The following is a 72089-nucleotide window of genomic DNA, read 5'->3' as shown; positions in this document are numbered from 1 at the left end:
GTTCGCACATACCGACTTCATCGCGTCCACACAATGCATCTTCTATTGGTGACAAAGGCTCAACTCCGACATGCAGTTCGTGCTCTCCAGCATTATATTCATATGCAATTACACACAACGCCGCTTCTGTGTGAACAGACATAAACCATTGCAAATCCTCATCGTTGGCTACATCAGCAGGGGGTATATTCATGTTCGGAACTGTAAATTTCAATTGAATTCGAAACTTCATTCTATCAACATTCAGCTTCTCGAATAATTTATGTACAAGCTCTTTATATGTAATATCATCTCGAACAACAATTGATGTTGTTCGGTTCCCTAACCACTTCCACCCGTCGTCTATGTTGACGAATCTACCACCAGACGAGACAACAAATCTCTTAACATTTCCCATATCTGCATGTCATAAACAACAATACTGTCAACCACTAACGAAAATCGAAAACGAAAATGCTACCTGTATGCAATATGTGAATCGCTATACACGAAATTTTCCCAACTTACTCAAATTTTTAATGTCATTGTCAACATTTGACAGTGTCGAGAATGAAAGTATAAATATCATTCTGGACATTTATAAATGTCGTGAACGATATTTATACTATCATTATCGACATTTATAAAATGTCGAGAATAAAATGACGAGATTTCATGCATTTATCATCTTCATCAACTTCAACCACCATTTTTGCAAGAATTTATTCCACCATAAATGATATTCTAAATACAGAAGTATATTATCTAATTAAGTTATTTAAAATGAATGGTACAAAAAATATATATTTAGGATAATTTCGTCCATTGAAGGGAAAAAATTCCTTATCAAAAAATTGAGATTTGAACATATATAACAACAACTACTAAATAAAACTTATCAAAAAAATGAGAGTTCGAAGAAATAGAGTTAAAAGAAATATACCTTCTACCGACAAATAATGAAAGCCTAACCAGCTTCAAATTTCTATCACAGTAAATTTCTTAAAATTATTTCTTTGAAGTTGGAATCATATACTTCTTCGTATATGTTAATGGAATTTTTGCTTCTTCTTTATTTGTTCTAGAATAATTGATTAAAATATAATTAAAAATGTAAGCAAGTGGACTCACCTAGGTAATAACAACATTATTGTGGCTTCTCGTGAAAGTTATTTGCTCTTCTTAAAAATTGTGATAAAGTGATATAAAATTGATTAATCTTTTCATGAGGGTAAAGTAGATATTTTGATCTAAAAATTGGACTTTTTTGCAAAGATTATAAAAAAAGTACAATTTTCAACTCCAACCCTTATAATTGGACATTCTTGAAAATGCATCTTTTAAATTTAAATAGTAACTAAAAAATAAATAAAAATAAATATTTAAACAAAACAAGAAGTAGAGATTTTTCATCCTATCCCGTTTGGCCTTTCAAAAATCCTACCACCATTAGGGGGCGAGGTTGCTATCACAATAAAATACTTAAAATTAAATATAAGAATTATTTATGCTAAATGTGAATATATATTGTTTTTGAGGCACTTGTTAACTGAATTCAATTTGGTCAAGCGCTGTATATTATTCATAATTCAAAGTAAGGTCGAAGGTTCGAAATTTGAATCCTTTTGTTTGCATTAAAACCACTAAACTTGAAGATATATATTGTCATACTTGGTGGTCACCTATCGAGGAATGCGACGATGGTCAAGTCTCCAACAATCCTAATAAGAGGTCAAGGGTTTAAATTCCCTCTCTTGCGTTAGTCTTAGCAAAAATCATTGATTTAGAAAAATTGAACAATAAATTGCTTTGAATTAGAATCGAACCTGGAACATCCCATGTGGTCGTGGAAGCTTCAACAAACCATGATAGGAAGCGTTTGTGCATAAAATGACTTATCGGATATAATATAAAATTTTAGCCATCATCAACACAAAAAAAGAAAGAAAAAAAGAGTTCCTTTCTGCGGATTCAGCACGCTCGGCCACGGGGGCTCGTCAAGTGCTAGATCCGCCAGTTACCACCATACCAAAAAATTGTCATGACATAGCTAGCAGTTTGTTTGTTATTACTAGTGGGGTCAAAATAGGCAAGTTATCTAGGCCTAAATTCGAAACAAGCCAAATCGATAACAAATCACACAAATCAATTGAGTTCATCTCACGTGAGCTCGTGAGTTAATTTGCCAATAAAGGCAGGTCGTGTCGGTTGAATTTTCCAAACTAGAGCATCATGAGGACGAGCCCCGATCGGATTGATTTATTAAAAAATATTGCACCGGTACTAGTATTATAAGTGTAAAGTGCTTATTTATAGATTAAAAAATGACAAGTTTGGCCCATCTCAGACCGGGCTAGTCCACACTATTAGTGGATTATAGATTTTGAAGATTAAAAAATGCACCTTTTGGTGTACACTTATTTCAACAATTCCATTTACACAGGAAACTATTTCACATAAATGCACCAAAAAGTTCACATTGTTCGAGCTCCCATGTTGTGATAAAAAATGTCAAAAAATTATCCATCTTCAGTGTTGTGTTTGTTCTGTAGTGTTTCTGTGTGTACAATTTCTGTACACACAGCAATACTTCACTTAGTTTGATAGCCCTCTAACAAAGGGTGAAATCAACGATATTCAGCCCTTTAACCCCACCCCATATTAGATGGCCGTCGGTCAGGATGTACACCAAATGATGTACTCCTAGCATTGTTATTTTAACAAACCTAGATATGATGTCAAAATTTTCGAAATCTATTCACAATTTAATGGATATTTTAATTTTTAAAGTTTTGTTAGGCTGTTGATTACTTTATTTTGTCATGGGCGAACGAGTAAGCTTATTCCCCAACATTAATCTGAGTGACTTGTTATCTTTAAAATTTTGAAAAATAGTCCAATTTTGATATTGTTTAACATTGTACATCTGATTGGTCAAAAGTCATTTATTAATTAATTATATATTCAATTTAAGCATTTTCAAATGTTTAAGTAATTTATGAGGAGGGCTAATAATACTACAGATTAGAAATTGGAGATTATATTGCTAAGAAAAAGGGATCGAAAATCAAATTATTATATAAATTGGAAAATTATTGTGTAACTTTTTCTATAAAAATCGAATTTGCCTACCTAAGAAAGTAACAATTAATCGTTAAATCTTTAATATATTAAATATCACGTCAAGTGAGAACCATTTTTGGATAATTCTAATCTTACTACAATTTAATCATTTCAATAATACTTTACTTTTCATTTTTTCGATATGTAATAAATACTATAAGGCCATGTTTGATTGACCATTATTTTCCATGAAAATGGAATTCAAATTTCAATTTCCACATTTTGACTGTTTGATAGCAATTTCTTTTCCATGAAATTGATTTTCTTTAAAAATTTTGATTTTCTTAGTTTTCAAGGAAAACCAATTCCCACATATATGATGGGAATTGGTAGGCTATCAATTTAATTATTATTATTATTATTATTATTATTATTATTATTATTATTATTTTGTTTTTGTTTTTTGTTTTTGTTTTTGTTTTTGTTTTTGTTTTTTTTTTTTTTGCAATGGAAACAAATTATATCCCTAATTGTAAAAAAAATATTTTTCTTTAATTAATAATTTTTATGTAAAACAAAGTCAAATGAATATCAAAAGATAAATGATTTTTTTGACTTTTTTTTTTGTGTAATGGAAATAAATTTTATCCACAATACCAGTAAATTTTATTCTTTTAATTGAAATTTTTTATGTAAAAAAGTCAAACGAACACCAGAAAACACTTTTATTTCAATATTTTCCATGTGAAAAATTATACTAATCAAACACAATAATTGAGAATTCACAGTAAAATAATTTCTAGACGATTCAATTCCTTGAAATTCATTTTTTTCCACCCAAATTCCATCTTTGCAATCAAACGGATCTTAAAATCCTTAGTCATGTATAAATTTCGTGTTATTAATTCTCAATTAATTAATATTTACTTGAATCTAAACTCAATGAATCTCGACTTGATAAATCTTAATATATATGAATCTAGAGTTATTATGAATGAATTTATTTATATTTATATATCTAGAAAATTTAGCGTGTGTTTGAGCCACATTATTTTGGAAGAATGTATTTTGGAATAGTAGATTGATGGAGAATATGTGGTTGAAAAAGAAAGAAAAGTTTTAAATTTATATGTAATATTATTTTATTGAATAATATGTAATTTTAATGATATCAAATCATTGTTTGAAAATGTATTTTTTGAAAGAACGCAGCTCAAATAGAAAGATATTTAAATTCATGTATTAACAATTAATTCTTGTGTACAAAATATAATATAAAAATTTGCTCATTCATAGTATTTCTTCAACATAAAAAACTTGAATTAAACTGAGTTTTGAGAGTATAATTTTCTTCTTTTAAATTTCTATAATAATTTTTTTTTCTTCCACATTCTGTTTATTGCGTAGCAAATCAAAATCAAGGCTTATTATGCCAAATATTACTTTTATAGCATTTATAAAGTATTTTCAAAATAACGTGTAATGCATTTGAAAATCATTTTTATGGATGATTTTAACCCTACTACAATTCAATTATTTTAATAATACTTTATTTTTCGTTTTTAATTTGTAATAAATACTACACAATCCTTCTTCATGTTTTAATTTTGTATTATTAATTTTCAATTAATTAACATTCATATTAATCTAGACCCAATGAATTTTGATTTTATGTATCTTGATCTACATAAATCCAGAGTTATCATGGATGATTTTATTTATATTCATTTATTTAGGAAATTTAATGGATGTTTAAATTCAGTATTAGCCATTAATTCTTATGTACCAAATGTAGTATAAAAATGTTGCTTATTTGTAGTTCATTATCATGAAAAAATTGGAATCAAATTGAGTTTTGGGAGTACAACTTTCTTCTCTTAACTTTTTATCCTAAATTTTGTTTTCTTCCATATTTTGCTAATGCTGTAGCATATCAAAATTAAGGCCCATCATATCAAATATAACTTTTACAAGCACTTAAAGCCTATTTGAGCCATTTTTTTTATGTAAAAAGTATTTTTGAATAGTAGATTGATAGAGATTGTAGGATTGGATATGATCCGGTTCGGTTTTATTCTAACAAGAATCGAACTAAACTTGAAATTTTCGAGTATTTAGTAAGTAGATTGTCAGGTCCAAATTTAATTATGGAACCATTGTGATTCAATTCTATTTAGTTTGGTTCTATTAGGTTCCCATGTTCTGTATTATAATTAATTTTTTTTAATATTTATAAAATTACATTAATTCAACTAATGATATGTTCAATCTTAGCTATTATAAAATAATATAGTCCAATCTTATGTGTCTTTTGCATCTTTCTTTGCTGAGTTCTTCATAAATTTGATTGTTAAAATCACTGGAAAAGAAAAATAGCTAGCTCACAATAATTAAGAGAGGGGTTGTCGAGCTTCATTTCAATTTCTTTAGAACGGTAGAAACGACACTACGGTTAGGTCAATTTGATTAAGTTGACTTTGTACTAAAAATTAGAAATCGAAAAATTATATTTTTGGATTTGAGTTAAATTAACTAGTTAGCAAATTTATTTAGAAAAAATAAAATAATTTGACTTATTTAAAATAAATTAATAAAAAATTAAAAAAATTCAGTTCTTATTCGATTCTTCGGTTCTCGATTTAGATACTCGTTTGAGTATTTAACTTAAAAAGAACTGCTCGATTCGAGTCGGATTTGGTTCGATTCGAAAGTTTTGTTCAGCCTTAAGAGATTGAGTTGTTAAAAAATAAGAAAAAAATAATTTTATTTTATTAAAAAATGTGTGATTGAAAAGAAAATAGAAAAAAAATATATTTTGAAAATAATAACAGTCAAACAAGAGTTTATAAAATATTTCAAAGTAAGGTGCAATGTAAATTCAACTCTTACTAATATTATTAAAAATGGATAATTTGTGGGGTTAAGAAGGGCAATTAAATCCACATTTAAGAGCGGTTGACTTAAAACCTTTTAACAACCGCTTCTCCTTGCCCTGTAATTTTTGCTTACTTCAGGGGCAATTAATCATCCTTCTTTCTATAAATTCCCATTTCATCCCTTTTCAAAACCCCCGTACCCCTTCTCTCTCTCACTTCTCTCTCTCTCTCTCGCTTTCGTGTGTGTCTGTGTGTGATTTTTGCGTGTTTCTTTGTGTGAAATTCACACTGTAGAACCAGATTTTGTTTAAATTTCTGATCTGTATCTAAATCTGTATTTTTTTCCCCGTTTATTATAAGCAATTTTCTGTTTTATTCGAATTTTCTGTATGTTTTACTGTGCAACGATGTCGTTTTCACATGTTTAGAAAATGATTTGTCTTTGTGTTTAATTTTAGTGGGGAGAGAGTTTGTGCGATGTGCAATTGTGGAATGTGTTAGGGAAGACACGTGTACGACGATGATGAACAGCTCACGCCGTCAATTTTTCCCGTCAAATAAGCGAAAAGGGCGAAATGATGCTCCTGACGTTGTGAAGAAACCGTCAACAGTGACGACTAAAACATTAGCCAAGCCGAGCCTTCACAGACCAGCAGCATCAAAGCCGTTAGATCAGCCGGCTTCCAGCAATACTAATACCCTTCTGGCTGGGTATCTAGCCAACGAGTTTTTAACAAAGGGTACCTTATTTGGTCAGCCTTGGGATCCAGCTCGAGCCGAAGTGGTTCCTCTGTCAGCCGCGACATTTAATCAGAAGCCGTCTTCGAGTCAGAAAATGGGAAGTGAGCCGCAAAGAAAAGCCGAGAACGAAGCCGAGAGTTATCAGAGATATATGGAAGTATCCCATTTGTTGAAGTCAGATAGGGCCCATATACCAGGTGTATTCAACCCGACCCAACTCGTACGGTTCTTACAAAATGGTCAATGATTTTACGGTACTACCCTTCCACGCGTGACATACTCATTGGAGCATTTTAAATTCTCATTTAACTGTAGTTTTTGCATTTTAGGGTATTGTAGATATGTCAATGGTTCTTTGTTTGGTTGTTACATTCGAAATTATTTGTATACAATCTTAAATTTCTGCTTGATTTAATTTATGTCATGATTTTATTTTATTTGTTTTCTGAAAAACGTAGTGAAATATAAAAGAATAAAACAATTCCCTAAGTTCATAATTATATAATTTTAGAAGAAACTTTTGCTAATCGGACATCCTTAAACAACTTATTTGAAAGTAACATTTTTTGACTTTGCAAACAAGATTGGCTCCTTTTTGTTGGACTTCGTTGTTGGTTTACATATAATGTGGCCAATGCTGAATTGAGGTGTTGAGCTACAATTAACGTGATGTTGCAGCCGCTATGGGCTACAATCATTGTGGGGGATGATTGGAAGAGAAATTGACTGGTTGGATCTGAAGTTGAGAGTTTTCGTGAAAGGACGTTTTGAAGATTGATCCTTTGTTTGGAAAGAATATATAAATATATTGAAATTAGTACCGAAGATCCATTGGAATGTGAATAGTATTATGCTGAAGTGATTAGTTTCTATATGATTCATAAATTTTATATACTTCTTAGTTATACATTCATTTTGACCTAACGCTTTTTAGTAAAGATCTGACAAATATGCACTTATTTTGTAATTCTTTTCTTTACTTATATTCTTGTTATTTTGAAATTGGTATCCTGATTATCCGTGAAACTTCATGTCCGTAGTTCCTAAGGATCTCAGGGTATATTGCCCCTTCGTCTCCAATTTTAACGGATCTACTCTCAACTTCTTTTTTTGGTTTTTATATAATAATATTTTTGAAAGTGTAATTAGTACAAAACGTTCGTACCTTTTAATATTATTGTGCAAAACGTCCATGTTTTTCATTTTTTTGACATTTTCACCCTTATTTCATATTTCATTATGAAAATTTTATTTTATCCATTTTCTCAATTAAAAGTTGTAAACTGATAAATATACAATCCTCTTTAAATAAACAAAAATAAAGAACAAATTGCAATTATATTTCCAAATTTTCCAAAAAAATATAAATAAATTCCAAACAAATAATTATATTTGTACTTTTTTTGATAATTTTTTAACTATAGCTTCAATTTGGTCTTTATTTTTGTTTATTTAAAGATGATAGGATATTTGTTATTTTACAGCTTTTAATTGAGAAAATGTATATAAATAATAATTTTTGTAATGAAATATAAAAATAAGGGTAAAAATGTCAAAAAAGAAAGGTATGAACATTTTGCACAATAATAATAAAAGGTGATGCGAATCCCATAGCAACGTTGACTACAAAATTCACAACGAGATTGACGAACCCAAGAAAGTCAAATTAATTCAAAGTTTAGGATTAACTCAAAAGAAAGTCGAACCAAAAAATCCAACAAGAACGACGCTTGAAAGACCCATTGATCACGCAATCCAAGAATTAAATTCGGTTGTTTGAACGCCACAAGTTAACACTTGATAAGTTCGAAATTGTTCAATGAAGAACGATGAAGAGAAGACAATACGTCTCACTTTAATTCAATATTAATAATGTCAAAGGTTTTTAACAATTGAATGGAAACTCCTATTTATACTAAACCTAAAAACTAGGTAAAAATCGTTCAAAAGTCGAGCATAATCTCCAAAATATGGAAAATAATCCAAATCTAACAAAATATGGAAAATTGCCAAAATTGAAAAATTCGTCAAATTTTTGACTTGTGCGGCCGCATGGTGTATTTCCATGCGGTCACTTGGTTCAACAAAAAATCCCAATTTAAGTTTCGGTATGCCACTATGCGGCCGCATGGTGTTTTTGATTTTCAGTCTCCGGTTTCGTCGCTTGATAACAAATTGATCCAAATTGATTCGACTTTCGACCCGAACATGAAAGTTGCTCCATTTTGAGTCCCGAACATGGTTCCATCAATGGTTTCTTGAACGAGCAATCCCATCGCTTGTTTCACTTGCTTTGCCCTTGATCGCGTCATTGGTCCGTCATCGACTATCAACGGGTCTCGTCTCGCACTTGCTTTCGTCGGGCTCGACTCCTGGATCATATCATCCCTTCCATCTTCAAAAGGAGTCGTCCTCGAATCTGAACCTGCATCAAACGGAGAGAGATCAGATGCATTAAAAGTAGCCGAAACATTGTACTCACCTGAAAGGTCCAACTTGTAAGTATTGTCGTTTATTTTTTCAATCACTTGAAATGGACCATCACCCCTCGGTTGCAACTTGGACTTCCTTTGCTCCGGAAACGGCTCTTTCCTAAGGTGCACCCAAACCCAATCTTCTGGCTCGAATGTCACGCGCTTCCTACCTTTGTTCGTCTGCGACGCAACCAACTTACTTTTGTTTTCAATTTGCGCTTTTACCTTTTCATGGAGTGATTTAACCAGTTCCGCCTTCTTTTTGCTATCTAAACTACCACGTTCATTCACAGGTAAGGGAATTAAATCCAAAGGAGTTAGTGGATTAAAACCATATACAATTTCAAATGAAGAATATGACGTAGTAGAGTGAACAGCTCGATTGTATGCAAATTCAACAAATGGTAGACACTCCTCCCAACTCTTTAAATTTTTATTGATTACTGTGCGTAACAATTGTGTCATAGTCCTATTCACTACCTCGGTTTGCCCATCCATTTGTGGGTGACAAATTGTGGAAAATAGTAACTTAGTGCCTAACTTACTCCACAAAACTTTCCAAAAGTGACTCAAAAATTTGACATCCCGATTCGACACTATACTTCTAGGAACCCCATGTAAACGCACAATCTCTTTAAAGAATAAGTCAGCAATGTTCGTGGCATCATCAGTTTTGTGACATGGTATAAAATATGCCATTTTGCTGAACCTATCTACAACTACAAAAATAGAATTCCAACCTCTCTTAGTCCTAGGTAAACCCAAAACAAAGTCTTTCGAGATATCAACCCAAGGCTCACTAGGTGTAGGTAAAGGTGTGTACAAACCTTATGGTAAAATCTTAGATTTAACCTTTTTACAACCTATGTATCGGCTACAAATTCGGTCAACATCACTTTTCATCTTAGACCAATAAAAATGCTCCTTCAATACATCTAAAGTCTTTTGAACCCCAAAGTGTCCCATCAATCCACCACTATGTGCTTCCCTTACTAATAATTCTCGAATAGAACAATTAGGAACACATAACCTATTTTCCCGAAATAAATACCCCTCATGCCTAAAGAACCTATCAACCGCCCCCTTAATGCATGACAAATAAATATCCGAAAAATCAACATCTTTTTCATATAATTTCTTAATATGTTCAAACCCAAGTAACTTAGAATCAAGAGTAGTTAGCAATACGTACCTTCGAGACAACGCATCCGCCACTACATTTTCCTTACCTTGTTTATACCGAATGATGTATGGAAAGGTCTCAATGAATTTCATCCACCGTGCATGCCTCTTGTTCAATTTATCTTGTCTCTGCAAGTACTTTAGTGACTCATGATCGGTGTGTATTACGAACTCCTTCGGCCATAGATAATGTTGCCAAGTATCCAAAGTTCGAACATGTTCATAAAGTTCTTTGTCATATGTAGGATAATTTAAAGCAGCTCCACTCAATTTCTCGCTAAAGTATGCAATAGGCCTCCGATCCTGCATTAAAACTGCTCCAATCCCTATTCCTGATGCATCACACTCAATCTCGAATATTTTATCAAAGTTAGGTAATGCCAAAACAAGTGCTTCACACAATCTACCTTTAATAGTATTAAATGCAAGTTTCTGTTCATCACCCCAATGAAAACCTACACTCTTTTTAACTACTTCCGTGAGTGGTGCAGTAATAGTGCTAAAATCCTTCACAAATCGCCTATAAAAACTAGCCAAACCATGAAAACTCCTAACTTCCACTATGCTTTTAGGTGTCGGCCAATCTCTAATAACTTTTATCTTTTCATCGTCTACTTCTACCCCATTAGCACTAACCACAAAACCAAGAAAAATAACCCTATCCATACAAAACGTGCATTTCTTAAGATTAGCATAGAGTTGTTCTTTCCTTAAAACAATTAGCACACATTTTAAATGTTCCAAATGCTCTCCTAGGTTTTTGCTATAGATTAAGATGTCATCAAAATTAACCACAACAAATTTTTCTATAAAAGCACGTAAAACATGATTCATTAAACGCATAAAAGTGCTAGGTGTATTTGTGAGTCCAAACGGCATAACCAACCATTCATATAAACCATATTTAGTTTTAAAATCCGTTTTCCATTCATCACCCTCCCGCATACGAATTTGATGATACTCGCTTTTTAAATCAATTTTAGAAAATATGCAAGCACCATATAATTCATCAAGCATGTCATCTAACCTAGGTATAGGGTGACGATACTTTACCGTTATGTTGTTGATAGCCCTACAATCCACGCACATTCGTCATGTTCCATCCTTTTTTGGTACAAGCAAAATCGGTACCGCACAAGGACTCATGCTTTCCCTCTAACGTCGAATTCCTGCAACAAAGACTTAGCCAAATTAGGGAGGGGTGGGTTAGTTTCCTCAAAATTGAGGAGTGACTCCTTATAAACGAACAAGATCATCTCTCTTCTCTCAACTACCGCCCTCCTCAAATCACTCTCTTTTGCAAAGAAATTCACTCGTGTTTTCTCTCTTCTCTCGGGGCACTCTCTTTCTTTTCTCTCTTGTGATTGCTCTCTAATGGCTATCTCAACATTTTCTCTCTTTTTCTCCAACTCACTATTTGCTCTCATTTTTTCTAACTCTTTTGCTCTCCTCTCTTCCTCTCTTCTCAATTTTAATTGGTCTTCATAGACTTGCGCCGGTGTTAATGGTACAAGAGTAATGGTCCTTCCATCCTTAATGAAACTATATCGATTTTTGTACCCATCATGCATAGCCTTCCTATCATATTTTCCATGGTCGCCCCAATAAAATATGTCCCACTTGCATTGGCACCACATCCCACACTCACTCATGCTTATAACTCCCAATTGACAAATTAATTAACACTCTTCGATTCACCCTCACCTCGCCACTCTCATTCAACCATTGCAATTTATAAGGTCTCGAGTGTCTCAACAATGTTAAACCCAATTTTTCTACAAGAGATACGCTAGCTACATTAGTGCAACTACCACCATCAATTATAACAGTACATACTGTATTGTTAACGTGTTATCGAGTGTGAAAAATGTTCTCCCGTTGCAACTCCAAGTCATCCGCTTTGACGTGAGTAGTGAGAGCTCGCCTTGTGACTAATAGATCCCCAACCAACCCTTCAACTTTTTCTTCTTCACTAACGCCCTCCAACGCCGGCATGTCATCAAACTCGCCATCACTATCGCTCACAATCTCTCCATTATTCCGCAACACCATCGCCCGTTTGTTTGGGCAATGAGAAGCAATATGCCCCGTTCCCAAACACCTAAAACATTTGATGTTCCCGATTGCGCGACGGTTGTGCCTCCGATTTTGATATTGGTTTGCTAGCATTTTCATCCTTGCCCTTTTGCCAATCATTTTTACCTCTAGGTGCAGCCCCATTTTTGTTGTTGTCATCCCACTTCGATTTCCACGTTGGATTATGAGTCGAAATACCTAACGGTTGTCTAGACGTCCCCTTCCTCTTTAATTGCCTCTCGACGTTCATTGCCACATGTAACATGTCCTCGATTTCCATATAATGTTGCAACTCTACAACGTTTGCAATGTCCCGATTTAACCCATTCAAGAACCGTGTCATGGTAGCTTCCCGATCTTCCTCCACATTAGCCCGAATCATAAGAATTTCCATCTCCTTATGATAATCCTCTACGCTTTTCGATCCTTGATACAAACCTTGCGATTTTTGATGGATTTCCCTATAATAGTGACTCGGAACAAACCTCCTCCTCATCAACATCTTCAACTCATCCCAAGTGCTAATTAGCCTTTACCGACCCCTACGCCGTGATGTAAGTACTTGATCGCACCAAGATATTGCGTAATCCACGAATTCAAGCACTGCCAATTTTACCTTTTTCTCCTCCAAATAATTATAGCACTCAAAAATCATCTCACCTTCCTTTCCCAATCTAAATATGCTTCCGGATCGCTTCTCCCCTTAAATTGCGGAATAGTCATTTTAATACTCCCCAAATTTCCATCTACTTCATCTCCCAAGTTATTTCTACCATGTCTTTCCATCCTATCGCCCCTATGCCTCGCTCGACCCATATCAATGTCATTTTCATCAAAATCATCCTCATCACTACAATACTCATCCCGCCTTCCTCTCCTAGATTCACGCCTACCCGGCCCCCTAGCATTAGATATCTCCACTTGTCCCCGGCTAAGATTAGCAATTGTAGTATCCATTTGTGACATCCACTCCCTTTGCCTATCCACCTTCTCCTTAACATCACCAAGTACCCTTTCAAACCTCCTTATCATGTCCTCCGATGCATTGTTGTCATTACCATTTCGGCTTGAATTAGAACCTTTTCTTTCCGACATCATATCACACAATTTTTTTATGCCTCAGAAAGATTTCACTCGGAAAACACTCACTATGGCTTTTTCCCTCTATTAAACTCACCACTCGGCCTTTTACCACTTAAAGTCTCCCTCCAAGCACTTCAAAGAACCAAGTGAACTAAATCAATTGTTTTACCGGCAATTCAAACAAACCGAATATTAATCAAAGACCACGAGACTCAAAGGACTTGAATAAGTAGAGTAGATGAATATTTTGACACGAATATATGAATAGACTCAAAAGAAGAATGAAAGACTCGAACCCAATTGAATATCCCAAAAATCAAACACAATGTAGGAATTGTTGTTGGTAGAAAAAAAAAATACAAAATCAAACAGTGATATCAAATTTTTTTTATATATATTTTTTGTTTTTGTGAACAATACTTCGAGGTGAACAGTATCTCGAATGTACAGTAACCTTTTTTTTTTTACTCCTTGATGAAAGAAGGTGAGTAAACTACCAACAACTCAACAAAACGATGAAAAGAAAACAAGGACGAAGAAGAACTAAGAAAGAACAATTAAAATAGAAGAAGAAACTAAGAAAACAAAATTAACGACTCTACAAATAAAGAAAAGATATAACTTTTAATTAATTTGGAGCCAAAGCTCTGATACCAACTGATGCGAACCCCGTAGCAACGTTGACTACGAAACCCACAACGAGATTGACGAACTCAAGAAAGCCAAATTAATCCAAAGTTTAGGATTAACCCAAAAGAATGTCGAACTAAAAAATCCAACAAGAACGACGCTTGAAAGACCCCTTGATCACGCAATCGAAGAATTAAATCCGGTTGTTTGAACGCCACAAGTTAACACTTGATAAGTTCGAAATTGTTCAATGAAGAACGATGAAGAGAAAACAATACGCCTCACTTTAATTCAATATAAAAAATGTCAAAGGTTTTTAACAATTGAATGGAAACTCTTATTTATACTAAACCTAAAAACTAGGTAAAAATCGTGTAAAAGTCGAGCATAATCTCCAAAATATGGAAAAGAATCAAAATCTAACAAAATATGGAAAATTGCCAAAATTGAAAAATTAGCCAAATTTTTGGCTTGTGCGGCCGCATGGTGTATTTCCATGCGGTCCCATGGTTCAACAAAAAATTCCAATTTAAGTTTCGGTATGCCACTGTGCGGCCGCATGGTGTTTTTGCTGTGCGGTCGCACAGGCTTATTTTCAGTCTTCGATTTCGTCGCTTGATAACAAATTGATCCAAGTTGATTCGGCATTCGACCCGAGCATGAAAGTTGCTCCATTTTGAGTCCCGAACATGGTTCCATCAATGGTTTTTTGAACGAGCAATCCCATCGCTTGTTTCACTTGCTTTGCCATTGATCGCGTCATTGGTCCGCCATCGATTATCAACGGGTCTCGTCTCGCACTTGCCTTCGTCGGGCTCGACTCCTGGATCATATCAAAAGGTAAGGACATTTTGTGCTAATTACCCTTTTAATAATTTATTTAGACTCAGCTGCACTTTTTAAAAAAGCTTGAGAGTATGATTGCAATTTATTTTTTAATTTTTTTTTATCTTTTTTTATTGTTTTATTTAAATAGAGGGTATATTTGTCATTTTACACAAGAAATTTGATGAAAATGATGATTTCCACAATAAAAGGTGAAAGTAATATCAAAAAATGAAATGTATGAACGTTTTGCATAATAACATTGAAAGATAATGACGTTTTGTGCTAATTTAGTAGGTTTCATCCCTATAGACATTTTTCTCCAAAAGTCTATTACATTTCTATAAATTGATAGGGGTAATTGGCACAAAACGTCCATACCTTTCAAGTTTATTGTTGAAAACATTCTTACCTTTTATTTTTTGACTTTTTGCCCTTACTTTTCACATTTCTTTGTACAGAAGGCCCTTTTGACGATTTTACCCTCAATTGAAATGAAACAAAAAGAAAAGAAAAGAAAAAATAAAGAATTAATTGCAATTATAGTCCCAAAATTTTAAAAAAATTATAAATTAGTCATAATTTATTGTGAACTAAAAAATTTTAAAATTAAATAGAGAAAAGAAACTTGAATGTACAGGGAAATAATCAAGAAATGAAGAAATTTATTTTAATCATAATCAATGAAAATGAAAATTTTTGAAGATTATGTGATTTTTGCCTCAAACATTCCATCTACTCTTTATTGAATAAAAATTGAGATTTATGCATACCCATTTTTGAAGATTTTCAATTTCATTGGCTATGGTTCAAAAATTTCTCTATTTCTTCATTATTTCTCTGTACATTCAAGTTTCCCTTCTTTTTTTTTTTGGGTAATTTCAAAATTTTTTAGTTCACAATAAATTGTGACCGATTTGTCATTTGTTTGAAAATTTGGGACTATTATTGTAATTAGTTCTTTATTTTTTTTTTCTTTTTGTTTTATTTGAATGGAGGGTAAAATTGTCAAAAACTAATGAAAAGGACCTTCTGCGCAAAGAAATGTAAAAAGTAAGGACGAAAATGCAAAAAAATGAAAGATTTGGACGTTTTTCACAATAAGTTTGAAAGATAGGTACGTTTTGTGCCAATTACCCTTGCTTTTAACTTAAATAAACAAAAAGAAAGAAAAAGGAGTAAAGAAGAAGAGAGAATTAAGTCCATGATTATAAACATACAAGTTAATTTTTATCCATACATTTCTAGAGAATTACAAGTATTATCGACTTATGAAGCAAATCGTTTTTAAACAATTTCCAAACATGATATAAAAAAAATAAAAAAAACTAGAAAGGCAAACCTAAAAAATTTCATCCACTCAAACCTTACCAATGTAACAGAGGGTTTTTCCTATGGTTTTTGCCATGCCGATGATGTTATTCTTGGAGTATAAGATTCTCTTTCAAATAATCCGAAAATAATACACTGGCAAAATTATCGTATTGTAATTTAAACAATGTAATAAGATGATCAATATGATCAGAATATTAAATTGAGCATATCCACTTCACGATATTTTCTTAAAACGAATTTGATGTCTTCAAATATGCTAAAAGTGTACAACAATCGCTTTCTAGGATATAATGAATTTCGTCTCCCACGAAAGCAACACATCAATCTGCAAGATTTCCAACGAATTCAATGAAGTGCTTTCACTTAGAGAACAATATTAGAACGAGAGAGAAAATGAGATTCAAAATAGAGAAATTTTACAATGAAAATAGTATAATTATTCTGATAGTAGGGCATGCTATTTATAGACTCGTTCGTAGCCATTCGAACATCCTTCAAGTATTTTCAGAACAATCATTACTGTTCAAACAACCTTCAAACTCGAACGATAGCACTGTTCCGTATTGCATCTGTTAAAACGGTTAACGGAAGTTTGTTACGTCGGTAAATAGACAATCTAAACCAAAATATTACCCGAAAATAAGCTAATCAAAATTAATTTCATTAAATACTCAAGAATTTGATTAATTATAAAATGGCCCAAAAAATTTAAATTTTTTTTGTCGAAAATGTTAATATAGTACAAGGATCCACCCGCACCCGCACCCGAACGCAAGTCAAACCGGACTAGAACATGGGCGCGAAACCCAATAGGATATAGATCTCCCCCTTTCAAAGACTATTGGTACCCCTTGGAGTCCAAATCCAATTTTCAAACTTCCATTATATAACCACATCAAAGTTTCTTAACTTTCTTATGTGAAATAAATGTTTAGCAATTTTTTATAAATCAAATTTTTTACTAGTATATAGTTTTAAGTGAGTTATTTTAACATCAAACACTTCATTAAATTCTAAATAATTTTCGTTAAATAAATATATCACGTTAATCATCTCATAGAACAGAACTTGAATATGCTTGGTTCCGTTAAAATTGAAATACGAGTCCCACTAAATTTGGGGCTCAAAATTAACCAATTTCACTAATAATAAACCATTTCCAACGGACGATGGCATGTGTATATGACTGGGTCTTTCCCTTAGTTATAGCCGCTACTGACAATGGCGATAAAACAGAAGCAAATTCCATTGGCTTTTTCCTTGATTTTTCCACCACTTGCATAAATTGAGAGAGTTTTCCCATAGTTAGATGGTACAAGTACAACCTTGAGGTTGGGTTAAGGTGCTTGGAGTATGGATGTTAGATGGAGTGAGTTGTACGAGTTAGCTCACATGTCATTTGACATAATGAATGAAATATACAATTTTAGTAGAATAAAATAGGTGAGCCGCTTGCTCCCCACCACTGGTGCTCGGCTCGTCCCATAGATCAGTTGAATAGCTTGACTCGCTCTATTAACGCCCTTAAGGAGGAGAAAGAATTTTCTCTCTCTCTCTCTCTTTCATTTCCTTTTTATTTTTCGTGCTTATTTTTATTTAATTCTTTTTGTTAAGTTTTTTTTCTTTACCGTTTTTTTTTTTTTTTTTTTTTTTTTTTTTTTAAATGTTCAAGTGTGATCTTCATGTTACACAAATTTTATAGATTTTTGGGTGGATACACTTGTAGGGGAAAAATTGCAAATTTTTAAAAAGGTTAAGGACAACAATCAGGAAAAAAAAAAATGGTTATAAAGCAAATTCGCTCCTTTGCTAAAAGGTGAGCGATGAAATAGTAATTTACCTAAATTCTTATATCATGACATCTCGTTTAAGAATTTTGAGGGCCCGTTCGATCAATTTTCCCTGTAGAAACTACAAGTTATTTATAATGACATTTGAACTTTACTGCAACAACTGCCAATAAGGTATTCTACCTTAGTTGAGCCACATTATTTTCAAAAAAATATGTTTTTTAACAGTGATTTGACATCATTTCAACGACACATTATTCAATAAAATAATATTACATGTAAATCTAAAATTTTTCCTTATTTTTTAACAACATATTTTTCATTAATTTGACATGAATAATAAAATTTTTCCTAATATGTGGCTCAAACATGAGCTAAATAGCAACGAAGATTGGAGCCTACTAAACATGTTAGTAAAGTCCTTTTACCGTTAGATTTTTCTTTGTCACTTATAGGCTAATAGCTATATGTAGGTACTTTTTTGTAAATTAAATTCAATCATATTAATTATTATTATTATTATTATTTTTACAACATCGATATATACACGTCTCACAATTGTGCTATACGACCCACTTGGATGACCGCACCCACACACATATGGGGGGTCGCGATTATTTTATTCGCACGGGACCCACGCATTCCATGTAAGGGCGAGGTCATCGGGAGTGTCATCCGTACGGGTTGAGTGACATTATTCTACGTATTTAGAGTGTATTGAACTTGCTCTCATGTGTACACATTCTTAGAAGAATAGATAAAATAGAACCATGCCGGTGATGACATTCATAATGCTAAGTTAATTTCGATTTACGTACGTATTCTTTATTATCTCATGGTAACAATTGTGTGTTAAGATAGTAGTTGTTAATAATGTTTTCGTACATCTCTTAGTTTATACTCATGTTAATATTTTTATTAGTAAATATTACAAAAAAATGTGTTTTCTCTTCTGTAGTGTCATTTGTCTTGATTGGTTATAAAAAGTATCCAATCAAATATTGAAGATCGAATTCAAATAAAGTTTCTTTTGAATGTCTAGCAAAAATCGAACCCACACCCGCGATTATCAAAGTAGGTTAGATATAACACCGATATCTCCCCTAACGTATTGTTACCGACACCATAAATCAATAGTTTTCGAACGTCTACGAATATATGTACTCTAGTAAATATTTTCTTTCATGGTAGGGATATGGTGGGCCAAAACGGTACAAGATTCTTTGTCGCACACCTATTTATAATTTCTTATTTACATATATTTTTTTTTTCTTTTGACCAAACAAACAGAAAACAACTAATGAACTGTGCACATACAGAAAGAAAAAAATTTAAGAAAAAGAAAAAGCCTTTTTGGATCTACTTTCATCGTGGCAAACGGCACCCATGCCATCTCCACCCCCAACCTTTTATATACCCCCTAACACACCCCCCCTTCGCCCCCCAACAAAGCTTCTCTACCCTTGTGAGTTTCTGCCCCGACTACCCACTAAAAAACTCCCCCAAAAAACCACAGAACCGCCATGAGAATACGGAAGCACGCCAAAATTTGTTCATTGACATATGCAGCATCTTCATTGAAACCTGGAACCGTGCTTCAAACCCATGTTTGCCAGTTGAATCAGTCCCCTTGGGATGTTATGAGTTTTTCGCCACCATCAACTCCTCCGCCACCACTGCCTCCTCCGTCGTTCCAGGTTAGTTAAATTTAGTCTATAATGACTCGACTTTGTTTCTATACACAGATCTGTTAAACCCATTTCTGATTCTTGCCAAATGTCCCTCCATTTTTGCTGTTATTCTTTTTTCTTCTAGGGTTTTCTAAAAACCCACCATTAGGGTTGATTAAAAAATGTGAATCAAAGGGTTTTTGTTGTTTATTTGGGCTTGGGAATTTGAAATCTTTTGTGGGTTTTCACTGTTTTGGTTTATTATAGCTTGGCTGGCTCCATTTTTTCGACAGAGAATAGTTTCTATGCAGGTCAATGAAAATGATGATTTCGCGAGAAATGGGAGCTTCGGAGAATCTATTGCAACTTTTGATAGGTAATCTTTCTATTCTATGTTTAATTTGGGCTGTTTTACAAATTTTCCAGCTCTTTATTGATGTTGAAGCATTTAGGGTTCTGCAATAAATCAGCATTTGTGAATTTTTCTATTTCTAGTTTGATTTTTCGAAATTTGAGCTGAACTGTAATGTTGTCCACTGGATCTTTATTAACAGTTCCATGTCGATGAAAATGGCTCTGGATGATGGGGAGATCGAGGCTATGAAATTGGAATATTCAGACAGTGTCATCGTGGGCGGCTCCGTCATCGGCAATGCGGAGGAAGGGGTCCCAAAGAAAGACAGGGAGATTATATTTTGCTGCAAAACTGATGGGAAGGGCTGGAAATGCAAGAGGGAGGCCGCTGAAGGGAATTCCTTATGCAAGCACCATTTATCTCTCGTAAGGAACTACAATAATTGGGCTCCACCGGCGGCCAAGAAAGTCGATAAGGTGGCGGCTGACTCTCATAGGTGTCCCCGGGCCAGGAAGGTGGGTTTGACATCTAATCCGCACGAATTCTACTATTACTCGGGTTTTGGACCGCGTTGGGGCAAAAAAAGAGGCGAGAAAAATCAGATTAGCAATAGTCGAGACGCGTCTAAAAATATCGATCAACGTCATGAAATGGCACAATCCTCAATGTCTCAAATTGACATTGAAGAATCTGATATCGAGGATGAAATTGAGTACGAGGAGGAGGAAGAGGAGGAGAATAGCGAGAGCGAGAGTAGGAGGAAGAGGAAGAGGGCCCGAAAGCCCATTAAAGCCAGGTCCCTAAAGTCCCTAATGTGAATGGATCAAAATTTGGCGTAAAATAGTGTGGCATTTGATTTAATGGCAGTTGACTCCTAACTCAAAGTGTTTCCCTTTGTTAATAATAAGGGTAGAACTGTAATACAGTTCATCTTGCATTTTTATCAGGGTGTTTGGAAGTACTTTAATTAAATTGCACTAGTATTTGTAAAAATTAAAAATAGAAACAAATCAACATCGATAATTAATGGGATTTTTTTTTCTATTTAACTAATAATTTTTTTAATAATTACAATTTCATTTTGTAACACATGAAGTTACGATAATTTGTCAATGAAACGTGCCTTCATTGTGTACACTCGTCTTGCTAGACTTCAAATAACTAAGTAAGAGTACGAGTTAAAAAAAATCAAGTTCTAAAAATAATATTCGTAAATTGATGAGTACTTGGACAATTTTGTCCCCATAAATCTGGGACGAAAAAGTAAGAAAAAAAAAAAGAAATCCATATAATATAGAAAAGATCCTAAAGTGCCATTTCTTTCTATATTTGTGGAAATAGAACCTTTTATGGTATTTTTAGAAAGCCCTTATTTTGGTGATTTAAGGGTTTTATAAACTCAAAAATTATTTGTGCGCTTTGACTTCTAAAAGTGATTTTCTCCTCTCTCTCTCTCTCCCCCCCCCCCCCCCCCCCCCCCCCCGTATGTATCTCTGTGTAAATAGAATGTATGCACACACGTATGCATGCGAAGAGAAGTTTGATTATCTTGAATTTCCCATGTTAGGATTTGTCATTTATGATTCCGTTGTTAGTTGCATGCCAGGTGTTTTATTTTTTGTCTAATTAAGGACTGTTTAATTTCTCGTTAACGTTAACAAGTAAATCTTGAATTTAATAACGTACTTAAAGTGGGTTCCATTAACTGATGTCTTAGATTTCCCTTTTTTCATATTATTGATGTTTTTTCCTTTCTTGCTGGTTGTTCATTAAGTGAAATGTTTGGCGTAATGATATTAGTCTGGCCCTGTAGTTTTTGCTTCATTTTCGTACAATTGCTACAGCTATATTCTTAATTGCTCCGAATTCAATGATTTACGTGTTCCCCTGTCCTTGTGTCAGCCTCTTGGACAGAAGAAAGAAGGAAAGTTACTGAGCGACTTCAACAGGTTCTGTCTTTCTGTCATGAGATTTGACCAGAGAGTTTTGTTGTTCTGAGGAAGATTATAGTTTGAATTGTTCCAAGCGAGGAATAAAAAGATGTTCCTTTCGGCGTTACATAATAATTCTGGTGTTCATTCTTTGTCAGTGTTGTCTCTCCATGAAACAACAAATTCTTGTTGCCATTCGAATTTCCTCTTGTTTCCATCGACTGTGAAATCCAAATACACTGGAAAATGATTTGTATGCACTTCCAGTTCAAAGAATTCTGATGCAAAACCCGACAAGAATCGTAGTCAGAGTCCTAGTTTGAAGCCAAAAGGAAGAGCTCGGCGGGAGAAAACTGAAGTTCCTCGTGACAAGGATAAAAATTCTGGAAGGAAGTTCCCTACAGTGATCTCTAAGAAGCCCAAGCGTGGTCGTCGGAGTGAAGCAGCTGCAGTTGAGGATTTTGTGCGTGATTCGCTTGAACGGACTTTCGAATCAATCCGGCAGCAGAATTCGGATATTCTGAAAGATAAATTAATGAAAGATAAAGTTGATGATGGTGTTGATTCCAATAGCAACAGTGATGAAGAGGATGATGACAGGGACGAAGAGAAAGGTGATGATTCAAGAGGAAATGAGATGATGGTAGAGGAGGAGAATCCCAATTGGCCGCTGGATGCTGATGTTGGGTGGGGGATCAGAGCATCAGAGTATTTCGAGCAACATCCTATACAAAATGTCGTAGGCGAAGATGGCACTGAAATTGACTGGGAGGGAGAGATCGATGATGGTTTAGTGAAGGAGATCAATTGTTTTGAGTGGGAGAGCTTTGCTTTCCATCCTAGTCCACTAATTGTTCTCGTTTTCGAAAGATACAACAGGTCTGTAACAGTTCTTGAAAAGAAGGAATCTGGAAAACATGATGTAGTGCATTTAATCTATACTTGCCTAGATGTAATTCAAATCCATCACTGATTTCAGGGCAAGCCATAACTGGAAAGCTTTGAAAGAACTAGAAAAAGCAACAAAGGTGTACTGGGAAGCCAAGGATCGACTACCTCCTCGGGTATATGAATATCCTCTTTTGACACCTTTTTTTCTCTATTCCTATCCGTAATCTGTTTAGTATAATCCTGTCTTTAATTTCCATTACTAGACTGTCAAGATAGATATAAATATCGAGAGAGATTTGGCCTAAGCTCTTAAAGTTAAAGAATGCCCACAAATTTTGTTCTTACGTGGAAACAGGATATTGTATAGGGAGAAAGGCGAAGACTAAACTCTTCAATTGTTATATAATATATACTCTCATTTGTTAGCTCCATTACTAACAAGTTCTTCACAATATGCAGAAACAAGAACAGCAGATGATTGCACATTTTTTCTATAACGCAAAAAAACCTTCGTGCATTAAAGATGAGGCTCTATCATCTCCGTCTTGAGTTCAAACGGCAGCAGCATTGTAACCATATCTTGTGTCGTTGTGTCCTTAACTTGTACTCTGGCATTTTAAGTTTTATTTTTTGGTGAATTTGTTCTATGTTTTGTTTTGATCGGAATGGTTAGTAGGATTTGGGCTTAATCCTTCCTGATGGATTCACTGATCCGAGAGTGGCAAAAACTCGATGCAGTTGTATGGTTTTTGGATAAAAAATATGAACTCGATCAGAAGCGTGTCTATGTAGACCACTACTTATAGACTTCAATTTTAAGATCAAAGGTGTAATACTTTTTGTGATGACAGTCTTTATACATCATATTAAAAATTGAAATATGGTAGGGACATTTTGTCAAACCTCATAAAGTAGAATCCTTGGGGTTAGGTCCACTCTTTTTACGACCTTTTTGTGAAGATAATCCTAAAGAAATTGTACAACTGAAAATGAGAAAGAACCTTTATAATGAAACAATACTTCAATTTAGGAAAAATGAACTCCGCATAATATTTCTTTAATTTTATAAAGAACCAATGTATAAACTAACACAATTTCTTATTATATTATCTTAATTAACACACAATTTCTATTATGAAGGTTGTTTATTAATTCATCTATAGAAAATAAATTACACATAACATAGATACCACACGGTACTCTCTTAAAAAGTGACCTGCACCATTGATCAATAGGTGCATGTATCCACTAAATATTTTCATAATTTTGGAGTGGGTAAAAAATTATGAGATTCTATTTAAAACATCTGTATATATATATATATATATATATATTTTTTTTTTATTCTACTATTTACAATTGGTTTGTTTGATATAAATTTTTTTAGAATAAATTTCATATGTATATGTAAAGATCTGATCTCTGTGCTTAAACCGTTATATCATACATACTGTCCATTTAAAAGACAATGCCCATCTTATCGACTCAATTGATACTAGGATTCAACTTAAGTCATTCTTAAGGGAAAAGTCAAGGGTTTGAGTCCTGGAAAACTCGACAAAAAGTCGTGAGGAGTAAGAGGGTTAGATATCCTCCTGAAACAAATAGTACGTAAGAGAATAGTCCTGCCTGATTCTCAAGTCTATACAAAAAAATGCACAATTTCTCTTTGCTAAGTTTGTTTGTTAATTCATCTATAAAAGGTAATTTAAACATAACATGAGTGTCGCACGGTCCTCGAAAAATGATCTATGCCATTGGTCAATAGATACATGTAATTCACTAAATATTTTAGAATAAATTACATAAAACGTAATTTTTTATAGAATGTATAATTTTTTTTAAAGAAGAAGAAATATTAGGAGTCCATTAACACACAATTTCTCTTGCTGAATTTGTTAATTAATTCATCTATAGAAGGTATATTAGACATAGCAAAAATACCGCATAAAAAGTGATAAACTTCGATAATCAATAGATACACATAATCCAATAAATATTATTGTAATTCTAGAGTAGGTCAAAGATTACGAGATTCTATTTAACACCTCTGTATATTTTTTTCATTAACTTCAACTTTTTAAAATGATTTATTTTATGTATATTTTTCTAAGAATAAATTTCACAATACGTAATTTTTTAGAAAATGTATAATTGAAAAAAGAAAAAAATAATAAAATTTAGGAGCCCATTAACACACAGTTTCTCTTACCCAATTTATTTGTTAATTTCCTTCTTATCTTAAAAGAGAGAATGTGATGTTTACTGTTCATTTTTGTCACATAGATTTTCCTACGAAACGGTTTGAAGTCGATTTGACAGCAGTAAATTATTCTATTCAATGGCGCTGTAGCATTATTTTCATACGCCATTTCACTATTTTTATACGTCGTTTCACTGTGATGTCATATCCACTACAATATTTCTTCATTTTCACACACTACTTCACTTGATTAAAAGCAATACCATATATTATATAATAAAGAAACGAAATTAAATATAAAGATTATATAAAAAAAATTGCAGATAAAAATAAAAAAATTATTATAAATTTTTAAATTAAATTAAAACGATTTAAAGAAAAAAATAAATATTATTTAATTCAAATTTAATGAATGTCTTTATATCATAAGAAATGTATGAAGATTATTTTATTAAGCAAATAAAATAGAAGAAAGTTATAAAAATTAAATAAATAATACATAAATATTATTTAATTAATTAAAATTGAAAAAAAATTAATATAAAAAAAACAAAAAATCTCTCCATGGACCAAGAAAATCTCTCCATCCACGGAGAGAATCTCTACTTTCAAAAGGAGAAAATTCTTCTTTCACATAGAGTGATAACACTCCATGGATGAAGTGATTCCACTCCGTGCACGGAGTGGTGATAATTTTTTAAAATTTTTTTATTAATAAATATTTAATTTTAAAAAATTCCTTCCTTATCTTAAAAGAGAGAATGTGAGATTTATTGTTCTCCGTGCACGGAGCAATGTTTTGGAGAGATAAATTTTTTTATTTTTAATTTATTTTATTTTTTCAGCAAATTTCATTTAGATAAATGTGTTAGTGTAAAATATATTTTAACAATTAAATATATCTACATATCTACTTAAAAATTTAATTTAATATTTTTTACTTATAAGTAGCTTATATAATTAGAAGTTTTTTTTTTTTACTTTTAAATAAATTGAAGTAACTTTTTGAGAAAATTGTCGAGAAAAAATAATAAACATTAATAAAATAATTAATTTTCTTAAGAAAAAGACTAGTTATGCTCATTTTTTAACATACACATTTAACTATTTTCGATATTCATATAAATCATTCGATACATCTATGATATAGTTCTCCAAATGAGCTTCGAAAGAATATAGAAGATTTATTCATTCGACTACCGTACAATCATCGATGAATTTTTAAAATTAACTTGTTATCGAAATTCTCGAAATGATAGTTTGGAAATACCTATTTTGACGTCTCGTAACATTTGCTACGATTGGCCGTTTCGCGCACCGTTAATGACGTGTAATACTATGCCGTGAGTACTTCAAAATGATATCAAGAATATAATATTTCGACTTCATTTGATATCCCATAATAAGCCCAAAAATGAAAGCAAAAATATAAAAAAAAAAAGAAAAAGAAAAAGAAAAATCAACCAACCTTTAAGCAATGCTTCGTGCATGGAGCTAACAATGCTTCGTTCACGGAGTAATGCACATATTTTTTCTTTTTTTAACTTTTATTTGTAGTAAATTTTTTTATTAATATTTAATTTAAAAAAATTACACGTCTAAATATTTAATTAAAAATGTTTAAGTTGATATATATATATATATATATATATTTTACCTATAAGTAGATTTTACAATCCTAAATTTTTTCTTTACTTTTAAATAATTTGAAATGATTTTTTTTACTTATAAGTAACTTTTTATATTCTAGATAGTGTAATCTTTTTATTAATATTTAATTTAAAAAAATAAATATATTTAAATATTTATACTTATAATATTTTAAGTTAATATTTTTTTACTTATAAGTAGTTTTTGCAATTATAAGAGAAGGACAAATTAATATTTTTTGACCTATAAGTAGCTTTTACAATTATCAATTTTTCTATTACTTTTAAATAAGTTGAAGTGATTTTTTTATTTATAAGTAACTTTTTACATTCTAGATAGTGTAATCTTTTTTTTAATATTTAATTTAAAAAATTAAATATATCTAAATATTTATACTTCGAAAATTTTAATTTAATATTTTTTTTACTTATAAGTAGCTTTTACAATTATAAGTTCGTTTTACCTTTAAATAACTTGAAGTAATTTTTTTAGTTAAAAGTAACTTTTTATATTTTAGAAATAAGGAATCACTTTTATATATTTAAAAAAAAAAAAAAACCAAAACATATGTGGAGTGAAAAACACTCCGCGCAGTGTTTCTCACTTTTATGCATGGAGTGAGAATTTCCACTCCGTGCACGAAGTGTTTCTACTCCACATATTATTTTTTTAAATTTTATTTAAAGTAATTTTTTTATTTTTTTAAAAAATTAAATATATTTAAATATTTACTTAAAATGATGATTTTTTTAACCTATAATTATCCTTTACAATTATAAGTTTTTTTTATTACTTTTAAATGATTTAAAGTGATTTTTTTACTTATAAGTAACTTTTTACATTTTAGATAGTGTAATCTTTTTATTAATACTTATAAGTAGCTTTTGCAATTATAAGAAAATGAGGGATTAATATTTTTTTACCTATATACAAGTAGTTTTTAAGATTATAAGTTTTTTTTATTATTTTTAAATAAGTTGAAGTGCTTTTTTACTTATAAGTAACTTTTACATTCTAGATAGTGTAAAATTTTTATTAATATTTAATTTAAAAACTAAATATATCTAAATATTTATACTTAAAAAATTTTAAGTTAATATTTTTTACTTATAAGTAACTTTTACAATTATAAGTTCATTTCACTTTTAAATAACTTGAAGTGATCTTTTTAGCATTTCATTTTTGTCACATTGGTTTTCACATTGAACTGGTTTGGTCCTTTGAATTTGACACACAATACTCTTTCTCTATTTTTTCACGCTATCAACTATCAACTATATCCTATAATTTTATTAGTAGCAATATTTTTTTAAATAATATTTTGTCACACTATAGCTTTTTTTTTAATTGGTGGAGCAGAAACGACGTCATTTTTTATTTTACTCGCAGTATACCTGCTTTGAATCTAACAAACTATTTCTTCTCTTTTTTTTTTTCACGCAATCAACTAGTGACCATATCATATAATTTTATTAGTAATAACAATTTTAATTAATTTTTTACATAAAAGTTATTCTTTATTTCTAAAATGTAAAAAGTTACTTATAACTAAAAATCACTTCAAATTATTTAAAAGTAAAATGAACTTATAATTGTAAAAGCCACTTATAACTAAAAAAAATATTAACTTAGAATTTTTTAAGTATAAATATTTAGATATATTTAGTTTTCAAATTAAATATTAATAAAAAGATTATACTATCTCGAATGTAAAAAATTACTTATATGTAAAAAAAAAAAAAAAACACTTCAAGTTATTTAAAAGTAAAAAAAAAACTTATAATTATAAAAGCTATTTATAGGTAAAAAAATACAAATCCCTTGTTTTCTTATAATTGCAAAAACAACTTAAAAATAAAAAAATGTTAACTTAAAAATTTTTAAGTATAAATATTTAGATATATTTTTTTAAATTAAATAGTAATAAAAAGATTACACTATCTAGAATGTAAAAAGTTACTTATAAGTAAAAAAATCACTTCAAGTTATTTAAAAGTAATTGAAAAATTTATAATTGTAAAAGTTACTTATATAGATAAAAAAAATATAAACTTCAACATTTTAAGTAAATATTAGATATATTTATTTTTTAAATTAAATATTATTAAAAAATTACTTAAAAAAAACAAACATTTTAACACTCCATGCGGCATAACCACTCCATGCACGGAGTGTTATGTTTTTTTTTTTTTTATAGTAAATTTTTATTAATATTTAATTTAAAAAATTAAATATATCTAAATTTTTACTTAAAAATGTTGAAATTAATATTTTTTAAATCTATAAGTAGTTTTTATCATTATAATTTTTTATTACTTTTAAATAACTTGAAATGATTATTTATTTATTTATATGTAACTTTTTACATTCTAGATAGTGTAATTTTTTTTATTAATATTTAATTTAATAAATTAAATATATCTAAATATTTATACTTAAAACATGTTAAGTTAATATATTTGTACTTATAAGTTGCTTTTGCAATTATAAGAGAATGATGAATATATATATATATAAAAGTAGCTTTTACAATTATAAATTTTTTTATTACTTTTAAATAACTCGAAGTGTTATTTTACTTATAAGCAATTTTTTACATTCTAGATAATATAATATTTAATTTAAAAATAAAAATAAAAATAAAAATAAAAAACTCTTAAAAGATGGGGTTGGGGTCACTATTCTTCTTGTCACTTGAGTTTTCACACTTGTTTGGTTTGTACTATTCATTAACCGGTTCACAAAATGTCACTTAAAAGTGGGTTTTGCTCTCTCTCGCTTTCATTTCTCTATGAAAAAAGAAAACCCTACCACACTGATTCTTATAATCTGAGATATTGAAACTCAGAGGGTCGAAGGAGAGATCTTGAGAAGGAAACTACAGTATGAAGTGAGAAGACAATCTGCATTAGTTGATTAACTGAAAGCATTGGATATGCGATTTGGGCAAAAAAGATTTGGTGGTTACTGATTGTTTTTTTAGTTTTCTATGTTATTTGCATTCAGCGTGTTTATTATTGTTTAACAATGCGTGATTCTTTAAACCTTATCTATGCCGAACTAAGAACTTTAGAAATTATGCTAACTGATGCTTTAACTTTCTTTTATTTTGCAGCCAGGGCCTCGAGAATGTTCATATCAGTGTCTTATAAAGCGTGACCAGAAGAATGCAATATTTTACCTCTCTTGCTCTTTCACCATGTAAGTAAACCTTTGTTGGAAGTTTCTAAGATAACTTATAAATTGAAATTTGCTTGTGTACCAAATGATATTAATTTAATTATTTTCTATCTGGTGAATTGACTAAGTAAAATCTTGCAGTTTAACATCTATAGTTAGGAGGATAGTTAAAAATCTGTTGGGTTATTAGTCTTAATATCTTGTGCGTAGAGATATCATGTTTGGTGTTTGCTAAGTATCTTGACTTGGTCTGTTAGTTTTTCTTCATATTTGAGTGGCAATGACTATTTTGAATGCCATATAACAAAACTTTAGTGACTATTTCAAATGCCATGACAAATATTTATGCTACTATTTCAAATATTGTAACCCAACTAACATTTTAAAAGAGTCCTTCATACTTAAAAAAAAAAAAAACAAATCTCATTAACTTTTGTCATGTAGCTTAGATGTTCGGCTAGCATTTGAAACTGGAGCCTTTGTATCCAGAGAAAAAGTCAACGTGGAAGAAAGAATTGAATTCCATACCATAAATGCTCATGGTTTGATATTTATACATTTGATTTCTAAATAGCTAGACAATTACATATTATCAATTCTAATTATAAAGAAATCTATATATGTTAATAGAGTATGATAAATGATTCTTTTATCATCTATCAATGTAAATGACGAAAGTGACACACTATAACCGAATATATTTAACATACTAGCATTACGTTCAAAATAATCCAACCCTTACATTGCACGGGCAAAGGCTAGTCATAATAGAAGGTAAAATAGACATAACACGGATATTGCACGTTACTCTCTTAAAAGATGATCGATGCCGTTGATCAATAGATACATGTAATCCACTAAATATTTTCATAATTTAAGAGTGGATTAAAGATTACGAGATTCTATTTAACACATCTGCATATATATATTTTCATTAACTTCTACCTTTTACATAGGATTCATTTGATATAAATTCTTTTGAGTAAATTTTGTAAAACGTAATTTTTAAGAGAATGTACAATTAAAAAAGAAAAGAAAAGAAAAGTTAGAAGTCTCTTAAAACACAATTTCTCTTGTCGAATTTGTTTGTTAATTTATTTTTAGATTGTAATTTAAACATAACATGAATACCGCACAGTACTCTCTTAAAAGGTGATCCACGCCGTTGGTGAATAGATACGTGTAATCCACTAAAATTTTTATTAATTTCCTTTTTATTTTGTAGTTTACCATTATGTTTTATTACAAGTTTCGAAAATTATTGGAAACAAATGATTTAAGGTAGATAACTTTGATTTTTAAATAATGAAATTAAAACGGAGCACTAAAATGAAGGTTAGTGTATATTAGCGGAGTTAAATCGAGCAATGCGCTACCCAATGATCAAGCTTGGTTGCATTTTTCAAATTCATAATTCTATGAAATCTTTACAATATTTTTAAAAACTCATTCAAGTATAGCATAGTAAAATTTTAAAATTTTCTAACATCGTTTAAGCCCTCAAACATATGAAAAACTATTTTCGGGTACACTAAACACAACACAATTAGAAAAGGGACATAACTTGCCCTATCGACCTTCAATTGACTTGATTCTAAAGCCAACATACAAAGGATTTATAGGGCTTTCAAATCCTACTAGTTTTGTCCAAAAACTCAAAAAGTTTTGTCCAAGACGGTGCGACAAATTTCATGCAATTTATTGTTTAAATGTCTAAGGTTTAATCTTAACTTCTTTAGCAACTCTAATTGTATACATACTTAAACCAATTAAAATTTTAGTGTTTACATCAAGAAAAAGAACTAAGAAGTCTTTTAAAAAGGTAAATATAAACTACCATCTTTTAGAAATTAAATATAAGTTGTATAACTAGTTTGAACTACAAATTTTTCAAATTTGCTTAATTATGCAAATGAAGCACATTTCTCCATCAGATCCTCCACAATCTACGTGAATCCCACTTCCTCAACCATCATTTAATCTTAAAAATTTTTCAACATAGAAGGTGTGGACTATAAGCTCAGTAGAACCCTTTAGATTACACACACGCATGCACACACGAAGATACATATATAAAGTGATAGAAAAGAATTTAACATTTCATGTAGATGAATGTAGGCAAATTCATGATTCCAAAGAATTCCTTTGGTTTGTGGAAATCAGTTATGGCCATATATAAACTTCTTTGTTCATAACTTCAAAAATTCTAATATACATTACTAGTGTGTGTGAGAGTATAATGGACAAAATGGGTAGATACTTAGCACCACCTAATTTGAATTTCTTGAAATATGAAGGAATAAAATGTCTAAAAGCATTTCTCTTTCACACCTTTATTGTTCATTAGAGATTAACTTAACTAAAATAAAGACAAATTCGGATTTGAGGAGATGCAGGATAAAAAAATGACATTCTTCTTCTTGTAACATCCCTTTTAGTGAAAAACTAAATGGGAGAGTTATATCATCATTAACATGGTTAAATTGAGACCTTGTTTGACAACCATTACTTCAAATTCTTTAATTCTCATACTCGTTTTCAATTACACATTTATATAATAAAATATTTTTCATGTAAATCAAATTTTTTTCCTGCTTTTTAATCACTTATTATCCAAAAACTTACTATTCAAAACTCAATTTTCTCAAAATAATTATTGTCATACAGTGGTTGAGTCTTTAAGTAGAAATTTAATGAGTATTAAGCTGAAATTTAATGAGTATTAAGCTCACACAAAATTCATTCTTATAGTTTTTTTAATAAAACATTTATATGATAAAAAATGGAGGAAAATGAATAATTTATATGATTTATAACCTATCTCTATTAATGCCCACTAACAAAAACACTTAGTCCAACCAATTAATTTGATATAATTATTCTTAATGTGTAGAATGAGGAGTTTTTAACTCCAAAATATTTATAAAAACATTTATATGGTGATTCAAACCTAAGTTTCCTATGAGCAATATCGTACCGATGACCATTGTGACAATCCAATTATTCATTTAACTTTTGTAATCTAATTTATTTAAACTGAATGTCTTAAATCTTTGGAGTCTTAACTAACTTATGTCTTAGGCTTTCATTACGTTAAATGGGTCAAACCACCGTAGCTCGTTTCTTAAATAAATCACATCAACCAGTTTAAGAATATAAAATTCGAGATTTACATCATTTACACCTTAAAAAATTTCGTCCTTTAAGTTACTTAAATTAAACAAACAATGTCAAATACTTGGCTTTAATTTTTACTTCCGTTTCCCAAGTAACCACCTCTATCCCGTGATGTCATCATTGAACCTTGACCAATAGAATTTTTTTAGGCCTTAATTGTTGTACCTTTCTATCCAAAACAGCAATTCGAACTTCTTCGTAAAATCGATCTTTTTGAACATCTAATATTTAATAATTTACCATGTGACTTGGATCCTGCACATATTTTCTTATCATAGACATGTGAAATACATTATGTACAATAGATAGTTCGGAAGGTAGAGGTAACAGATACGCTACGTTATCAACCTTATCAAGAATTTTGAAAGGTACCATATATTACGGTCTCAACTTGCCTTCTTACCATATCTTAATACATCCTTCATAGGTGTCACTTTCACAAAGACATTTTCACTAACTTCAAATTTCAATTGTTTTCTTTGATTGTCTGCATAACTCTTTTGTTTATCCTAAACTACTTTTACGTGGTTTTGTCCAATCAGTGCTAGGATTCAATTTAAGTTATCATTATTATTATTTTTAAATTTAACAAAAGTATATAATAATGCAATAAAATCCGAACTAGAGTAATATAATTTTACAGCAGCCCAATTGAAAATAACAAAATTACATTAAGACAAAAATTCGTCATTTTTTTTGTTCTGTTTGATTGGGAAGCACCTTGGATTGACAACTAAAAGAAGAAAAGCACAAATACAGTCATTCTATGATCTCCCTCTACCCCTGAAACCTCCACCACGACCACCGCCTCGAGAACCATCTCTTCTCCTTGGAGCACCCCTTCCGTGAAAGTAGCCACCGCCACGTCCACCTCTCTCACCACCTTTTTTCTCCCCCTCTACCACCAGTTTGCGCTTGTCCTTTTGGCTGTGGAAGAAATCTTGAAAGCAGCAAAAACTTAGTCGGGTCAATGTAGAACTTCTCGCCTGCTGAATACGACATGGCCACAATTTATTCCATCATTTTAATCACAAATTAGATTCATTAATGAGGCCAAATATTTCATCAACTTTATCGTTCTGTGTCTTGTTTTGAAGGTAAATTGGTGCGTCAAAGTATGGTAATTTTTTACTTGTGAGCTTTGTTACAACATCTGCCTCATAAGCATGAGCAAATGATGAAACCTCAATGACTTCATCAAGTGGACCTTCGTCGTGACTAGGGTAGAAGCTGCCGCCATCGAAGCAACTGCCACAACCACCACCATTTCTCTTGCCCCTGAAGCCATAGCCACCAAAGTTGTCGTGTCCCCTAGGAGGTCTCATAATTTAAGTCTCTCTTAAAGGAAGGTCATGTGTTCAAATCTTTGAGACGCTAAAGAAATTATTGAGGGATAAGATGGGCTTTAACTCTCCTAGAGCGGACAGTATGTAAGCTGATGACTTGTGTACAGAGGTTGGGTCGTCACATTCTTATTCTGCCATTTTTCTTTCTCTTATCCTAGTTGTTCCACTTCCTTTTACTAGCCACAAACTTATTTTGTTAGCAGCCTTTACCATGATAGTCTGAACTTGTCTTTATTCCATACTTTTTAGTACTAGCCGTTTGATACCAGAAAGCATGAGCTCTTTCCAACATTTTGCTATAGGTAGTAAAACGGTGAGACATGAGGATTTTGTGAATGTCCTGATGAAGCCTTTGCTAAAATCCCTTTATTTATCTAAATTCAGTAGTCACCAAATGTAGAGCATACTTAGTTACCTGGTCGAACTTTTTCTTACAATCAGCCAGAGTCATGCTTCCTTGCCTTAGCTGTAAGAAATCTGTTCTTTAAAGTCCCTTAATGCTCGGGAAAAGAACTTCTAGTAATTTCTTCAAATTGATTCCAAGTCAAAGCCTCTTGCTTAGCTTTGGTCCTAGTTCGAAACATTGACTCCCACCAATGATTTGCTGCTTCAGTGAATATAAACTCCGTGCACCGTACTTTTGTGTATCATTGTCATCTATAAGCTAGAAAAATTGTCCCAACTTCCGTAGCCATTCCTCGGCTGTTAACGGATCACTATGCTTCTGAAAATTTCCAAAATCAATGTTTGAGTTGGGCAACTAAATGGTTTGCTTGCAGGGCTTGCCTTCCAAGCCCTTGCACCGCTTACAACAAATCTCTTATCAAATCATTCTGGTTTGGTTGTGCCATTTCTTTTAAACACGAAAATAAGCTTTTCATCCTTTAGACATGCATGCTGCCAACTCAAGAATGATTTTTTTTTTTTTTTAAGTGCACAAATCCATTTATAATCTAAAACGCCTAAACTTAAAGTTTACATGTCACTGGACTTAATTGAAATTGCAAAGAAAACTATAATGATTGATATTATTTTTATTTATTTATTTTATTTGCCTATCTATAAGACTTCTACATCCCTTTCTCAATCTTCAACTGGATACTCTTCGGGGTCCTCTTCTACCATTTCCTTGATGATCCCCGATTGGTTGATTTACCTTATAATCCTTAATGGTTGAATTACATCATCGTCTATCATCACTCTTGAATCTAAACTAAAATGTAAGGTTACTTTCCCGAGGTAGGTCTCTCAATAATCTAAAAGAGCATTACAAAAATCTTTATACCTATGGTATGAGGATTCCTCAATGGAATTACTGAACCCATTTCTTTAAATAAAAGCTTGCCAATACACTCTTCATGAGTTGCTAATGTATTCAAGAGAAGCCGAATGGCTTGTTGATTGCTAATCTGATAGCGTGCATTCTTAGTTGCTACCTAATGCTCATTAACACTATGTACGTGATCCACCAGATCTAAGGAATCCTCAACTTCAAAATCCAAATACGTTCTAATCGCCATTTCTAAGATGCTGACTAAGTTGCATCTTCTTCTTCTAGCCATTTATCACCCATTGTTATCATAGTCCAATATACATATTTTTTCACAACTAAAAATAAAAATTTATGAAAACATAACTTTAAAATTTCATGAAAATGTTCAATAAAATTTTCATACCTGGGTTGAGGATGTGGGTGATTGATGATGTAGAGAACCAAGGAGAATTCAAATCCTTATCCAATTTCTCTAATTTTACAGTATATTCTAAACTCATTCAAGCACAACATAGTAAAATTTCAAAATTTTCTAACATCATTTAGGCACTCAAATGGACAATCAAACATATGAAAAAAAAAATTGTTCTCTGGTACACGAACACGATACATGGAAAAGGGCATATCTTATCTCATCGACTTTCAATTGACTTGATTCCAAAACCAACAGAGAGAGGACTCATAGGGCGGTCAAACCACATTAGTTTTGTCAAAAAACTCAAATAATTCTATACGAGATGACATCAATAAAATTCATGGAGTAAGCTGATATTTATTTTTTACAAGTTAAGGTTTAATCTTAACTTCTTTAGCAACTTTAATTACATGCATATTTAAACTGATTAAAATTTCAACAGTCACATCAAGAAAAAAGAACTAAGAAGTCTTAAAAAAAGTAAAGATAAACTAACATCTTTTAAAAATCAAACATAAGTTGCATAACTAGTAAGAATTATAAATTCTTCAAATATAACTACTTACACAAATGAAGCACATTCTTCATTTGGATCTTTTGCAATCCACTTTCTTGGCCATCCTTATTTCTGAAAAAGTTTTCAATATAGAAGGTGTGAGCTTTAAACTCAATAGGACTTATATCACTTGGTGTACCCTTCTGATCTCACACACACATACACATACAAAGGAACAAAATGTGTTGAAGTATTTTTCTTTCACACCCTTGCAATTCTTTTTGAGCTTAACTTAACTAAAAAGAAATTCTTGAAAGAAAAATAAAGGCAAATTCAGATTTGAGAAGAGGTACGATAAAAAAGTGGCATTCTTCTTCTTGTAACTTCCCTTTTTAGTGAAAAACTAAATAGAAGAGTACTACCATCATTAATCTTGTTAAATTGAGTCTTTAAGTAAGAATTTAAAGAGTTTTAAGCTTATAAAAAAATAATTCTTATAATTTTTTTTTAGAAAACATTACATGATGAAAAATTGATGAAAATGAATTATTTATGTTATTTGTAACCTGTCTCTATGAATGTCCACTAACAAGAATAATTATTCAATCCACTTAATTTGATATAGTTATCCTTAATGTATAAAATGAGGAGTTTTGACTCAAAATATTTTATATTTTATAAAAATATTTGCATGGTGATTCAAACTTGGGTTTCGTATGTGAAATAGATAACCACTGTGGCAACCTAGTTTTTCGTTAAATTCTTGTAATCAAATTTATTTAAATGTAATGTCTTAAATCTTTGGGCATTCAATTGTGTTTGAGTCACATTATTTTAAAAAAATGTATTTTGGAATAGCAGATTGATATAGAATGTGTTGTTAAAAAATAAGGAAAACTTTTGAATTTACGTGTAATATTATTTTATTAAAGAATGTGTAAGTAAGATGATATAAAATTACCGTTTAAGATTTTTTTTGAAGAATATGGCTCAAACAGAGCCTTAAATAACTTATATTATGGGCTTTCATCATTTTAAATGGTCTAAGCCTCCATTGCTTGTTTCTTAATGGACTACACCAATCAATTTAAGAATATAAAATGGAAAAATTTCATTATAAGAAATCAAGTATGACTCATATCAAAACTAAGAAACATGGTTTAAACTTCAAAAATTAGATATTAATTATATTTTTATTTATGAAATAATTATATATATATATTATTTCTCGATTACGAATAAAAATTTTTATAGGCCACAAATTATTTCACGGTTATAAATAAATTTTTTTTTATAATTCATCGATCACAAATAAAAAAATTTATATGTCAAAAAACACAAAATTTATAAGTCAAGATTCAAATTTATAAGTCACATATTATTATTGGTCACAAGTTATTGGTTATATATTATTATTGGTTACAAATCACAAATTTTATAAGTAACAGTTTACTTTATGATCATTATCAAATTAATTGGTCACAAGTTATATCTCTGTCACAACATAATAAATTGTGAGTCACGATCACATTTTTAGATTAGATATGATTTATTGATAAAAAAATTAACCAATTTATTGGTTGGTTACAAACACCTTCACTCGCCACGATTGTCCTCGCCATCAGCATCACCATGACTACACTAGCATCCCTGACATCTCCAGCACCGTCGTCATCGACACCACCGCCATAGCTTTAACCACCACCACCACCGCAACCATCACCACCTTGGTAAACACCGCACAGATCAGGGCCTCATAGTGGTGTTGTAGATGCTGCTGCGACACTCAAATCAGCCTCGCTTCTATTTTCAGATCGATCAACCCCAAAACCACGGAGATCGTTGCGACAAACACTACACAGAGGTGTGCAGATCAGTACCCTACAGCGGCGCTTTAAACCCCGCTACGATGTTCAAATCAGTGTCGTTGGATCTGAAAGCATTACTTCCATTTTCAAAATGACGCTGTGCTGTCTCGCGGCAATGGTGTCTCGCTGAAAAGGTGCACCGTCTGGAACCGTTGCTGTAAAATCAGCGTCTCTAACGGCAACGCCCTTGAAACCGCTTGGAACTATTGTGAATGGCAGGGCAATGCTGTTGTGAACAGTAGCACGGTGTTGTTGTTGCGGTACTCGTGGCTGCTGTAAAAATCGGGGGAAAGAGAGATTGCTGCGAGTGAAGAAAAGGTAGAGAGAAGGATAACTCATCGTTGCTATGATGACATCGTCGATAGGGAAGAGTGACGCCACCTCAGCGCAATGCGACGATGATGCCGTTGTGGTGGTCTCTCGGTAGTGTAATGAGAGTTGCTAGGGTGAAGCATCTTGGGAGTGGTTGCGCCATGGAGTTGAAGTAGAAATGAATACTGAATAGCTTTTGAAACTGTAAGTTAGGTTTTGTGGAAGTGAGAGTTGAGGTAGGATGGGTAGGGTAGAGTAGAGTTGAGTTGATAAATTAATTTAATTTAATAATAATATTATTAATATTTAATATTTAAATTATAATATGATTTTTGAAAAAAAAAGCCTGTAACTCTTAATTATGAATTGAGCTTTTGTAAACGCTCCATCTCTGTAATTTCCACACATAAAATTCAGGATTTCACGGCTAACACTATAAATACATCTGTAGATTTTTTTTCATTAACTTAACACTATAAAATTTGGGACTTTAAAATTAACTAGAGTGGGTTTACAGAACACACTCTTTAACACTATTACCCTGTGGGCCATAAGTGGTTGTCTGAAGATATGTACTGTTCTGTAAGCAATAAATATATAATATACATACAACTGAGAATATACACACACATTCAGAGAGAGAGAGAGAAAAAAATATAAAAAGAATACCCTTTGCCCACTCTCACAGAGCCTCTCCGCCCTTGTGAGTTTCTGCCCCGACCATCCACCAAAAAACTCCCCCAGAAGGCCACCGAACCACCATGAGAATACGGAAGAACGCTAAAATTTGTCCATTGATGTATGCAGCTTCTTCACTGAAATCTGGAAATGTTCTTCAAACCCATATTTGCAAATTGAATCAATCCCCTTGGGACGTGATGAGCTTTTCTCCATCATCATATCCTCCGCCACCACCTCCTCCACCGTCGTTCAAGGTTAGTGAAGTTTTATCTGTAATGACAGGACTTTAATTCTGTATACAGATCTGTTGGAAACCATTTTTATTCTTGTCAAATTTACTTTCGTTTTTGCTTTTATTCTTTTTTCTTCTAGGGTTTTCTGAAAACCCCACCAGTCGGGTTCATTAAAAAATATGAATGAAAGGGTTTTTGTCGTGTATTTGGTCTTCGGAATTTGAATTCTTTTGTGTATTTTCACTGTATTTGTTTATTATAGCTTGCTTGTTACTATTTTTTCGACGTAGAATAATTTCTATGCAGGTCAATGGAACTGATAATTTAGCGGGAAATGGAAGCTTGGGAGAACCTAATGCAGCTTTTCATAGGTGATCCTTTTATTTTGTGTTTAATTCGGATTATCTTACAATTTCCAGCTCTTTATTGACGCTGAAAATAATTAGGGTTCTTCAATCAGCATTATTGATTTTTTAAAATTTGGAGTCAAATGTTTATTTGGATTATTATCAATAGTGCTGCATCACTGAAAATTGCCGCGGAGAATGAACTGACTGGAGAGATCAAAGCTGTAAAATGGGATAATTCCAATGGCGAAGGCGATGGCGGCAATCTGAGAAGCTCTGCCCATGAGGACTCGGAGGAAGGGCCTGAGAATCCCGGGTTAAAGAAGGAAATGCAGATTGTATATTGTGTCAAGACTGATGGGAAAGCATGGAAATGCAAGAGGGAGGCGGCCGAAGGGAACTCTTTGTGCAAGCACCACTTATCTCAAGTGCGAAACTGCAACTTGTCTCTTCCAGCAGCAAAGAAACAAGATAAAGTGGTGGCTGACTCTCCGCTCAAGCCACTGGGCGAGAAGGCAGCTTCAACGTCAAATTCGAATGAATTTTACTACTATTCAGGTTTTGGACCGCGTTGGGGCAAGAAAAGAGGCGAGAACAATCGAGTTAGTAGTAGTACTCTAGTAGAGCAAGAATGTGAAACGATATCATCCACATTCTCTGAAATTGACAAAGAGAAATTCGAGATCGAGTATGAGGAAGACAAGGAGGGTGATGAGAGTAGGAGGAAAAGAGCTCGAAAGCCAATTAAATAAGGGCAGAGTCAAGAATTACTGTTACGATAGGCTAAAAATTTAAAAAATTTAATGTACGAATAAAATTTATATATAATAAGAAAAATTTAAAATATAAATTACCTGTTGAAGTTATACTCGGCGATGTTTTACAGCATAAAATTCATCTATAATAGAATCTAGATCTAAATTCATACTAAATTCTCGTTCAATGTTTAGTGTTAAACAATCAGCAAGAGAACCATCATCCATTTTGTTACGAATTTTCGTCTTCACATGTTTCATTGATGAAAATGCTCGCTCCACAATCGCCGTTAAAACAGATAGTGTCAGTACTAAACAAATCAATTTAGTCAAAATGACGTAACTCTCCGACCATCTACTTGCAACCAATTCCCGACATAAATCAGAAAGTGTAAGTACTTGAAATCGAGGTTCAGAAATCACATCATTTTGATAATGTTGCAACTCAACTTTCAAACAATAAATATCTTACTATTTAAAATCTTCAAGATAAAACTTCTCTGCAAGCTTGCAAATATTATCCATATTTAATGATTCAAAAGAATTTTTTGAATCCAAAGTTGTACTGAGAGAAAGGAGCTCTATTGATGTCTCGTTAAATCTTGTATCTAACTCCATCATTTGAAAGTCAATGGCTGCATTGAAAATATCAAAGTGATAATGATGTTCAGTGGTAGGATACTCACGACCACGAGAATGACCAACCATATACGAGCCATCAAAGTCAGGTACATGTATATCATTTTTGGAGCAAAAACATTTCACCTCTTCAAGAAATTCTTCCCAGCCATCTCTTCTCAATATTTGAAAGATAGTTTTTGTAGTATAGACAAATTTCATAGCAGTTAAGATGTCTTGAGTTTTCTTTTGAAGGGACTGACAAAGAACATCCGCAATTGCTAATATTCTATGCATTAAATGTAAGATAAATACAAATTCAAATGTTGTTATGGTTTTGTATACACCACCAATTTCGGACCGAGATCTTGTACTTGGAGAACGATCACTAAGATACTCAAGCACCTTGCAAGTTGCAGTATACATATCAATCAAACTCTTTACAGAGCTGTAATGAGAATACCAACGAGTACTTTTGGATCGTTGCAAATTACCAATCTGATTAGCACAACTTCTGGACTCTCGTTCTCCAATTTCTAACAAATACTCAATTTATTTTCTTAGGGCACTTTTCAACTCATTGATGCGCTTAGGAGATGATGTAATCATATTAATAACATTGTCCAAATGAGAAAAAAATGAATTAATAACTGAGACATCCTTACCTGCAAAAACCAATGTGAGTTGTAAACGCATATGGACAATCTTTAAAAAGTAATGCCTGTAGTCCATTCCAAGAACCACGCATATTATTAGCACCATCATACCCTTGGCCTTTCATGTTTTGCACTTGAAGGTTGAAATGAATAATAACATCAGAAATCTGATTCTTAAAATTTAATAAGGTAGTGTCACTGACACTTTTAATTGCAGAAAAAAAACTTTGTCAAAATTCCATTACTGTTTACAAACCTCAGGATAATAGCCATTTGTTCTCGTGAAAATTCATCTCGTGCTTCATCAACAAGAATACTAAACTTTGCATCCCCAATTTTCGTACGAATTCCTTGTCCCACTCTATTGGCTATAATGCTCAAAATTTCTTTTTGAATGTCTGGAGACGTGTATGTAGTATTTTTGGGAGTATTACTCAACACAACTTTTCCTACTTCAATATTGATTTTTGCAAATGCATCCACTAATTCAATAAAATTCCCACTATTCAGTGAAGATGGAGATTCGTCATGGCCTCTAAAGGAACAACCTTGAAGAGCTAACCACTTAACACTCATAATAGTGGTCTTTAGACGCAAACAATTTTCCTGTTTTTCCTCATTTGATACAAAATGCATTACCTTGTCAATATGTTGAGTTGGTTTCATTAAATCTTAAGCTCTTCTCTTACATCTATTATGAAATGATGACGATGTTGTACCAACATGAATAAGAAATGCACATTTACTTCCTTGGTTAACCCTCTTCTAACTATCAAATCCAACAGTAACCAATGATGAAATATTAGGTAGAGTACTATCATTGAGAAAAAGGAAGCAGTAAAAATAATATGCCTTATGTGTGGAAGGCGAATATTCCAACCAAGGAAATTGATTATACCAACGTTTCTGAAATCGACGTTTTTGCTTTTTACATCCTTTGCTCTATACTCCAAAAGTTTTGGTTGATAAGGTCCAACATTTAGATAGGCCCGCCTAATTTGATCGTATTCATTAAATGGATATTCATATATTTGCTTTCTTTTTTCAGGGTCCATTCAATAGAATCAGATGGTTCAAAATTAAGATTGGAAGATGAAGGCCGTTCAACTCCAGGGCATGAAATTGGAGGAATAGGCACCGTAGGAATTGGAGAATCCAGAGATTTGTTATTTCTTGGTAGAAGGTCGATCTTCTTCCATATTAAATCTAAAAGTATAAAAATTAAAATGCTTCAATATCCCATAAAGGCATAAATATAAATTTATAAAACCATAATCATAAAACCAATTTACCGTTTGCTATGAAATGAGATTTTTTTATCCAAAGTCAGAGAACCAACCTTAAACATTCTCAACTAGTTCAGCAACCTCTGGACCCTCTTCTTAACAAATAGCACAGTACTTCAAAGAATCAAAATACTTCACCTACAATTAAACAAAAAAAATCCATCAAGTGAGTACAATTTAGGGGGGGGGGGGGGCAATCATTCCATTTCAACAAGAGTCGAAGTCCTCTTCATTCGTCAATCAAAACAGGAATGTGGGAGTGTCTTGATTATCCGGTTAGTACTCATCGTAGAACTGGGCTCCACTCATCTTTCAATGGTCGAAAAACTAAACATGTCATAAAGGCGAGTTTTAGTGATCATGACTACTATGTAATAGGAAATTATGATTTGAAAACGGATAGATATAATGTTGATGTTGATTTCATGGATAGTATTAAGCAGCTTAGATATGATTATGGTATGTTCTATGCTTCCAAAACATTTTATATCGAGAAAGGATGGTCTGGAGTTCAGGTAATCTATGTCTAATCTTTTCTGTGCTCTCCTCATTTTTGGCAATTTATTGCTTCTTGATTTTTTTCGAATATTAACATCTTATAAATCGTGGCCACCCATTTATGAATATTTCACAAGGCAAGAGTTTGATGAAAATATGAATGTAGACTGTATTTCCTGATACTTGGATTTTTGGCAGTCAATTCCAAGAACCGTATTGCTCGACAAAAAAGGGAAGCAGTTAGTGCAATGGCCAATCAGAGAACTCAAAAAACTATGGTCAAGAGAAGTCTCTCTACATAATAAAGAAATAAAGGGTGGAACTGTGCTTGAAATTTCAGGAGTCACAGCTTCACAGGTATATGCTCAAATCATCTTCTTAAATATTCCTATCGACTGCTTGAAAGCCTCAAATGATCGACTATAAGCACCATCATTCATTCATTCCATCAAGTGAGTAAAATTTCAGTTCCCTGCTCGTCTGTTCTTGTTCCCACATAATTAAAAGACAAACAATTGAACAAGAAACATAATAAGTAGTAACTATCCAATAAGGCAATAACCCAAAATACCAAGTATAATTAAATTATTCCAAGTTTCCAATGACCAACATCTTGAACAAATTTAATTATTTCTTCTGCAAATGACGGGAATGGAAAAGATATTGAAAGATTTTCAATACAACAAACCAAGTATAATTAATTGAAAAGATATTGAAAGATTTTCAAATTCTAAGAAACTAATTAGCAAATTACTTACCCTAAAACCTAACCCTAGTCGTCGGTAGCCAGGCTTGAGGCGGCGAATCAGTGCAACTGTGCAAGTCCGCCACTAACGGGCCGGAAAGATTTTCAAATTCTAAGAAACTAATTAGTAAATTACTTACCCTAAAACCTAACCCAAGTCGTCGGTAGCCAGGCTTGAGGCGACGAATCAGTGCGACTGTGCAAGTCCGTCACTTACGGGCCGGAAGTGAGTTGGGCCAGTCGACAATTGACAATTCCGTTACGCCGGCGGCTACGGGTAGGGGCAAACTGGCAAAGTGAAGATAGGGATTTTAATTTTTTATTTTTGGGACTTCTGTGAGTTGATTTTGCAAATGACGGGAATGGAAAATGTTTGGGAATTGGGGATTAATTATTTGATTACACGGTAATTACTAATGAAATGGGTATTATTTTGGGCCTAAATTTATATAGGTTAGTGGGCTACAAATTAAATAATTTTTTTTTAGAGTGGGCTAGCCCACTGAATTTATTTGTTAGTGGGCTAATGTGGCTGAATAATTACAATTCAAACCTTTTTTTGGTATCCGGGTTGGAAGACAGTGGGCTGCAGCCAAGTGCAGCCCACTACTGAATCCGCCCACGCAATTAAAGCCAGGTCACTAAAGTCCCTGATGTGATGGGGGGAAACCTTGTGTAAGAACTAAAAATGTGTGGTTTTTAATAACTTTTTGACCCTTTTAATATTATACTTTGGTTTAATGCAATTTTTTTTTTTGATGTTTCGAATATTTAGGTACTTCGGATATTGATTAAAAATGTAAAAAGTCGATTAATTATAGCTAATGTGACTTGGAAAAGCTACTTGTCCAGGCCACATGACGGCCCCGCCATGTGGCCCTTGATGTATGGTAGGTCCCATGTGACTTTTTTGTTATTTCATTAATTAGACTAAGAGTCTGTTTGATTTGGTTAATTTTTCATTTTTCATATTTTTTGTTGTTTGATTGCAAAAATTTCCCCGACAATTCGTTTTCCTCCCCGCCCGCCCCGCCCTGCCCCACGTGAATGATTTTCCTTGGTTTTGTGAAAAACCAATTATCATGGTTTGGGTGGGAATTGGGTTTTTCAGTTTTTTTTTTTAATTTTCGACAATGGAAAAAAAATTATATTTACAATTTTAACAATTTCTATCCCTTTAATTGACAATTTTTATGGAAAACAATGCCAAATGAACACCAAAAGATCCAAAATTTAAATATTTTTAAGGTGAAAAATTATACCAATCAAACATATTTAATTGACAATTCCTGATAAAACAAGTTTCAAGCAATTCAATTGCCTAAAATTCATTTTCTTTCCATCCAAATTTCATTCTTACAATCAAACGGACCCTAAAAGTTATGAAAAATCAATTTTTAATAGTTGCCGCTAATTAATTAAGGCACTTTCATGTTTATAACATATTACCCATCTTGGGTCGTAGATATCATCAATAATAAATTATGACGCTTTAACATTAGTCAATAATCAATTGAAACACTTTCACGTTAATTACATGTTACCCATCTCGGTCATATTGTCTTTGCTTAACTAAACAGTTTATTGCATATAAATCAATTGCTTAAAAAATGACTGGTGTATTTTGACAAATTTACCCCTTTTTCGTAAAATACCTTCCTATTATCATGAAATTGGAATAAATAGATAACTATTTGTACACACTGCCATTTTAAGGAAATTTGATGGAAAAAACCTAACGCCAAAGTGAAGAACTCGGTTCAAGAAAAGCGAAGTTCCACAAAAATCCTGGAATGCAGGGCGGTCCCGTTAAGGGTCCAACTGGGTGCAATTGCCACCATTGAACCCTTAATTTTTGACATTTTAAAAAAAAAATCCCCATAATTTTGGATCATAATTTTCACAATTATTTTTTACACAATTTTGTCTCGTCTCCAGTGAACTATAATCTTGGGTCAGCCCTCGTTGGTGGCAGGAAAATTTAGAGGATGATGAAGGGACGAAGAGAAAGGTGATGGTTGAAGTGGAAATGAGATGTTGGTAGAGGAGGAGAAGCCCAATTGGCGTTTGGATTCTGATGTCAAGTTGGGATAAGAGCATCTTAAGTATTTTGAGCAACACTCGATAAAAAATGTCATAGATGACAACGTCGAGATTGTATTATTGTTTTGAGTGTTACAACATGCAAGTTATAGTTCCAAAGATAATGGAATGTATTTCAATCTTGCATATGTTAATTACTTGAGTATTCGGCACCGATTGTTAAAGGGCAAGTGATAACTGGAATTTTTTACACTCTCACATTGAGTGTATCACTAGACTTCAAACAACTAAGCAAGAGTATGTGTTTGAAACATGTGAAAAAAATAATGGTTATAAATTGACGAGTACTTGGACAATTTTGTCCCCATAAATCTTGGATGAAAAAGTGAAACAAAAAAAAAAAAAAAAGGGGAAAAAAAAAAAAAAAAAAAAAAAAAAACGTAAAAAAAAATCCTAAAATGCCATAAAATTCCAAGTTTCAAGAAATGAATGGGGAAAGAAAGAAAGAAAGAAAAGAAAAATCGTAAGAAAAGATCCTAAAATGCCATTCTTTCCATATTTGGGGAAATACACTCAGAGAGCCTTTTTTGGTAGGATAAAGATATTTGTACAAAATCTTGTTGACAAAATGATGTACTAGCTCTCACAAAATTAACGGATTTCACATGAATTTAAAAAATGTCGATTTGCGATCCCCACCCCCACTGTGATTAGTGAATAAGGGAGTTTGTATAAAAAGTTTGTACATGCAGCATGATCCTTTTGTTATTTCTTAGAAAGCCTCTATTTCAGAAATTTTAAGTGTTTTTATAACATTAAGAGAGCGTTATAATCTTTTAAAATTCTTCTTAATTTTGGACACCCGATACAATTGAAAAATTAAAACTCCGTTTCTATTTGTGCTCTTTGACTTCTAAATGTAGATTTTCTCTCCTCCCTGTGTGCGTTTATCTGTGTATAAATCGAATGTGAGCACACGCGTATGCATGCTAAGAGAAGTTTGATTATCTTGAATTTTCCATGTTAGGATTTGTCATTTATGATTCCGTTGATAGTTGCATGCCAGGTGTTTGATTTTTTGTCTACTCAACGACTGTTTAATTTCTCGTTAACATTTACTAGTAAATCTTGAAACTAATAACAAACTTAGTGGACTCCATTAAATGTGTTAGGTTTCGGTTTTTCACATTCTTGATTGTTCTTCCTTTCTTGCTGGCTGTTCATTAAGTGAAATTACTGTGTGGCGTAATGATTTTAGTCTGGCCCTGTAGTTTTTGCTTCATTTTCGTATAATTGCTGCAATTTCATTCTTAATTTCTGTTCAGTGAAAGGAGTCCACGTAATTGCTCCCAATTTCAGTGATTTACGTGTTCCCTCGTCTCTTGGACGGAAGAAAGAAGGAAAGTTACTGAGCGACTTCAACAGGTTGTCTTGAGATTTGACCAGAGTGTTTTCAGGAAGATTTTAGGTTGACTTATTCCAAGTGAGGAATAAAAAGCCGTTCCTTTTGGTGTTATATAATAATTGGAAAAAGTCACTTTGCCCGAATTTTGGTGACAGCTCGGTTAAACAACCATCACATTGTGCATGGGTCCGCGTGAATTAAAGAATGCCGACCCTCCCATGTGTGTGTGTTCGGTCATCCCCTATATCATCCTTATATTCTTGTAGCTTGGTCCATAATAATTTTGGTGATCACTGTATGAAGATGGGTTGCTTCATTTTTGTGAGCTCAACTCAAACTGATTCAGTAAGATTTGAAGTCCAAAATCGGTCCATTATTGATAAGATGGTTCTAGAATAGATAATAATGTATTTTCATACTTGATTAAATTCACCTCTTCATTGGATGCTTGACACCTATGTTACAATAGAACTCAAGAAATACACAAAGTATTTTCAGATCTCACATAGAGAAAAAATTCGACCTAGAACAGGACCAAACCAAAGGTATATTGTTCAATCAATTGTCAGGGCTCAGAAATTAACATTGTACCCTTCTGTACAATAGTAGAGACACCAAGAATCAAACCTAAACCCCACAAAAGGAACCGGGACGCAACTACTTCGACGAGCCACAAAGAAAACCTCCTTCAATGACTCCACTAACTCCTTTCAAAAGAATCACTTAGATTTACTGTTCACACAGAATGAATCAAGTTCCAAATTACAGAGATCTTGGAAAGAAAAACACGAAGAAGACGAAGGAGAGAAGAGGCAGAGAAAATGACTCATTCTAGAGAGTTCAAGAGTCACCAGAAAAATATCACGCTCGGTCAACTAGGGCACCACCAAAGGTCCCTTATATTGAAGAACAAATCACCCTAGATCAGCTGGGTGATCCAAGGGCTCAGAGCAGCACACGTGGCCTCATGTTTGGGCTCGGGTAGATGGGCCTCTACCATTAAATTATCGGGCAATGGAAATATAATACCAGCTATTGGGCCGGGCCCTTTTCATCATAGCCCAATTGATTGATTTGGCATTACAATCCAAACAATCTCCACCTTGATGCTAATGACCAACATGCATACTACAAAGATATGAAACAAATTCATTTTCTTCTTTAAGTTCCACAGATCATTGCACCAAGAGGTTTAGAGTACCTGCATTACAACAAAGGTTACCCAGTATCAATTTTCAGCATTTTCAAAGAGGACCTAAACTTATTAAGAGACAGTACCTTGGTCCCCATATCAGCAGGATTAAATTCTGTTGGAATCTTTTCAAGTACAACAGATTCTTTATGAATTATGTCTCTTATAAAATGCATTCTAACATCTATATGCTTGGTCCTTTCATGAAATACAGGATTTTTACACAGATAAATTGCACTTTGACTATCTGAGTAAACTACAACAGGTTGTGACAAAATATTAATTTCACATAACAAACCTTTGAGCCATAGTGCTTCTTTTATGGTTTCAGTAGCAGCCACATATTCTGCTTCAGTGGTTGAAAGTGCAACAATAGGCTGTAATTGTGATTTCCAACTCACACAAGTGCCACACAAAGTAAACATGTAAGATGTGGTTGATTTTCTATTGTCCCTGTCCCCAGCATAATCTGAATCTACAAACCCCTTTAATATAACATCTTCTTTACTAGGATTAAAACATAAACCTAAGTTAGATGTTCCTTTTAGATACCTAAGTAACCATTTTAAGGCTGTCCAATGTTCAAGCCAGGATTGGCCATAAATCTACTTAGGGTACTAATCGTATGAGCTACATCAGGTCTGGTACACACTATAGTGTACATTACAGACCCCACAGCATTAGCATAGGGGACCTTTTGCATGGATTTCACATCAAATTCATCAACTGGACATTGATCTTTACTCAATTTAAAATGACTTGCAAGTGCTAAAGTGACAGTTTTTGATTCATGCATGGAAAATTTTGATATGACTTTTTCAACATAGGCAGATTGTGATAGAAAAAGAACCTGTTTGGATCTATTTCTCTTAATATCCATACCTAAAATTCTTCTAGCATGTCCCAAGTCTTTCATTTCAAATTCAGAGCATAAAGATCTCCTAATATCATTAATATCACTAAGATGCTGTCCAATTAACAACATATCATCCACATAAAGAAGTAGGTAAAAAAATCACAGATTCAGATTTATCTTTTTTCAAATATAGACAATGATCAAAAGAGCTTCTAAGAAAACCTACAGATGACACAAAGTTATCAAAGCGTTTATACCATTGTCTAGGCGATTGTTTAAGTCCATACAATGATCTCTTTAACAAGCACACATGCTCAGGTTTCTTGTTATCTACATATCCAGGTGGTTGTCTCATATAGATAATTTCATCCAAGTCTCCATGCAAAAAGGCAGTTTTTACGTCCATTTGTTCAAGTTCAAGATCATAATGAGCAACTCATGCAAGCATAACACGTATGGTAGTATATTTAACTACAGGTGAGAAAATTTCATTATAATTAATACCGGGTTTTTGAGTAAACCCTTTTGCCACTAATCTGGCCTTAATCTTAGGGGCTGATTTGCTATATTTCCTTCATTAATTATATAGATCCATTTACAATCAACTAAGGATTTATCTTTAGGTTTAGGAACCAAAATCCAGGTTTCATTTTTCCTTAAAGAGTTCATTTCCTCTTCCATAGCCAATTGCCAGTCTTTTGAAGACTGACAACTCATAGCCTCCTCATATGTTTTTGGTTCCTTAAAGGCCAGATCTTGACAAGTCAGTAAAGCTAGAGATAGGTAGTCTCTCATTTTAATGGGTTCCCTTATTTCTCTTCTAACCCTATCCCTAGCTAACTGGTAACCATCTAATGAATTTTCTTCTTCACCAACTTCTTGAACATCACCTTCACCTTCTATATTTTCATCAAAAACTTCACCAGTCTCTTCCTGAACATTATCAGTATGTTCAGGAGGTGACAAATGCTCCACCTGCAGCCTAGTCATCTCTTCTTCCTCACTACTAGAAGCACTAATATGATGTTTATTAGTCATGCAAGGCATATCACACTCATTGAAGGTCACATTCCTACTTGTGATCATTCTAAACCCCTTCACACTCCTATCCCACAATCTATACCCTTTAACTCCTTCAGGGTATCCCATAAAAACACATTTTTGGGATCTAGGTTCAAGTTTACCACTATTTTGATGGGAAAAGGCTGCACAACCAAAGGTTTTTAGATGACTATAATCTGGTATTTTTCCAGACTATATTTCCTCAGGTGTTCTGCCATCTATGGCACTACTTGGTAGGGGTGGGTGCAGGTTGGTTCGGTTCGGTTCTAAAGAGAATCGGTTAGAACCGAATCGAACCAAAATTTTCGGGTATTTAGTAAATGGAACCGTAGGGTCCAAATATAATTATGGAAACGTTCAGGTTCGGTTCCGTTCGGTTTAGTTCGGTTCGGTTCGGTTCGGTTCTGTACTATAATTAAATTTTTTAACATTTATAACAACATTATATAAATACAACTAATGATACATTCAATGGTTTTGGAATGTTAGAGACTAGTAAACTACATTGTTCAAATGATCGCTATGGTCAAAGCTTCGATCGGTGGAGGTCACAGTGTCGGCTGACGATTGTATAGGTTTTGGAATATTAGCGGGGCTGAGAGAGTGAGTACGAGAGTCGACACAACGTTATACACTTTAGTGTAGGTGTTTAGAGTTATTTAGTGGATTGGATCTTTTTGGGCTAAGAAATAAAACAATAAAATGAGTAATTGGGCCAAAAATTTAAAAATTAGAAATTAAACAAATTCTTGGGCCAAAAATTTGGATTTACAAATTGTTAATTTGTTAATTTGTTTAGAAAAAATTAAAATTAAAATAATTTGATTTATTTAATATAAAAAAAATTAGAAAGATTCGGTTCTTCGGTTCTTGGTCTAGAACCGAGAACCGAACCGTACCCGTCGATTCTCAATTCAGATACCCGTTCGGGTATTTAATTTGACAATTTAACAAGAACCGTTGGGTTCGGTTCGCTTCGGGTTCGGTTCGAGAGATTTGCTCAGCCCTACTACTTGGGGTTCTATTTATGATATAAACTGCAGTCATAGCAGCTTCACCCCACAGTACTTTAGGAACTCCAGAACTGATCATCATGCATCTTACTTTGTCTAGAATAGTCCTATTCATCCTCTCAGTAATTCCATTTTGCTGAGGGGTATAAGGAACTGTTTTATGCCTAAGGATCCCACTATCCTTACATAATTGATCAAAAACAACACTACAAAATTCTAGACCATTATCAGTTCTTAATACCTTGATTTTCTTCCCAGTTTGATTTTCAATCAAGGTTTTCCAAATTTAAATTTTTTCAAAAGTATCTGATTTTTGTTTTAACAGAAAAATCCAAACTTTTCTTGAAAAATCATCAATCAAGGACAGAAAATATTTGTTTCCTCCTTGGGTAATAGTAGATGAGGGTCCCCACAAATCAGCATGTACATACTCCAGAACAGAAGTAGTTTCATGCTTACCCGTATTAAAGTGAAGTCTATGTTGTTTACCAAGTATACAATAATCACAAAAAGGAATTTTTGAAACATTATCTTTTCCAAAAACACCCATTTTATTCAAAATATGCAGACCTCTTTCACTAACATGTGCCAGCCTATTGTGCAATTTTAAGGTGGCATCAACTCCAGCAGTTAAGGACTCAGCAGTATGACTTGAAACTATTTCAGCTCTAGTGACATATATACCATTTCTTTTGGCACCCTTGAATATTACAAGAGAGCCTTTAAAAACTTTTAACAAACCATTTCCAAGTTTAGCTTGGAGACCAATGTCATCTAGATCACCCATAGAAATTAAATTTCTATTTAAGTCAGGAACATACCTTACTCTCTCTAGGGTAAAGATATATCCATTTTCAAATTTTAAAGTCACACTGTCAATTCCTAAAACTTTACAGGCTGCATTATTACCCATTACTACCTCACTTCCATTCATTTCCTTAAAATTTTCTAAACAAGACCTTTTAGAAGTCATATGGAAAGTGCAACCAGAGTCAAGAATCCATTCTTGATTCTGGTCTATATTTTCAGAAAAATTTACAGTATGCTGATCAGTAACAGGTTCAGTAACAACATAGACATCCACAGTTTTATCATCTAGGGATTCAACTACATTTCCCTCATCTACTTTGTTATCCCTCTGTTCATTCTTTTTCTTAAAGCAATCCTTAATAAAGTGACCTGATTTCCCACATCCATAACATTTCCTATTCCCAGTCCCAGTCCTAGACTTTGACCTAGGTCTTTCTCTCCCTTTCTTCTTGTTATTATTATTTCTTTGATAACTCTGATTATCCTGACTATGGTTTTGCCTATTAAGTGACCTCCCTCTAACAAATAAATTCTCAAATTCTCTTCCATGCTTCTCAGTTTTAAGTTCCAGATCCTTGCTCCTTAAAGAGTTAATAACAACTTCAGGAGTCAAAGAATCCCTACCATATTTAATGGCACTTTTGACATCGTTATACATTTCAGGTAATGAATTTAGAAGAATCACAACCTTGTATTCATCAGAGACTTTGTCTCCAGCATTGGTAATAGCTTGAACCAATTTATTAAAAATGTCAAAGTTATCTTCTAAGTCTTTAGTGATGTCAATCTTAAAACTAAAAAATCTTTCTAAGAGAAACAGTTTATTAGGTAGGGACTTAACTAAATAAAGTTCTTCTAGTTTTTCTCACAAATCTCTAGCACTATCATGTTTCCCAACTTTTCTCAAAACTTGATCAGATAGATGCAATATAATAGAGGTATAGGCAAGTTCATCACATTCAGTTTTTTGTGCTTCAGTCATAGTATCAGGAAAATCACCAGTAATGGCTCTTGCAACTTTCTGTTGAACAAGAACTCCTTTCATTTTTGTTGCCAAATGGGGAAATCCCCTTTTCCATTAAAAACTCCAAGTTCAAACGTAGTTGTTGTCATTTGGAATGTTTAACCAACACAAGAAAATTATTTGAAGTTCAACGTTTAACAGAAAAGAGGTGGTGCAGAATAAAATGTGATAATACACAAGATCACAGAGGTTATTATGTACCAAGAAGCTTCAAGAATCAAGAAAACATTAACACACACAGTGTTCAAAAAATAACAAGAAATCGCAATGTACTCAATGCAACAAACTTCAAGTTCCAAATGCCCAAATTCACCAGGATTTCGTAAGGATCATGTCCTTAGGTCAAGGCACAATTTAGGTCATCAGAACAGGAAGCAGGAAAAGGATTATATGAGTATCAGATTAAATCAACGTATGTAATACTTCAGAAATAAGAACTTAGTAATTCACCAATTTAGAGTAATCACAATAAGTACGTTTCAGAAATATTAACCCAGTAATTCACTGACTAACAATAATCAAAAAAATTATGTAAAACATATATGGCTAGGAAGAATGGATTAAACGTTAATAAAGGGAAAAATAGTCGCAAACCAGAGGAGTGATCATTCAATATCGATCACTCAAGCTAGTGACCAAGAAAAAAAAAGCCTCACGAACAGTATGGGTTACTCAAGGGGCGAACCAATAGTTCGCGAAAAACAGGACCTGCGTTTTGGGAAACAAGAACTCCACAATAGATCAATGGTTAGTACACATAAAGTACTGAAGTGATTTAAAAAAAAACAGCGAAAAAGAGTCAGATCTAAAAAAAGGATTGGACTGTGAAAATGAATTTTTCACATCCAGATCACGGTTGAAGGAAGCCTTGAAGGCTCTGATACCACTGTTATAATAGAACTCAAGAAATACACAAAGTATTTTCAGATCTCACATAGAGAAAAAATTCGACCTAGAACAGGACCAAACCAAAGGTATATTGTTCAATCAATTGTCAGGGCTCAGAAATTAACATTGTACCCTTCTGTACAATAGTAGAGACACCAAGAATCAAACCTAAACCCCACAAAAGGAACCGGGACGCAACTACTTCGACGAGCCACAAAGAAAACCTCCTTCAATGACTCCACTAACTCCTTTCAAAAGAATCACTTAGATTTACTGTTCACACAGAATGAATCAAGTTCCAAATTACAGAGATCTTGGAAAGAAAAACACGAAGAAGACGAAGGAGAGAAGAGGCAGAGAAAATGACTCATTCTAGAGAGTTCAAGAGTCACCAGAAAAATATCACGCTCGGTCAACTAGGGCACCACCAAAGGTCCCTTATATTGAAGAACAAATCACCCTAGATCAGCTGGGTGATCCAAGGGCTCAGAGCAGCACACGTGGCCTCATGTTTGGGCTCGGGTAGATGGGCCTCTACCATTGAATTATCGGGCAATGGAAATATAATACTAGCTATTGGGCCGGGCCCTTTTCATCAGAGCCCAATTGATTGATTTGGCATCACAATCCAAACAACCTGGAATGATTTGCACCATTGGATCCGTCTCTTGGGCTTATCTCATATAAAAGGCACTTGTATGCCTTTTAGGGTTGTAGTTGGTTTTGACTCTCCCTCTTCCGTCTTCGTGAAAACTCTCTCTGTGTGTTCATATTTTGGTCATCAACTGGATGATCTTGAGTGATTTCTTTGTGAGATTATTGTGTTCGAGAGAAGGTATGGGAACACAATTCTTTGTGAGTGATTGTTGTAATAGAGAGTTTGAGGTAATTATGGTTTCGTTGAGCTCTCTGCTATTTTTGTACTGTATTCGATCTTTGTCCAATTTTGGGGCTTTATAGTGAATTCGAGCAATATCCTTAGGGATGCTCAATGGGGATTAGGCGTTAGAAGTTGTCGTTGCACCTTCAAAGCCTTTGGCCGACAAATCTTGTGTTCTTGTTGTTTTGAGCATTTTCTTTACTATTTTTACGAAGCAAGCTCAAGTTAAAATGTCGATTTGTTTGTCCGTGACCAACACATTCTTTGTCGATGTTATCTTTCCGTGAAACAACAAATTCTTGTTGCCTTTCAAATTTCCTCCTGTTTCCATTGACTTTGACAACCAAATACACTGGAAAACGATTGGTGTGCACTTCCAGTTCAGAGAATTCTGATCCAAAGCCCGACAAGAATTATAGTCAGAGTCCTAGTTTGAAACCAAAAGGAAGAGCTCAGCGGGAGAAAATTGAATTTCCTCAAGATGACGATGAAAAATCTGGAAGGAAGTTCCTTTAAGTGATCCCTACGAAGCCCAAGCAGTTGAAGATTTTTGTGTGTGATTCGCTTGAACGGATTTTTGAATCAATCCAGCAGCAGAATTCTGAAAGATAAATTTTACAATGATGTTGATTCCAATAGCAACAGTGGTGACGAGGATGATGACAGGGATGAAGAGAAATGTGATGATTGAAGAGGAAATAGATGTTGGTAGAGGAGGATAATCCCAATTGGCCTCTGGATGCTGATGTCGGCCCGGGGAGGGGTCAGAGCATCAGAGTATTTGAAGTAATATCCTATAAAAAATGTCGTTGGCGAAGATGGCTCTGAAATTGACTGAGAGGGAAAGATCGATGATGCTTTAGTGAAGGAGATCAATTGTCTTAAGTGGGAGAGCTTTGCTTTCCATCGTAGACCACTAGTTGTTCTCGTTTTCGAAAGATACAACACGTCTGTATTCTTGAAAAGAAGGAATCTGTAAAACATGTAGTGCATTTGATCTATACTTGCCTAGATGTAATCCGAATCCGTCACTGATTTCAGGGCAAGCGATAACTGGAAAGCTTTGAAAGAGCTAGAAAAAGCAGCAAAGGTGTACTGGGAAACCAAGGATCGACTACCTCCTCGAATATATGAATCTCCTCTTTTGACACCTTTCTTTTCTAGATTTTTATCTGTTTATTATAATCCCATGTCTTTAATTGCCATTACTAGACCGTCAAGATGGATATAAGCATCAAGAGAGATTTGGCCTACGCTCTTAAAATTAAAGAATGCCCACAAAATTTTGTTCTTACGTGGAAACATGATATTGTATGTGGAGAAAGGTGAGGACTAATCTCCTTCATTGTTATATTATATGTACTCCCAATTGTTAGTTCCATTACTAATAAGTTCTTTACGATATGTAGAAACAAGAACGACAGACAAATTAGTGCATATTTTTTCTATCATCACCATCTTAAGTTCAACCGGGGCAGCATTATGACCATATCTTGTTGCATTGTGTCCTTATCTTGTACTCTGGCATTTTCTTTTTCTTTTCTTTCTTTCTTTCCTTTTTTTTTTTTTTTTTTTTTTTTTCTTTTTTTTTTTTTTTTCCTTTTTTTTTTTTTTTTTTGAACTTCTCCTATGTTTTGTGTTGATCGGAATGGTTAGTAGGATTTGGGCTTAATCCTTCCTGATAGATTCATTGATGAGAGTGTCACAGAAACTTGATCCAATTGTATAATTTTTGGATAAAAAATATCAAACTCGATCAAAAGCTTGTCTATGTAGACCACTACTTTATATTGAGTATAGACTTCAATATTAAGATCCAAGGAGTAATATTTTTTTTTTGAAATGACGACGGTCTTTATATATCGTATTATCGTAATATGGTAGGGACATTTTGTCAAACCTCGTGGAGTAGAATCCTTGGGGTTAGGTCCACTCGTTTTACTACCTCTCTCGTGAAGATAATCCTTATGAAATTGTATGAGTGATAATTAGAAAGAAACTTTATAACGACCCAATACTTCCATCAAGGAAAAACAAACTCTGCATAATATTTCATTAATTTTATACAGAAGAATGTCTAGCTAACTAATATGTGAACTAACACAATTTCTTAATATAATCTCTTAATTAACACACTTTTTTTTTTAACCAAAGTTGTTCGCTAATTCATAACATGGATACCACACAGTACTCTCTTAAAAAGTGATCCACCACGTTGATTGATAGATACGTGTAATCCACTAAATGCTTTCGTAATTCTAGAGTAGATAAAAAATTACAAGATTCAATTTTAATACATCTGTTTATATTCTTCTTAATTCATCTATAGAAGGTAAGTTAGGCATAACACGGATATCGCAGGATACTCTCTTAAAAAGTGATCCACACTATTAATCAATAAATACATGTAATTCACTAAATATTTTCGTAATTCTAGATTCAGTCTAAGATTACGAGATTCTATTTAGCAAACGTGTTTATATTTTTTTCATTAACTTCTACTTCTTAACAAATGATTTATTTTATGTATTTTTTTTCAGAATAAATTTCATACAACGTAATTTTTTAGAGAATGTATAATTAAAAAAGAAAAAAAGAAAAGTGAGAGTCCATTAACACACAGTTTCTCTTCCAGAATCTATTCATTAATTCATTTATAAAAGGTAAATTAGACATAACATGGATACCGCATGGTACTCTCTTAAAAAAATGATCCACACCGTTGATCAATGGATACACGTAATTCTATTTAAAACATTTGTATATATTTTTTTCATTAACTTCTATTTTTTACGAACGATTTGTTTGATGTAAATTTTGTTTTAATAAATTTCGTAGAACGTAATTTTTAGAGAATGCATAATTAATTAATTTATTTTTTAAAGTTAGGAGTCCCTTAAAACACATTTTCTCTCGAATTTGTCTGTTAATTCATTTATAAAAGATAAATTAGACATAATACAAATATTGCATGATATTCTTTCAAAAAGTGAACCACGCCATTGATCAATAAATACACGTAATTCACAAAATAATTTCGTAATTCTAGATTCAGTCTAAGATTATGAGATTCTATTTAATACTTCATATGTTTTTTCGTTAACTTCTACTTTTTACAAAATTTTGTTCGATGTAATTTTTTTTAAATAAGTTTCATAAAATATAGTTAGAGAATGTACAATTAAAAAGGAAAGAAGATTTACGAGTCCATTAATACACAAATTCTCCTGCCAAATTTATTTCTTAATTAGACGAGATAAATTAGACATAACAGAAATACAGTTCGACAATTTCTTGAAAAATGATTCACGCCGTTGATAAATAGATACACATAATCTACTAAATGTTTTTGTAATTCATATTATTAATTTCTACATTTTACAAAGGATTTATTTTATGTATATTCTTTTAGAATCAATTTCGTAAAACGAGATTTTTAAAGAATGTATAACTAAAAGAAAAAAAAAGAAGAAAAGTTAGGAGTCCAGTAATACACAATTCTCTCGCTAAATTTGTTCATAATTCATCTATAGTAGGTAAATTAGATATAATGTAGATACTGCATGATACTATTAAAAAGTGATCTACGCAATTGATCAATACATACACGTATTCTGCTAAATATTTTAGCAATTCTCGAGTGGAGCAAAGATTACGAGATTCTACTTAACACTATATATATATATATTCATTAACTTCTATTTCTTAACAAAGGATTTATTTTATGTATATTTTTTAGAATCAATTTCATAAAACGTAATTTTTTGGAGAATGTATAATTAAAAAAGAAAAAAAGAAAAGTGTGGAGTCCATTAACACAATTTCTCTATCAGAATCTGTTCATTAATTCATCTACAAAAGGTAAATTAGACATATCATGGATGCTGCACGGTACTCGCGTAAAAATGATCCACGCCGTTGATCAATAGATGCACTTAATCCACTATATGTTTTCATGATTCTAGAGTGGATAAAAAATTCTGAAATTCTATTTAACACATCTGTATATATATTTTTTTCATTAACTTCTACTTTTTACGAAGGATCTGTTTGATGTAAATTTTGTTTAAATAAATTTCGTAGAACTTAATTTTTTAGAGAATGTATAATTAATTAAAAAAAAAGAATTTGTGTGTTAACTCATCTATAGAAGGTAAATTAGATATGACACGGATATCGCACGGTACTCTCTTAAAAGTGATCTACGCTGTTGATCAATAAATACATGTAATTCACTAAATATTTTCTTAATTCTAGAGTGGGCCAAAGATTACCTGATTCTATTTAATGCATCTGTGTATATTTTTTCATCAACTTCTACATTTTACAAAATATTTCTTTGGTATAAATTTTTTTAAAACAAATTTCGTAAAACACAATTTTTTTAGAGAATGTATAACTAAAAACATAAAAGAAAAATTAAGAGTCCATTAACGCTCAATTTCTCTTGCCGAATTTTTTGTTAATTTAGGTATAACTAAAAAAAAGAAAGAAAAATAAAGAGTCCATTAACACAATCTCTCTTGCTGCATTTATTTGTTAATTTATTTATAGAAGGTAAATTAAACATAACATGGCTATCGCACGGTACTTTTTTAAAAAGTGATCTATGCCGTTGATAAATACACACCTTAGTTCACTAAATATTTTCGTAATTTTAGAGCTGATCAAAATTTACGAGATTCTATTTGACACATATGTATATATTTTTTTCATTAACTTCTACTTTTTACAAAGGATTTATTTTATGTATATATATTTTTTCGAATCAATTTCCTAAAACTTAACTTTTTAGAGAATGTGTAATATAAAAAATGAAAAGAATAGTTAGGAGTCCATTAACACATAATTTCTCTTGCCGAATTTGTTTGTTAATATATCTGTAGAAGGCATATTAGACATAACACGGATATTGTGTTAATAAACGCTCCAATTATCTCAAATGTGGAACTACAACTCGGCTCTTCAAGCAAAGAAGAAACAAGAAAAGGTGATGGCTGACTCTCAACGCTGGCCATGGGTCAAGAAGGCAGCTTGGACATCAAATCCATATGAATTTTACTACTATACAGGTTTTGGACCTCGATGGGGCAAGAGGAGAGGTGAGAGAAGTCTTAACGTCCCTAAAACTTTCTGGCTAGAATGTGAAATGACACACCTCACATTCTCTCAAATCAACAATGAAGAATCTGAGATCGTGAATGAGGCAGAAAATGAAGAGGGTGGCGGGAGTGGGAGGAAAAGAGCCTGAAAGCCAATTAAATCATGGTCACTAAAGTCTCTAATGTGACGGGAAGAAAAACTCATGTAAAAACTGAAAATGTGTGGTTTTTAATAATTTTGTGGCCCTTACTTTGACTAGTAAGGGTAATACTGAACTCTTGTTTACTGCATTTTTTTGATGTTTTGAATATTTAGTTACCTTTGTTGCGCAGCAAACATAAGTAAATAACAAGTGTAAAGGATATGAACCTTTTAAATTTGAAATTCAAACGGAAGTTTGTGACTTTTACTGCCATGACAATAATCACATAAAGATGTTTTTGGTAGACTCTAACTCGATTCCACTGGGAGCATGATTTCAGAAGATGGCCATGAGGCATGCCTCAGAGTGAGGTGCACCTGTAATGCCTCAGGCTACTAATTTTTGTGCTATTTCTCTGAGGCAGATGCCTCATTGAATCAAGACGAGTGCCTCAATTTTGTCATATTTGAATTTTTTATTTTTTGTGAGTCTGAACATGAATATTTTTTTTTCCCTCTCTCAAATGAAACAACAATGTTTGGACCTCTTGTTACTCGTTTGACCTAATCAACCCGATGACCTAAACAACCCGATTTCTCACTAGTTTGAAAGAGCTAGAAAAAGTAGCAAAGGTTTACTGGGAAGCCAAGGATCGACGACCTCCTCAAGCATATGAATCTTCTCTTTTGACACCCTTTCTTTCTCTATTCCTATTTGTTTATTATAATCCTATGTCTTTAATTTCCATGATTAGACCATCAGGATAGACATAAACAACGAGAGAGATTTGACCTACGCTCTTAAAGTTAAAGAATCCCCATAAATTTTGTTCTTATGTGGAAACAGGATATTGTATAGGAAGAAAGGTGAGGACTAATCTCCTTCATTGTTATATTATATGTAACCCCATTGGTTAGTTCCATTACTAATAAGTTCTTCACAATATGCAGAAACAAGAACAGCAAACAAAATGGTTCAGATGATTCCACATTTTTTAAAATAACACGAAAAAACTTCCGTGCATTAAAGACGAGGGTCTATCATCACCACTTAAGTTCAACAGGGGCAGCATTGTGACCATATCTTGTTGTATTGTGTCCTTATCTTGTACTCCGACATTTTTTAAGCCTTTTTTTTTCCTTCCTATCTATGTTTTGTTTTGATCGGAATGGTTAGTAGGATTTGGGCTTAATCCTTCCTGATGGATTCACTGATCAGAGTTTGGCAAAAACTCGATCCAATTTTATGGTCTTTGGATAAAAAATATCAAGCTTTGTCTATGTAGACTGCTACTCTACATTGAGTATAGACTTCAATATTAAGATCAAAGGTGTAATTTATTTATTATTATTATTATTTTTTTAATTTTTAATTTTTTTTTTTTGCTGCAATGACGGTTAGAATAAATTTCATAAAACATAATTTTTTAGGGAATGTATAATTAAAAAAGAAAAAAGAAAAGTTAGGAGTCCATTAACACAATTTCTCTTGTAGATTTTGTTTGTTAATTCATCTATAGAATTTGAATTAGAAATACCACGGATACCGCACGGTACTCTCTTAAAAAGTGATCCACGCCATTGATCAATAATTACACGTAATTCACTAAATACTTTTGTAATTCTTGAGTGGGTCAAAGATTATGAGATTCTTTTTAACACATCTGCATATATTTTTTTCCATTAACTTATACTTTGTGCAAAATATCTGTTTGATTTAAATTTTTGTAGAATAAATTTCGTAAAACTTAATTTTTAGAGAATGTACAATTTAAAAAAGAAAGAAAGTTAGGAGTCCATTAACACGTAATTTCTTTTGCTGAATTCGTTTGTTTATTTATCTATTGAAGGTAAATTAGACATAACACGGATACTGCACGGTATTATCTTAAAAATCGATTCACGCCATTGATCAATGAACACACATCATCCACTAAATATTTTCGTTATTCTAGAGTGGGTTGAAGATTACGAGATTCTGTTTAACACGTCTGCATATATTCTTTTTCATTAACATGTACTTTTAAAAGGATTTATTTTATGTATATTTTTTTAAAATAAATTTCACAAAACTTAATTTTTTGAAAAAATGTATAATTAAAAAAAGTAAAGTTAGGAGTCTTAACACACAATTTCACTTGTCGAATTTGGTTGTTAATTCATCTATAGAAGATAAATTAAACATAACACAAATACAACATGGTAATCTCTTAAAAAATGATCCACGTCGTTGATCAATAGATACACGTAATCCACAAAATATTTTTGTAATGCTAGAGTGAGTCAAAGATTATGAGATTCTATTTAACATATTTGTATATAATTTTTCATTAACTTCTACTTTTTACAAAGGATGTGTCTGATGAAAATTTATTTTTGAATAATTTTCGTTGGTTGTAATTTTTTTATAGAATGTATAATTTAAAAAAAAAAAGTAAAAAATTTAGGAGTCCCTTAACATACAATTTCTCTTGCCGGATTTGTTTTTTAACTCATCAATAGAAGGTAAATTAGACATAACATGGATACTGCACGATACTCTCTTAAAAGTGATCCATGCTGTTGATTAATAGATACACATAATCCCTTAATATTTTCATAATTCTAGAATGGTCAAAGATTATGAGATTCTATTTAACACATCCGCATATATTTTTCATTGACTTCTAATTTTTTAGAAAGGATTTTTTGATGTAATTTTATTTTTTTTTTGAAAAAATTTCATAAAATATAATTTTTTAGAGAATGTATAATTAACAAAAAAAAAAAGAAAAAAGAAAAGTTAGGAGTCCATTAATGTAACTAATCAAATCTTGAAATTTGAAATTGCTACAAAAAAACATGCTTTTTTTTTTTTTTAAAATTTGGGTTAATTTAAATTTTTTCCCCTTAATTTCCTTTCTAGTTTGTAGTTTACCCCTACTTTTGATTACAAGTTTCAAAAATTGTTGGAAACAGATGATTTAAGGTAGACAACTTTCTTTTTTTAGATAATGAAATTATAATATAGGATTAAAATGAAGTTTAGGGTACATTAACGGAGTTAAATCTAGCAATGCGCTATCCAATGATCAAGTTTAGTTGGGCCATTTTTCAGATGCATAATTCTATGAAATTTTTATAGAATTTTCTAAACTCATTCAAGTATAACAAAGTAAAATTTCAGAATTTTCTAACATCATTTATGCTCTCAAATGGAACTCAAATATATGAAAAAAAAAAAAAAAAGGCTCTTGGGTACATTGAACACAACACACGGAAGAGGGCATATTTTATCCTACTGACCTTCTATTGACTTGATTCCAAAGCCAACAGATAGAGAATTCATAGGGCTTTTGAATCCCACTAGCAACTTTAATTTCATGGATATTTAAACCAACTAAAATTTCAATGTTCACATCAAGAAAAAGAACTAAGAAGTCTTCTAAAAGGTATAGATAAACTGTCATCTTTTAGACATTAAACATAAGTTGCATAACTAGTAAGACTATAAATTCTTCAGATGTAATTAATTATACAAATGAAGAATATTTCTCCCTTCGTTCCTCCACAATCCACAGAATTCCACTTGCTTGACTATCCTTTAATCTGAAACATTTGTCAACATAGGCGTGACCTTTAAGTTTAGGAGGACTTATATCACTTGATGAACCCATTTGATCATAAACTTATATGCATATATATACAAAGTGATTGAAAAGAATTTAACATTTCACATAGATGAATAACAACAAATTCATAATTTTGAAGAATCTCTTGGTATCGTACAAACTGATTATGGCCATTCATAAACCTCTTTGTTCATAGCTTCAAAAATTCCAATATACATCACAAGATGTGTTGAAGCCTTTCTCCTTTACACCCTTGCTAATCTTTTGAGCTTATCTTAATTAAAAAAGAGATTTTTGAGAGAAAAATAAATCAAATTCGAATTTACGGAAGTGTGGGATAAAAAAGTGATACTCCTCTTCTTGTAACCTCTATTTTTAGTGAAAAACTAAATAAGAGAATTATACCATCAGTAGTCTCATTAAATTGAGTATTTAAGTGGGAATTTAAAGAGTTTTAAGCCTATAAAAAATAATTTTTATAAAACATTTACATGATGAAAAATGGAGGAAAATAAATTATTTATATAATTTGTAATCTATCACTATGAATGTCCACTAACAAAAGCACTTATCCATTCAAATTACTTGAAATAATTTTTCTTAATGTACGAAATAAAGAGTTTTTAACTTCAAAATATTTTTACATTTGTAAAAACATCTGCACGTGATTCGAATGAAATACAATGTAGATGACCATTGTGGCAACCAATACTGTTCAAAGGCATCTCGCTCCTCCTTGAGACATTTCCAGTGCTTTGGTACTTATCACAATGTTTCACCATATAATGGGCGTCCTTGAACAATGTAGACCAATAAAAACCAGATTGTAGTACCTTTGCTACTGTCTTGGTTGCTGAAAAGTGGCCCCAATATGGTGAAGAGTGACACGATTCTAATACTTGATGCTGCTCTACTTCTGGTACACAACGGCGTATGATCTAATCTAGACCCTTTTTGTAAAGAATTGGATCATCCCAAAAGTAGTGTTTAAGTCACTAAAGAATTTCTAATTCTGATGACTTGAGTAGTCCGGCGGGATGATGGAGCGAGCCAAATAATTTACATAGTTAGCATACCATGGCGTAGTGATAATCTGAAAAAGCATTCCATCAGGAAAAACTTTGTTGATCTCCACCATAGGATTTGACTCATGTGATTCAAGGCAAGAAAGGTGATCTGCCACAACATTTTCACTTCCCTTTTTATCTTTGATCTCCAAATCAAACTCTTGCAATAGGAGTATCCATCAAATAAGCCTCGGCTTTGCATTCTTCTTGCTCATTAGATATTTTAATGCTGAATGATCTGTATAGAGAATCACTTTTGAACCAATCAAATATGACTTGAATTTGTAAACGACGAATACCACTGCCAAAAGCTTTTTCTCTGTAGTAGCATAATTCATTTGAGCCTCATCTAAAGTCTTACTGTCATAGTGGATAACATGAAAAATCTTCCCCTTGCGTTGACCTAACACTGCTCCCACAGCATGATCGCTGACATCACACATAAGCTCAAACGGATAATCCCAGTCTGGAGGAGACAACATTGGAGTAGAGACCAATTTTTCCTTTAAAGTGTTGATAGCAGTCAAGCACTCCTCAGAAAAGTGAAATGGAGCCACTTTTTCCAATAGATTACATAATGGCTTTGAGATTTTGGAAAAGTCTTTGATGAAGCGACGGTAGAACCCAGCGTGACCCAAGAAACTTCTTACTCCCTTCATTGTTACTGGCGGTGCTAGTTTTTTGATGACTTGTATCTTAGCTTTATCCACCTCAATACCTCGTGATGAAATCAGATGCCCTAACAAAATCCCTTCTTGAACCATGAAATGACATTTTCCCCAATTTAATACAAGGTTTTTGTCTTCACACCGCTGTAACACTTTTTCCAAATGTTCAAGGCACTTCTTAAATGATTTTCCAAATACTGAGAAATCATCCATAAACACCTCAATGATATTTCCCACCATGTCCGAGAAAATAGACATCATACAACGCTGAAAGGTGGCAGGAGCGTTGCAAAGACCGAAGGACATCCTCCTATAAGCAAAAGTGCCATAAGGACATGTAAATGTCGTCTTCTCTTGGTCATCTAGCGCTATAGGAATCTGGTTGTACCCTGAATAACCATCCAAGAAGTAGTAATAAGAATGTCCAACAAGTCTCTCTAGCATTTGATCAATGAAAGGAAGGGAAAAATGATCATTCCTTGTGGCGTTGTTGAGTTTGCGATAGTTAATACAAACTCTCCAACCCATGACTGTGCGTGTCGGGATGAGCTCATTGTTTTCATTTGGAACCATTGTGATCCCTCCATTTTTCGGTATGACCTGTACTGGACTGACCCAATGACTATCTGATATGGGATAGATGATCCATGCATCCAAAAGCTTTAATACTTCTTTTCTTACCACTTCATGCATAGTCGGATTTAATCTGCGTTGATGCTCAATTGAAGCTTTGTAATAATCTTCCATCAGTATGCATGCAAAGCAAAGAGCTGATCCCCTTTATATCTGATATAGTCCATTCTATTGCTGTCTTGTGCTCTCGAAGCACCCTCAGCAACTGATCCTCCTCCACTTCTGTAAGATTGTTTGAGATAATTACTAGAAGTGAATTCTTTTTCCCCAAGTATGCATAACGAAGATGAGTGGGTAGTTGTTTGAGTTCAAGAGTTGGAGCTTGTTGTATAGATGGTAAAGGTGTTATGGGCCTTTCACCGAGCTCCAAATGTGGTTGCTTGAAGAATGGTAGTATGCCTGCCAAATAATGTGCACATTCTTCTGCTTCTTCTTTTTTGGGTGGTAACTCTTGAGAATGCACTAAACATGCCTCAAGTGGATCATAAGGGTGATCTAGTTTGAATGTCTCTGACACCGCTTCTTTTATTACATCAATCTGCATGCAAGAATCCGGTTCGCTCTGAAATCTTAAAACTCTGAATACGTTGATTGTCAGTTCTTCTTCATTTAATCTCAATATCAACTGACCCTTTTGCACATCTATCAGAGCCCTTCCCGTAGCCAAAAATGGGCGACCCAATATGAGGGTGACATCCCTATCTTCATCCATATCCAAAATAATAAAGTCCGCTGGGAAGATAAACTTGTCAACCTTCACCAAAATATCTTCACAAATACCACGAGGGTACTTGATCAACCTGTCAGCCAATTGCAGTGAAACTGTTGTTGATTTTGCTTCCCCTAAACCTAGTTTCCGAAAAAGAGATAAAGGCATTAAATTAATGCTAGCTCCTATATCACACAATGCTTTATCTATATATAAATTACCAACGTTACAAGGAATAGTAAAACTCCCTGGATCTTTTAACTTCGATGGTAACTTATGTTGGAGAATTGCGCTATACTCCTCAATAAGCATGAGAGTTTCATTGTCCTCTAGCTTCCTCTTGTTTGATAGAATATCTTTCATGAACTTGTCATAGCTGGGCATTTGAGCTAAAGCTTCAGCAAATGGTATGTTCATATGCAGTTTCTTGAACACATCCAAAAATTTTTGGAATTGCTTATCGAGCTTATGTTTTTGCAATCTTTGTGGAAATGGGATTGGAGGAACATATGCTTTAATAGGAATAGTTGCCTTCACCTGTGGACTATCTGATGACTCAACTTGATTTTCCTTTGTGGCTTTGTCTGATTCATCGACTTGTTCCTCACCTATGGTAGGTACCTTTTCTATGACAGTTGCTGGCCGCTTTACATATATTTCTGGTAACTGGATGCCACTACGTATAGTGATTGCTTTGACCTGCTCCTTAGGATTTGTCTCAGTATTGCTAGGCAATGTCCCTTGAGCTCTACCTTATAGTGCGGCTACAATTTGTCCCATCTGTTGTTCCAAATTCTTGATCGAAGCTTGTTGGTTCTGAAAATTGGTCTTAGTTTTAGTAATGTATTGAGCCAACAAATCTTCCAACGATGGCTTTCTCCCTTGCTGTTGTTACCATTGGAACCTTGGTGGTTTATTTTGATTGTTTTCTCCTTGTTCTTGTACTTGATTATTGGACCAAGGAAAATTTGGATGGTTACTCCAACCCGGATTAAATGTGTTGGAGAAAGGATTATTTTGTTGTCTCTGAAAGTTTTGCGCGTAACTTACTTCTTCGAATTGATTAACATGTGTAGACGCCAAAGGACAGTGTATACTAGCATGATTCGCTCTACAACCTTTGCAAACAGGTGGCGATTGGTGTACCATGTTGACTGACTTAGATAGATTGTCCATTTTCATTGTAAGAATTTCCATTTGCACGGTCAGTGTTGTCACTGTATCCACGTTGTGTAACCCTGATGTTTTCCTTGGAGCTTCCCTATTAGTTGGCCACATCGATTGATTTTTAGCTATTTTTTCATACAGGTCATATGCCTCATCCACATCAAGTTTCATCAATGATCCTCCTGCTGAAGCATCTATCATATTTCTGAACTCTTGTTTTAGACCGTGGTAGAAAAGATAATGCTGAGCCTGCTTGGGAATGTCAAGGCTGGGGCATTTTTTGGAAAAATTCTTGAACCTCTCCCATGCCTCAGGATAGCTCTCGAGATCTTTTTGCTTGAAGGTGTGGACGTCATTCCTAATTTGGTTAACTTGAGAAGGTGGAAAGAATTTCATCGTGAATTTTTGAACCATATCGCCCCATGATTGAATGCTCCCTGGTGGTAAACTTAGAAACCATTCTCTAACAGCATCTTTCAAGGTATGAGGAAATAATCTCATTCGGAATGTATCTGTTGATATCCCTTCATGACTGATCACTTCATATAAAATGAGAAAAGCAGAAATATGCTCATGAGGATTTTCCGTGGCTTTTCCAAAGAACCGGATGTCTTGGTGATTATGAAACAGATTGATGACATCTGGTCTAAGGTGAAAATTAGGTTGTTCGAAGGAAAGATATACCACAGCAGGTTGCACTGGTGTGGGAATTGGATTGACGTAATCTCCAACTAAGACAGGAGCTTCATTCTGGATGGCTCTCTATTGATTTGGCTGTAGTATTGGCTCGTGAAGCTGAACTTGATTCTACAGTTGATTTTAGTTATCAACCATTCTCCTTGCTTGACATTGAACTCTTCTACGATTTCTGAATATCCTTTCAATTTCGTGGTCTATCAGAAAGAGATTTGGCTAGTCAAGATTTTGCATAAATTGAAGTATCCTAAAAAGTTTAATGTAGCCTAAAAACAGCAACTAAAAATAAAATAAAAATAAAAAAATAAAAATAAAAACGAATCTAAAATATCTAATAACTAAAATTAACACCGTTATTCCCCAGCAACAGTGCCAAAAACTTGATCGTCAAAATTCCGCAAGCGTACAAGTTCGTTGTACAAGTAATAATTGTGATGAGAGAGTTATCGTCCCACAGGGAATAAGGATTAATTCTAGTATATTTAATATATTTAAATTCATGTTTATAATCGAAAGACGATTGATGAATAACTAACTATTTTTTTTAATAACTAAAACTTATGAAATCAATGAAATTTGGTTTTTAAAAACAATCAAGTGTGTGAACATATTGGATTTCCGACGCCATTGATCAATTCTTAGTTCTAATTCCCAACCAATAATAATTATCTTAATTCATGCAACTGCGACGATCGAGAATTCCACTTTTATTTATTATTCTTTCCCAAAATATAATAAACTTATGGTTACCACAAGACGATTCTATTCCTAGTCCGAATTTATATGACAAACATGCATTGACATTTAGGATTATCACATAAGATTGCACAGGCCACAAATATTATTCCTAACATTTATTGCCCGTATGTTCCATCAACAGTGTTCTACCTACCGTGAGTTTTCCAACACTACGAATAAGCAACTTATTGTCCTAATGGTGCGCAAATATTAAAATAATCTAATTATGAATATTAATGAAATCACAATGCAAGAATTAACATAAAAACATAGGTCTTGAATTAAAACTTAGAATTAAACAATTTTGTCATCCATCCAATACATAAAAAGATCTAGCCTAACATATCGTTGGAATTAAACACATAAAAGTGGAAGGAGATCACCAATTGACGGAGCATTATTAATTTTCTCAAAGTGAATCTGTCGTGGCCGTGCTGTTTCTTCAAAATTCCCTTCAATTTGCGTGTTTATTTCTCAAATTTATGCCCAATTCAATCGTCACCTTTGTCCCCTAATTAGTGTGTAAATCAATCTCCAAGCAACTGTAACGACCCAAAATTTAAAGATTTGGAATCGTTACCAAAAACATTTATTTCATAATTAAATAAATGATGTCAAACATTCTATGGAAAACATTATTAACTGAACCATGTTTCAAACATTAAATTTCAAATTTAACATGAAAATAAAACTGAAATAACGCAAAGAAAAATAAATAAATAAAACTTCCTAATCATGTTACTCAGAATTTATTTATCTTGAATTCCATAATTTCTGGCATCACAATTCCACCGCACCGCCCGCCAACCAACAACCCGTTCTAATCTGTGAGGAGTAGGAAAAATTGTGAGTACATGGAAATACTCAGTAGGATACGAGTAATCATGCAATCCCGATTAAAAGTATTAAATCACGCGTCAAAAATATCATACCGTCATATCATATCTTTAGAATTGGTAAGAGCTCATGTCATATCATATCATATCATCTCTTTGGTACCGGGTTGCCATTTCAAAATATCATAATCATATCATAATTTTCATGAGTATAACATTTATCAACATGAAGAAATAATTTAAACGAGACGAACCACTTGCACATCGTAATCCTACTTCGTAAGATTGAATAAATTCTTGAAAGAAGAAATCCAAAATTACGTTCCAAATCTTGTAATTTTTTTCTTGGCTGCCTTAGAGTGAAAACTGTCTTTCGGGACCCTTTTTGTTCATTATTTATGCTGGAAACAATCCCCAATTTGAAACTGACGTCCTACATTTACATATGCTGTGTGGAGTATTTTGGTGCAAATAGAATTCTAGAGTGGTGAAAACGTGTGCCACAAGGAACTTGGATAAAGGCCTCAAATGATAAACTTATCCAAATAATTTACGAAGACAGTTAAACATTTCTTATGAACGTGAAACGTGGCTGGTGGTGGAAAGTTATAATATATATTATTTGTGATTAGGATGGATTTAACACTAAGCAAGTGGAAGGCTCAAAGACAAATACCCATTAAATTAATTAAAATACTATAAAACATTAATTTCTTTAAATGTCAATATCTTAGGCTTAAATTATCCAAATCAACTTTTTCTTGAGCCTAACATGCATGATTAATTACGATCTATCCAACGAACCCAATATTCATATACAAATTATTACTCCGTCAATATCTACATTTTAACCCAAATGAAATTGAAATTTGCTATATACATTTTAGTCCCTAACTTTTTTGAAATA

The 72089-nt window shown here is 32.8% G+C and overlaps 5 protein-coding genes and 3 pseudogenes across 6 annotated transcripts; 6 read left to right on the top strand and 2 right to left on the bottom strand.

The window, feature by feature from the left end:
• Positions 1-6438: 6438 nt before the first annotated feature.
• LOC111397813 lies at positions 6439-6906 on the top strand. Its single transcript, XM_023024788.1, has one exon. It carries the CDS (start codon positions 6439-6441, stop codon positions 6904-6906), a length of 468 nt encoding a protein of 155 aa, XP_022880556.1.
• Positions 6907-19497: 12591 nt separating this feature from the next.
• Positions 19498-20992, top strand: LOC111396780. 2 transcript variants are annotated; one of them, XM_023023286.1, is made up of 3 exons: positions 19498-19751; positions 20018-20100; positions 20279-20992. In XM_023023286.1, exons 1-3 carry the CDS (start codon positions 19578-19580, stop codon positions 20895-20897), a joined length of 876 nt encoding a protein of 291 aa, XP_022879054.1. In that variant the 5' UTR covers positions 19498-19577; the 3' UTR covers positions 20898-20992. The 2 variants fall into 2 exon arrangements, with proteins under 2 accessions (XP_022879054.1, XP_022879056.1); XM_023023288.1 differs by having other exon boundaries at positions 20036-20100; positions 20279-20991.
• A 1271-nt stretch (positions 20993-22263) lies between these two features.
• Positions 22264-23287, top strand: LOC111397812 (annotated as a pseudogene).
• Positions 23288-33837: 10550 nt separating this feature from the next.
• On the bottom strand, positions 33838-34436 carry LOC111396779 (annotated as a pseudogene).
• A 5182-nt stretch (positions 34437-39618) lies between these two features.
• On the top strand, positions 39619-40834 carry LOC111397810. The gene is made up of 3 exons (XM_023024787.1): positions 39619-39756; positions 40042-40106; positions 40252-40834. Exons 1-3 carry the CDS (start codon positions 39619-39621, stop codon positions 40832-40834), a joined length of 786 nt encoding a protein of 261 aa, XP_022880555.1.
• Positions 40835-41308: 474 nt separating this feature from the next.
• Positions 41309-42747, bottom strand: LOC111397809. The gene is made up of 2 exons (XM_023024786.1): positions 42368-42747; positions 41309-41903 (listed from the first exon to the last, which is right to left on the bottom strand). Exons 1-2 carry the CDS (start codon positions 42745-42747, stop codon positions 41309-41311), a joined length of 975 nt encoding a protein of 324 aa, XP_022880554.1.
• Positions 42748-43648: 901 nt separating this feature from the next.
• On the top strand, positions 43649-48118 carry LOC111397808 (beta-fructofuranosidase, insoluble isoenzyme CWINV5-like). The gene is made up of 3 exons (XM_023024785.1): positions 43649-43912; positions 44094-44252; positions 47942-48118. Exons 1-3 carry the CDS (start codon positions 43649-43651, stop codon positions 48116-48118), a joined length of 600 nt encoding a protein of 199 aa, XP_022880553.1.
• A 6590-nt stretch (positions 48119-54708) lies between these two features.
• LOC111397807 lies at positions 54709-62061 on the top strand (annotated as a pseudogene).
• The last annotated feature ends 10028 nt before the right edge of the window (positions 62062-72089 follow it).

The sequence above is a fragment of the Olea europaea genome, chromosome 7, assembly GCF_002742605.1.
Source record: "Olea europaea var. sylvestris chromosome 7, O_europaea_v1, whole genome shotgun sequence".
Lineage (NCBI taxonomy): Eukaryota > Viridiplantae > Streptophyta > Magnoliopsida > Lamiales > Oleaceae > Olea > Olea europaea.
The sequence above is the reverse complement of the archived record's forward strand: the minus strand, read 5'-3'. Positions and strand labels throughout refer to the sequence as shown.

What these genes read in the sequence shown, in the direction of transcription:
- LOC111397810 (XM_023024787.1), top strand. Translation starts at nt 39,619, where the DNA reads ATGTATGCAGCTTCTTCACTGAAATCTGGAAATGTTCTTCAAACCCAT. An exon ending in CTCCTCCACCGTCGTTCAAG is followed by an intron (nt 39,757 to 40,041) that starts GTTAGTGAAGTT and finishes ATTTCTATGCAG; the next exon opens with GTCAATGGAACTGATAATTT. An exon ending in CCTAATGCAGCTTTTCATAG is followed by an intron (nt 40,107 to 40,251) that starts GTGATCCTTTTA and finishes TATTATCAATAG; the next exon opens with TGCTGCATCACTGAAAATTG.
- LOC111396780 (XM_023023286.1), top strand. Translation starts at nt 19,578, where the DNA reads ATGAGAATACGGAAGCACGCCAAAATTTGTTCATTGACATATGCAGCA. An exon ending in TGCCTCCTCCGTCGTTCCAG is followed by an intron (nt 19,752 to 20,017) that starts GTTAGTTAAATT and finishes TTTTTTCGACAG; the next exon opens with AGAATAGTTTCTATGCAGGT. An exon ending in TCTATTGCAACTTTTGATAG is followed by an intron (nt 20,101 to 20,278) that starts GTAATCTTTCTA and finishes CTTTATTAACAG; the next exon opens with TTCCATGTCGATGAAAATGG.
- LOC111397813 (XM_023024788.1), top strand. Translation starts at nt 6,439, where the DNA reads ATGATGAACAGCTCACGCCGTCAATTTTTCCCGTCAAATAAGCGAAAA.
- LOC111397809 (XM_023024786.1), bottom strand. Translation starts at nt 42,747, where the DNA reads ATGCATTTTGTATCAAATGAGGAAAAACAGGAAAATTGTTTGCGTCTA. An exon ending in CAAATGGCTATTATCCTGAG is followed by an intron (nt 41,904 to 42,367) that starts GTTTGTAAACAG and finishes TTCTCATTACAG; the next exon opens with CTCTGTAAAGAGTTTGATTG.
- LOC111397808 (XM_023024785.1), top strand. Translation starts at nt 43,649, where the DNA reads ATGTGGGAGTGTCTTGATTATCCGGTTAGTACTCATCGTAGAACTGGG. An exon ending in AAGGATGGTCTGGAGTTCAG is followed by an intron (nt 43,913 to 44,093) that starts GTAATCTATGTC and finishes GATTTTTGGCAG; the next exon opens with TCAATTCCAAGAACCGTATT. An exon ending in CAGGAGTCACAGCTTCACAG is followed by an intron (nt 44,253 to 47,941) that starts GTATATGCTCAA and finishes TAATGATTTTAG; the next exon opens with TCTGGCCCTGTAGTTTTTGC.